General features: G+C 37.7%; 2 protein-coding genes and 1 long non-coding RNA gene across 3 annotated transcripts; 1 reads left to right on the top strand and 2 right to left on the bottom strand.

Moving 5' to 3' along the window:
* Positions 1–20027: 20027 nt before the first annotated feature.
* Positions 20028–20647, bottom strand: LOC121051620. Its single transcript, XR_005806266.1, has 3 exons — positions 20519–20647; positions 20224–20397; positions 20028–20110 (listed from the first exon to the last, which is right to left on the bottom strand). It is a non-coding gene; the product is annotated as an uncharacterized LOC121051620 (long non-coding RNA).
* A 20831-nt stretch (positions 20648–41478) lies between these two features.
* On the bottom strand, positions 41479–42337 carry LOC121051248 (pentatricopeptide repeat-containing protein At2g33680-like). The gene is made up of 2 exons (XM_040513414.1): positions 41962–42337; positions 41479–41882 (listed from the first exon to the last, which is right to left on the bottom strand). The coding sequence occupies exons 1-2, from the start codon at positions 42335–42337 to the stop codon at positions 41479–41481; spliced, it is 780 nt and encodes a 259-aa protein (XP_040369348.1).
* Positions 42338–43129: 792 nt separating this feature from the next.
* LOC112188560 (arogenate dehydrogenase 1, chloroplastic-like) lies at positions 43130–46863 on the top strand. The gene is given in 4 exon segments (XM_024327702.2): positions 43130–43248; positions 43764–44797; positions 45402–45908; positions 45910–46863. Coding segments are annotated over 3 exon segments (1803 nt in total). The 5' UTR covers positions 43130–43248; positions 43764–43907; the 3' UTR covers positions 46316–46863.
* Positions 46864–72089: the final 25226 nt, after the last annotated feature.

Here is a 72089-nt window from a genome sequence, read left to right as displayed (position 1 = left end):
CCTGCAAAGTTTGAATTTTGTGATCAGTTCTGACAGTATTCTTAGAGGGTTCTTCCACCATCTATTGCAAAGTTACCCTACCTTACACAAATGTAAGGATTTTGTAATGTTCCATGATACTATCTAAAAATGTTTACTTTTTCTCAAATGCTAGTGTTATTACTAATATGTTTGCCCTTGTTTATAGTGATTTCAAGAGAAATTTTCTTAGTGGTAATATACTGAGTGAATGGGCTTCTACAGTGTAGGAATATATGTAAATTCAATTTTTAACTCCATATTCTTTGTTGTCCAACAATGGCTTATAATGATTGAACTAAGACTTTGAGTAAACTATAGGTCCTTTAATGTGAACAACTTAACTGGACCAATCCCTGCCTTCTTGGGAAACATCACCACTCTAAAATACTTGTATGCTCCCCTCTATCTCCATTTAATTCTTCATTGTGTTTGTTGAATCAAGTTTAATTTTCGTTTGATTTAGCCTGCTTTGATGAAAAGGAGAATATGTTTTCAGGAACTTTGAGACTAGCATGTTTTCTGGAAGTTCCTCCTGAGCTTGGGAAGTTGGTTAACTTGCAAAATCTGTAAGGTCCTTCTTTTCAACCTCAGTTTGTTTTACTTTTTTTTTTGGTTATAAGTATTAAGTAGTTGAATAAGCAAGTACCAACTGATACGTTGGCTCTGATGTCTAGAGCATTATGGTCTAACCTCTATTCATTGAATTATGTTTTTGACAAAGAGATCCAAGCTAGTGGGTTCTTATAACATCCTCTCATTATTGTTTTACAGAGATCTCAGCTTCAACAAATTGGAAGGAAGTATTCCTGATCTTGAAGATCTTAAATCTGCAACTAATTTAGAAGATATATATATATAAGTTGATGCTTATATATAATGTAACAGAGGACTCACTTCCAGTGTCCTTAAATTCATTTTTTCTAGAAGTGAACCTTTGGCTAGTCTTAGAATTGTGATTGTTGGTTGGTTATAGATGATGGGTTTCATAATATTTTTCAATATATGATATTTGCTGCAGATGGTATTAGCTTTGGTGTGCAATTCACACCATTTTTATTTTTATTTTTATTTTTTATAAATGAAATATTCTTTTGCGACGGCAAAGTATCCATCGCAACCAATTCACTCCACTTTTTTTTTTTTAAATGAAATATCTTTATGCGATGGCAAAGTACCCGTCGCAAATAGTTTAACCATTGCGACGACAACAGTTTTCCGTCGCAAATACTTTTTAAATCAGAAATTTACCATCGCAAATTGATCTTGTGACGCCACCTATTGCAACGCTAACTTTTCCGTCGCAAAAAGCTCAATTTGCCGTTGCGAAAAGTTTTTACCGTCGCAAAAGCTCAATTTGCCATCGCAAAAGCAATTGTTTTTAGTAGTGTAAATTCCCTTAAATTTTACCTAATTTTACCTAAAAAGCAGCAAACTTGAGAGACATCTGGGGAATTTGATTTCAAAGCAAGAGCCTTTATTTGCTCATCTGGCCAGATTGAGGATGACAGTCTTATTGGTATTCTATGATACCCACACACAAATTTTTCTTTTGGTAAAATTTCTCATTGCCAATGCCTCCACCATAAGCACAGATTCACTCCTTAAGCACCCACTACAGCCACCACGAAGGAAGCGGCCTTTTAATTCTCAATACCACTAAATCAAGACCACCAACACCCTTCAAATGATTCGTTGAAGGAATCGTAAAAGACCTAGAAACCAAAACCGTAATTAAATCCATATGTAACTAAGATTGAATTTGAGAAACTAAAATCAGTCATACACTCGGAACAATTACGAAGAAGAAGAATCAAGGTAGCGGATTCATTACTGTACGTTGGAAGCAGAGAGCTGAAAAACATATTATCAGCTTTGTTGCCGGCGATAGATCTGAGAGAAAGCGAGAGAGAGATTATAAGAGATAAATTTGAGAGAGGAATTCGGGGGGGGGGAGAGGGAGGGAGGGAGGGAGAGAGAGAGAGAGAGAGAGAGAGAGAGAGAGAGAGAGAGAGAGAGAGAGAGAGAGAGAGAGAGAGGAGCGAGATCTGCAGCTCCGGGGTTCTCGGCGGCTCAGGGATTTTTCCACAACTGCAGAAGCTTAGAAAGTGAGTAGGTATTGGGAAGGCTTGGCTTTTATATGGGGGGAAGGTACTGATGCCCTAGATAACAAAATGGGCCTTCAATTGTTGTAAATTTGTAATTCCTACCCCAATTTTTCACTTTTTTTTGGGCCACAAGAAATAAAAAATAATATTTTTATATTTAAATAAATTTTGAAATTCTTCAATATGGGGTTCCCATGTCCACTCCGAGTCTAAAATATATAGCATTAGATGCATCTAGAGAGACGAAGTAACTTATAGCTATGTCGTCATCCGAGTGTCTAGGGAGAAGGCAGTATACAAAGAATTTATGGAAAGAAACTAATGAATTGGGATATTGAAATTTCCAGAGAGTTATCGAAAAAACTTCACACGGATATCTGTGTGCAACAAAATATTTTCGGAATTATTGTGCTGTGTATAAATATGTTTATTAAATTTTAAATAGTTAAGTTGTTTTTATTTTATTTTGAAATAAGATTCACACGGATTTTTTCTGTATCAACTCTAATTCATACGGAAATCTGTGTGAATGTCTGACATAAATGAAATAATTTTTAAAACATTAATAAGTCTTCACACGGATATCTGTGTGAGACCATAATTCATACGAATATCTGTGTGAATTTTACATGGATTTTCTTGTGAATTTTTGCGGTCCCACTTTTAGTTTTCATTTCACACGGAAAACTGTGTGAATATAGTTTTACACACAAATATCTGTGTATTTGCAGTATTTTACACATAGAATCTTCTCCGTGTGAATATCTGTGTGAACCAAATCTGTGTGTGATGGAGGGTTTTTCAAGTAGTGTTTTACACACAGAATCTTCTCCACGTATCACTTTCCCACTTTTCCAACTTTTCATTTATTGTTTTTCTTTTATTATTTTGTATTCAAGTTTTTATTTATTACATTAACTACCGATAAATACAACAATTAATTTTTCACGATTTTTCACTTACAAAAAAAATATTAATGTCAGCAGAGCAAATAGTACTAAACATATTTCAAGTTTTCAACATTACTTTATTTAGATAAATTAAAAATAACTAAAAGATGCGAGTTAATAATTGAAAAGATAGTGCGGCTCAAGCCGCCCTCCCTTTACTGGTGCTTATCGTCGATATACCGGGGATCTGATCCTCGATCTACTAGACACTAGGCTGCAGCTAGTGTTGCCCTGCTGCTCATAGCCCACAAGATGAACAGACTAGTAAAGTACAGCACAAGAAACTGGAACTGGGATCTAGACATTGTTACTAGCTAGCAACTAGCTCCTCGATCTTTCTGACGAAATATTATTGTCTATCTGTAGTAGTGGGAAGCAAGCTACATCTGGCTTTGAGATATCATGTTTAAGTAATGAAAGAAGAGTAAAGTCGAATCATAATTAGTCTCAACTTTGTTTTCTTTTTCATTTTAATTGGCAGACCAAGAACTTTAAAACAGAAAAGGTTAGGAGTACAACTTTTCTTTAGAATAATTGAAACAAAAGTAAACAAGTTACTGGGTTAGCATGAATTTTCCAAGAAGGGAGCTATTGAAATATCGGGATTTCTTCTAATGAGGACTAGTTGAGAACTTTTATATTAGACTTACTTTTCGATCACATTTTCGCAAATCAACTGTTAGATGTCTAGATATTTATGTGTAGATCATTTTCCAACCAAATTGAAGGTCGTTAAGATACTCATAATCGTGATTTATCTGTTATGAACATGAAGTATTCATGTTTGACAAATGTGGTTCGTTTATTGATTTGATCTAGTTCGGTACTTTAACAAATAGCAATTTGAAGAAAAAAAATCAAAAATGATCTAGTCATGCAAACATTAACATCTAACGATAGATCTGTCATAATGTAATAAAAAAAAATAGGTATTTCAAACCGTTGATTACAAAATTCTCAACTAATCCTCATTTTAGTAGTGTTTTATTTTAGTAGTTTGTTAACTTGAATTAGCACGCCCTGCAAAGGCTAATGGTGAAATAATGGCTAATGATGAAGAGATCCTTGGCAATTGGGATTTTTTTTCTTTGTAAATCTTTGTGGAAATTCATTTTGGACAAGGGCTTTAACCCTTTTTCAAAAATTAAGGAGTAGACTTGACCTATAACTTTTGGGTGGTTCTATTCAAACCTCCCAATTTGCTCTTTGGACCTATTTAAATTTTTGTCAAAATTTAATCCCTATTTTAACCCTCTATTATAATTAAAAAAAACTGAATATATAGAATGAATATCATTGATATGCAAGAGTCATTATTCTAAAAATACTCTCTTCTTTCGCAATTGTTTTTAGCCAATTGACAAATATGAATCATAGAGTTTTTATTTTTTATTTTTTTATTCAAAATTTGTGATGCACTTCATAACTCCATAGCCATGAGAAACTAAAGAGGAAAAGAAGAACCAGTAAAGATTATATTACATCACTTGAGATATGCAGGTGGTTTTAAATTATGCAAGAACCCAGAAATTTTTGTGGGTTTTTGGGTTGAGAACGTAGCCTCCAGCTTGGCCCTTCTTCTGTACTCCAACACAATTGCACTTATAGTTCTCAATTAAATACTCTACTGTATGCCTGTATTTATCCCTTTTGATGAAACTGTATGTCGATGGCCCTTCATGCCATGTATAGAGTTTAGACTTTAAAGTTGGTAGTGTGGTTATATATTAATCCTTCCTCTCCTCTCTATGTATATAGTTCCTTACCGGACAAAGATAAAAAAAAATTGATGTTCAAAGGAACTGCATGTATCATAGTAGCAGGTATAAAAAATAAAATAAAAAAGGTAAAATACAAACAAGGACAAAATAGGAAATTTGTTGAAAAAAATTGGGATGGGAGGTCCAGGTAAAACTTAAGTGCATCTCTCTGATATGACTGATTCAGGTGGTAGGAAATAACTACTTATCCATGTTTGTGGAGCTTGACTTGACGTCGTTGTATGTGCGAGTGGGTAGGGTACGTATCCGTAAGGAGTAGGAGCTTTCTTAGCCTCTTTTTTTTATCAAATGAACCTTAATGGTAAAGGATGGCATTTGAGTTGGACTAGGAATTGCGTGCCTCAAAATCATCTGGACAAGTAGCGACAGCCGAGGGAATTGTATGGCAGTAGGTTGAGTTTCTCTCTCGACTCTTGAACGGGAAGAAGCCAAGTCATGTGATGAAGGTCGTCATAGGAAGAGATAGATAATGTCTTTGTTTTTACCAGTACGTGTTCTAAATTTAGCACATAGGCGCTAGGTGGTAGCACCGCAACTTCACTAATTGAAAATCATTAAAATCACATACCACATCTCTCTTTCTTCGAGCTCCCAGAATCGCAACTCTCTCTCTCTCTCTCTCTCTCTCTCTCTCTCTCCCCGGTCTGGGTCCAGAAGCTGTATCACTTTCTCACTTTTCCTACTTTCTATTTATTGTTTTCTTTTATTATTTTGTATTTTAATTTTTTATTTTATTTTATTACATTAACAACTAGTTGTAATCTTTCATGAGTTAAACTCACAACTTTCCACTTACAGAGCCGGCTTAGAGGCTGTGCAAAGTGTGTGATGGAACAGGGCCCCCAAATTTTGGGGCCCTATATATACTTCTTTGAACATCTATATTATTTATGAAAGGGCCCTTACTCCTTGAAAGTTTTGTAGTTAAGTTGGCAATTAGCTCTCTTTCCAACTTAGTAGTACAACGTACTTCAATTCTCATTGCAGCTGATTTACTTTTTATTTCTTTTTGGGCCCCTTTTCCTACCCAGGGCCGGTCCTGAGTCTTTCAAGGCCCCGGGCGAGAATTATCTTTAGGCCCCCTATATTTCTATTGGTAAACTCATATAAACGTCGTAAAGAGTTCTTGTGTTTCTAAATTTATCAAAAGTCCAATTTGGTTCTAAATTTATTGAGGATTAACACAGTTACACAAAAAAAAAAAAAAAAAAATCTTTTTTAATGGAAATCAAACTAATGAAAAGAAAATATGTTTCAATGAAAGTGTCAAACTCTACTGCAAAAATCAACAAAATTATAGACAAAATGTGCAATAGTATTGAGGTATAACCAAACACATTAGAAAAAAGAAAAAAAAAAGCATATTGTAATCTCTTTCTCATTCTCTATCGGAGTCTAGAAAATAAGAAAACATACATCTTATTATTATTATTATTTTAAAAACCCTAATTTCTGGAGATTAATTGCAACAAAAAAGGGAAGAAAAAAGACAAGAAGAAAAAACAATAGGGAAGAAAAAATCAAATGAGGCAATGATTCGATGAGCTTGTGAGGGAAGAAGGATTGAGAGAGATGTGGAGGGAAAAGTTAAGAAAAGAGAGTGTCTTCTCGTTTCATGGAAGAAGAGAGAAAGACATTCCAAAGAAAGAGAAAAATACCTAGGAGAGAGATTCTAACTTTAATTATAATTAATACTTAATACAATTATGTTTCTTGACTTTTTAATTTCCATTTTTCTTGGTCCCCTTTTCTTTTTGTCCTTATCATTCCAAAAAGGGTTTTTGTCCATTTACCCCATTTTTAGAGATTTTTTTTCCCACTTACCCAAGTTTTTTTAATTCTCTCTTACCCAAAACACTCTAAAGAGGTCTTCCTTAATACCCCATTAAGATTTTTTTTTTGTTTCTCAATTTGTTTTAATACCATTTTACCCTCATCCCTTTGTTAATGAGAGAGAGAGAGAGAGAAACTATGGGAGACTTCGCCGAGCCCGATCACCGGCCGCCGGATTCCGGTCAACTTGCGCTGGATTACGGTCACCAGCTGCCGCCCACAGGAATTTGCTGAAAATCTCACCGGAAAGTTTTTTGCCCCCAATAGACATCTACTGCCCCATAATAGATGGGCAATAGAGGTCTATTGCCCCCAATAGACGTCTATTGACCCCTAATAGACGTTGATTGCCCCCTAATAAACGACTATCAGCCATGTATTGCTCCCCAATAGATGATTATCAGCCATGTATTGCCCTCCAATAGAAGTCTATTGCCTCCCAATAGGACTTTCAGTTGTTAGAATGGGAACTAATCTCCCTAAATTTAGACAAATAAAACTTTGATTACAGAAAAAAGAACAAGGAGATTACATCAATTCAAAACATTTACTGCCCCCAATAGCTGTCTATTGCCCTCCAATAGAGGGGTAATAAACATCTATTGCCGCCCAATAGAACTGCAGGCATTGATGTTTAATGAATCAAAGTTTGCCCTTCAATAGCCTTGTATTGCCCTCCAATAAATTTTTTTTCCCTTCCTTCCTTCCACCTCCATTTTTCCAAAAAAAAAAGAAGAAGAAAAGAAAAGAGGGACGTCACTTGTTCCCTTTCTTTTCATGATTAGTTCCACTGGGTATGCCCTTCACATGTGAGCCTGTGAGGCATGCATTGATGATATTGGAATTGAATCAATGCTTGCAAAAATTAAAGAAGACAAACAATGGCTTAGTACCAATAGCCCAAAGCATGATTGCTAAAAGTCTAAAATCGTACATTTGATATGCGAAATTTGCAACTGTAGACATCAATGTTTAATGAACTTCCTCTCAGTTCAGACCAAACTTCAAAATAAGATTGATCCCGGTGCTAGCATCAGAAGACGGCACGACGCCAACGACCCAACCGACCCAATGAGACAAACTCTTGAACCTCCATAACCCGTACTGGAATCCTCCAAGAAGCTCCTGCGCTCGACACCGACGAGGTGGACTTGAAACGAGCATCGGAGGAGGAAGGAAGGCTTCGACGTTGACGAGCTTGAAGGAGGCTTGTGAAGTGTGACCTCGTCCTCCTCCCCAGTTGGAGATTTAGCCAGCCACGTCGCCAAGAAACTTTCTCCGGCGAGGGGGGGGGGAGAGAGAGAGAGAGAGACCAGTAGAGATCGCGCTGGAGAGAGAGAGTGTGTCGTGCTGCAGAGAGAGATGGAGAGTGGCATAAAAAACTAATTTATTAATTAGGTTAAGGTTAGAATTGTCATTTTACTTCAAATTGGGTTAGTGAAAATAAAAATTTGTTGTTGGGATAAGTGGGATAATTTTAGCTGATTTTGATACTTTGAGTCAAGGGCCCTTCCAAAAAATGTTAATGAGCATCAGAAACTGTAAGACCACGGAAATTTGTTATTAATTCCTAAATGCTTTCTGGAATTAATAAAGTGTTCGTTTGTACGAGTTCGTGATTTGAGGGTGGAGCGGAAGTGTTTCGGATGAATTTTTATTCGGAAAGTATGACTTTAGGGGGGGGGGTGCAAAGGTTGACTTTTTATACGTTGGGTTTCTCTAAAAACTTCCTTCACGAAAGTCGTAGAGCGCGTCGATACGAGTTTGTGGATATATGGAACACAAGAATCGGAGTTCGTATGAGAAAGTTATGAGCGATTGAAATTTGGGGAAATTTCTATAAATATAAGAAAATCTGAGATTTTTTCATAAATCCCAAAACTTCCGAAATTTCCATTTTCTTCCCCAGAATTCTCTCTGTTCTCTCTCCTCTAGCAACCTGACCCGAGGCAAAATCCGGCATCCCGACCTGACTAGATCTTTCATCTCCGGCGACGGGACAAGCCAAGGAACACTCAGACTTGCCTCGCCGACTTCCCTGTGGTGGTGGGTTGATCGGTACCTTGCTAGAAATAGCAGATCGGAGCGCCCAAAGTTTATGCTTTCGGGATCCGACCGGTTTTCCGATCTCCGGCGACTACCCGGCCTATCTCTTCACGGTTCTGGGATTCCCTCTTTCTTCTGATCATCCCCATATAGGCCTTGCATCACGATTTGGGGTCTAGAGAGCTAGATTAAGGTTTGACTTTTTCTATGGTCTTGATTCGATCTGGAATCTGATCAGACGCACGAGATTAATCCAACTTCCAAGCTTGATCTAGGGCGATCTAGACCGAATCTCACTTTGCTCCAGGTATGAAAGTGGCTCACCTCTTCATTTTGAACATGTTTGTAGATGGTGACTTTGGCATCGGAGGTGGTTGATCTGGCGTTGACCGCCGTGGTTGTCCACAATCTGAACCACCGCTTGTGGCGGCGCGTGGTGGCGCGTCTGGCCTTATTTTTGTGTTCTGTTTTCAGTTTATGCATCTACACATCAATACGGTCGTTTTGATATATTATAAGGTTATTTTGGAGAAAGTTGATGCATGTTAGGGTTTAGGGTTTTCGATTCATTTCGGTTTTCGATCCGTGAGGATTTGGCCGTCCGATCGACTTGTAGTTTTAATTTGTTGATCGTAGAGCTGTTCCGATGACTTTGTGTGGTCACGGATGAGGATCAAACCGTTGGATCGTCGTTTAAGTGTGTTTATTGAATCAATTGCTAAATTAGGATCGTATTTTGATTAGGTGACTGACGGTTTTGGTTGGGTGGACGGTTGTGATTGTGATTTTGACTGTATTGAAGATGCAGCTGGATTGAGGTGAGTAAATCTCACGTGGTTCATTTACGAACGGATTTATTTATTACTCGGAAATACATGTTTAATTGTTAAATCATTTTCGAAACAAATTATTTGTTTTAAAATATACGAACTTGATCGACAACGGTTCATGGGTAAGTTAAAACAATGTTTCGCTATAAAATGATTTTTTGAGAAGTATAATTTTTGAACTATAGTTAGTATTGGTGGTCATTCCTGCGTGAATGACTACGTATATATATATATATTTACGTGGAATATATATATTGGATGGTGTGACATTGGTGAAGTTGTGTCTGGGAGTGTGATTAAATATATTGTAATACCAAAGTGGTGACCAAAGTGGCGATAATTGATGTGTTGATTGTTATGAGGAGGATAGGAATTAATGTTGAGTGATTGAGGTTTGAGATTGTTGATGGGTGATCATTGACTTTAGTGTGGGTTGTTTGACTTCTTCATTGATTTTCTTTTCCTTCTAATTTTTGAATTTTAAGTAATCTCCTGAACTAAGTTATATGCAGGGATTACTGCCTTTTGAATTGTTTGTTTTAATGTAATCTCCTGAACTAAGTTATATGCAGGGATTACCTCTTTTTGAATTGTTTGTTTAATGTAAATTCCTAAACTAAACTCTATACAGGGATTTATATGATTTCTATTATTGTTTTTAATGTGATCTCCTGAACTATGTTTCCATGCAGGGATTACTGATTTTACTTAATTCTATTGTAAGTGCGGTTGTGGTTTGAGACTTGTAGTGAGTTGTGAATGAGTTGTGAGGTCATCGTTTTGACAAATGTTTTATGTTGAGGGGAAGTAAGTGTGATTTGTCGTTGAGATGATATGATATGATATGAACTTGATGGTTGGTTGTGTTTTGCGAAATTAAATAATGTTGCTTTAATTCATCTCATGAGTTGAGAAATTATAAGCATGAGTGACGTGAGTCACTTTAATTGAGTTTACTCATACGGGCTGAAAAGCTTACCGGGTTTGTTTTGTTCATTCCCGGTGCACTATTCTATGGTGTAGGGGTTTTTGTGCAGGTTTGATTATCGAGTGATCATTATCAAAGCTGAGGTGTACGTTCAATGGCGTGGACGTGGAAGGGTGCTCTTAGTTTTAAGTCTTCCGCTGTGTAGTGAGTTGTGGTGGGTGTGTTTACTTATTGAATTGTCATTCAGTTTAATATGTAAACTCTGTAATGTAATATGTGACTCTAAAGAACGAGTCGGTATTGACATTGTGAGCTCAGTTTGTTTTGTTGTTTAATTTAAATGAAAAATTTTCTCTGTATTTTTCTTGTGCTTGTTAAGTTATCGCGTTTCGGATTTGAATTCCTATATTCAAAATTTGGGGCGTGACAGAAACACACATATATTTATATTGGTATACATTAGGCTGTGGTGCCCCATTTGATTTGAGGCCCTGGGCTGTCGCCAAGCCTGCCCAGCACTAGGGCCGGGCCTGTTCCTACCCGCATTTTCTTGTTCTTTTGGGCCCCTTTTCCTCATTGTAGGTGATTTTCTTTTTATTTCATTTTTTTTGGGCCCCTTTTTCTGCCTCCATTTTCTTGTTCTTGTAGATATTACATTTATCCTTGATCCTTGTTTCATTTATTTCTGTCTTTTAGATAGTATTGTATTTATCTTAATTTATAATACATTTAGTCCTCTTTCTCTCTACATTTTTTTGTTTTTAAAGAAGTGGAATAATAATATAAGATAAAAGGGCCGAAAAAAAAACAAACCTAAAGTAATTAATTATGTATTTACATTTGTTTGTATATAACAAAAATTTTCAATGATGCCCAGTACCATTTGGTCTAGCGGCATAGTCTCCCATTTGTAAGTAGGAGGTTGTGAGTTCGACTCATAAAAGACTAGTTGTAGCGTTTGAGTTGTTTATCTGACAACAAAAATAAAAAATTCAATGATATATTCATGTATAATCACGTAAAGAGGGCCACATATTTTCTATCTTGCACAGGGCCTCCAAAACTTTTGAGACGGCTTTGCCCACTTACAAAATTTTTTTTTTTTTTTAAATAGAGAATTAGGCGATATCAACCCCTCGTTAATGGTCATTGCACAAGGCACCTACTCTCCTTGGAAGAAGAGAAGACCGCTACACCTGATAACCCACTGCCCGTCTCTATATTTTATATTATTAAATAAATATTAAAAAAAAATCAAGAAAGAAAGAGGAGGACAAAGATCAAAACCTCTCCCAAAACTAAAAGAGTGTAACTGTCATGGGTTCGAGTCACCATGAGGGTATGAGTGAAATTATTTGATCATCTTTTTCAAAAATAAAAAATAAAAATAAATAAATAAATAAAAAAGAGTACAGTTACACCATTTTGAGAATAAGAAATTCATGGGGGTTCTTCTCAAAAATAAACACATAATACTAGACTTTTAACACCCAGGTGGTATAAAAGAACTTGATACGCCATCTGCAGAACGCCAACGTCAAGACAAGGACCATAATTGTAGGGAAGAAGACAAAGACCAAGACAAACAGTAGCAATTGTTGGTGACGCAGCCTTTATCAACCTCAAAGTCAAAAATCCAGAATAATCAAATATTGCTTGAGAAGCTGAACTGATTATTGCCGCCCCCTGTCACTCCTTCAAGAATACATCACAGCCTTTGTGATAAGAAACTCCAGCTTCGATTAGTGGAACAGCTCTCAAACAAAGCCTCATATTAACCACATTGGTCGGGAAAACCCAATGTGTCATAATGCAATGGTAACCAGATCACTGGAGATGGGGAAGCAAAACTTACAGAAAAAATATAAATGTCACTAGACCATGTAATACTGAATGTATTTCAAGTTTTCAACATTCACTCTATTAAGATGAATTAAAAATAATTAAAAGATGTGAGTTAATGATCAAAAAGGTCCTGTGGCTCAAGCTGCCCTCCCTCTACTTAGGGGTGGGTTCGCTTTGATTTGGTTCGATTTTAGGCCAAAACCGAGAACCGAATCGAATTAGACCTCGGTTCGGTTCAGTTATACATTTTTTCGTACTTCAACACCGAAAACCAAACCAAATAAACAGTTTTTGGACGTCCTTGGAATATTGGGACTCCCAAATAAACAAAAGGGATATGGCCAGCCCTTATACCTAATTTCTGCTGAATGAACACTCTTCTATGATGTGCAAATTTCCCAATGTAAACAAATGACTTTGCCTTGTTAATTACTTGCCCTGAGTTACTAGCATATTCCTCCAGGAAGCTCATCAGATTCTGAATACTTTTACTACTGTGCTGCATAAATACCATAACATCATCAACAAAGAGAACATGCGAGGGAGGTCTGAGTTTTTTTGGTGCCGCAAAACCATCAATTTTCCCACGCTCAACTAGATTAGTAATACCTACTTAGAACCTCTTCAGCTAGGTAGAATACCAAAGGGGACAAACGGTCTCCTTGAAGAACCCCTCTAGAGCAGTTGAAAAAACATGTAGGCTGACTATTTAGGATAATAGAAAGATGGGCAGATTTCAAAATAGTGTACACCCAAGTGACAAACTGAGGCTCAAAACCAAAAGAAGTAAGAACACGTAGCAAGAAGCCCTAATCAACAGTATCAAAAGCTTTTACAACAGATTAATGCACTCAAAAGTCAGGAAAATAGAGTCAACAATTGAACGCCCCTTAACGAAGGCACTCTGGCTAGGTGAAATAATCCGTGAGGCCACTGCACCCAACCTGTCAGCCAAAATCTTTGTAATAATATTAAACACAAAATTAGAGAGAGCAATTGGCCTAAAGTCGATGATGCTATCAGCTTCTTGCTTCCTGGGAATGAGGGTAATCAAGGTTGAATTGAAATGTAGTAAAATAAAGCCTGTGGCAAAAAAGCTTTGGACCACAGCAATGACCTCATGAGAAACTACCTCCCAACAGGCCTGAAAGAAACAACCACTAAAACCATCTGGGCCAGGAGCACTCGCACCATCCATTGAGAAAACTGTGGCGCAAATGTCATCAGCAGTGGATATGGAAGTAAGGGAGACATTCTCTTCTGCTGTCACTAGGCAAGGAATAAGCCTCTCCACTAGCCCGGTGTTGATAATTATTTGATCCTGTGTGAAAATAGACTGGAAAAAGTGTGTCACATGCTCTGATATCTGGGACTTATTACGCAAGAAGGTCTAGCCAACTTTCAAAGAAGATATGGTGTCTCGAATTCTTCGAATCTTCACCATGTTATGCAAAAAGAAGTATTTTGGTCTCTATCAGTAAGCCATTTAATTCTAGCTTTCTCTCTTAGAAAAGAGGACTGCATAGATAGTGCAACTTTGTAATTATCTTGGGCAACATCCTGCCTTCTCAACCGCTCAATCGAAGAACCACAATCAGAGATCTCTTGGTTTACTAAATCCAAAGCTGATTTAATTAGAGGAAGCCACCCTGACATTCACATCTCCAAAAAGCAGACGCTTTAAGGCTTTAAGTTTTGTGACCAGAATAAACATTGGACAACCCACAACAAAAAGATCTATCCAGAAATTTCTTATCAGATCAAGGAAACCAGGATGCTACAGCCACATGCTCTTGAATTGGAAAGGAATTCGTGGGACATAATCAAGAGTAGAAAAGGACATTAAAATAGGACAGTGATCTGAAGTGGCTCTAGTTACCATTCTACACTCCATACTGGACCAGGCATTAAGCCAAAGAATGTTGCTTAAGGCATGGTCTAACCTCACATAAGAACGCCTATCAGTCTAGGTATAAGAGAGTCCCCTGGTTGCAATGCCATTTAAACCACAGAAAGAGCACATCCGTTGGAAATCTAAGAAAGAAGTGGTGTTATGAGGATTCCCACCACGTTTCTCATGGGCACCAAGCATGCAGTTAAAATCGCCGAAGACTAACCAAGGGCCCTGAACATGAGATGTAGAATCTGAATAAGGTCTTGCCAAAGTTCACGTCTACCCAAAATGGTAGTTTTTGCATAGACTGCTGTGAGTGTACAAGTAATTCCCTCCAAAGATAAAGACACAGTTAGTTGCTGCGCGCCCTGTAGAAGAAACAATAGCTGGAATAATATCCTGGTGGCAAAGGAACCAAAGATTCTGTTCTAATGCTCCCCTGTCTTTAGTAGCAAAAGGATAAAGTCCCAGAGAATGCCAAAACGCCATTGGGATTGTAGAAAGAGGTACAAAAGGTTCAGACAAACATACAATTATCGGATTTTATAAACGGACAAAATTTTTAAGACCCCACTGGGTGACATCATTGGCAATGCCTCAGGCGTTCCAGTACAAAATCCGCATTAAAAGCGTATATGTATTGCTCCCTTTTGCAAGAAAGCACGACTAGAAGTCGGTTTGCGCACTAGAACTTTGCCTTTAGATTTTTCAACTTGGTTGATCAACTTTTTAGTTTTTTTGAAACGACCGCTGTAAACTCACCCTCTTCCAAATCTTGCTCCAAGTTGCAACTGTTCGATACTGATGTTTCCTTTAACAACTGAACTACACTAGAGACTAGAGGGGTGAGTGCACGTTCAGGTGAAGTAGATTTATGGACAGGTGAGAAACATTTATGTTGCTACTCTAACTGAAATCCTGGAGGCACATTTTCAATTGATGAGGACTGTTCAGTGATTTGCTGCACTACTGGGCTTACAGGCAGCTTACTAGACTGGGGCTGAGCGACATATGGAGGTGAGGAGGATACTTGGTGCACTACTGCGCTGACTTGCTGCGCAGGCATAACAATTAGCATTGGCTGCTGCTTGGGCTGTTGTTGCGTTTGTGCAGGCTCCTCCACCCCCAAACTCGGTACACGATCAATCTGACGCCTTCTTGGTTGAGAATGCCTTATGCTAGAAGGGATAGAACGCCTTCTTGATCTTCCCCGTCTTGAGTGAGTAGCACCCAAAATCACTCTGCAACTATCGACATGATGTCCAACAATTCTTCACTCAATACACACAATAGGTACGTTTTGATATTCAATCCTAACAAACACCTCAGAGCCATCAACACGGGTTACACAGAGCGTAGAAAGCAATTGTTTGGAGAAATCCACATCCACAAGAACATGGGCATATAGGCCTACTGAACGATCAATGGTCCTTGGGTTGATCTTCAATGGCATCCCAATTCCACGTGCAATTTCAAACAAGGTTTATTGTTCCTAAAAATCAAAGCCAAGATCCCAAAAGTTCGCAGACCTATGAGAAAGAAGTTTTGTACGTGGATGGAGAGAAACCAGGTTTCCATTAATTTGATAAGTCTGAGGAGTCCCTATTTCAAAAGAAGTTTTGTGCCAAGAGACCAGATGTGTTGCATATCCTCCAATGAGTGGAACTACAACATGAAGAAGCCTTTGCCCGAAGAAGTTAGCGTACAGGTTTTAAGGTTTGGCCAGTAGCTTTTGAGCTGTGCAGAAAGTTCATGGGTTTTTAGGGGCAACGCCTTGGGTGGGAGGACAAGGCGGGCCACCAGATTGATTCTGCATTTTTCCAAACCATGTAGGTAAGGATCTTCCAAAATTCAAATCGAAAGTCGATGCAAAAGTCAAGGGGGTGATCGTTTGAAAGGATTGAAGCGAAGGACTATTTGGGTGGAATTGGAGAGGCCATGCATGCGGTGGTACCGGCCGACCAGAATCTAGATAGGGTTAAGGCGCTAAACAGCTAGGGTTTCCAGCTTTTCCGATAGATATGAAATTATTCGTGTTATTCAATTTTCTCTTGGGCTGCAGAAAGTGCTTATTCGTGTTATGCTTGTGGTTATTTGGCACCTATCTGATGGTAATTTGCTATTTGGTTTTCTAGTTAGTTTTTGATTTATTTCTAATTTAATCTTTGGGCTTTTAGAATTTGGTTGTTAGAGCATCTCCAACAGTAGAATTTATTTTTTAGTTAAATTTAGCTAAACTTATGAATTATAGCTATTGATTTAACAATGTTGTTTCAGCAATAGTAGCTATTTATAAATAATATATTATGTTTCATCAAATCGTAGACTGACATGTGAATAAAAGATAAGAGAGAAATATAACTTTTGCTTTAGCTATGCAGGATTCTCTAGCTAAATATAGCTAGCTAGTTTAACCAAAGTTAAATTTAACTTATCTATAGCTAGTCTGTTGAAATTGAATTTTGCTTCAAAAATAGTTAAATATAGCTAAAAATTAAATTTAACTACTCTATTGGAGATGCCCCTTAGAGGCCTAGCATTTATTTTCTAAGTACTTGAGCAACCTTAAACAGCTGCAGACTATAATCTTTCATCTTATTATCAATCAAAGATGAGAACTTTCTCATATTCTCTAGTGGGGACTCGTTTTATCCTTCTAGGATTTATAGCTTGTAAATTGAGATTACTGTGACAGTGTCAGAGTACCTATTAGTTTATTTGGTAGCTTGTACCATTTATAATTTTGATACAAGACAAAAATTGATATATGCGCTTTATGATCCTGAATAAGTAATTAATGAAATTATCTATTTGCTTAAAATAAAATAAAAATTATTACAAAGACATGACATTGGCAACACTTGGTTCAAAATGAAGTTAGGAGAGGTTCAATAACGATAAACTCATTAGTCAAATGTGAGATAGAGCCGTGGTTAAGGATTCCTATCTAATTCTGTCCTTGTTTGCTTCGTCCGCTATGGTGATCACTTGACCAATGGTGGCAGTGAAATAGGTAAACTTGTTCACACCCAAAAACAGATAAGATTCAAGTTACACATACTAAATTGCATATATGTTCCTTCCGATTATCAATCTTCAAATGAAATGATTGAATAAATGATTGGCAAAGCAATGACAAAGAGGAGTGAACAAATCTCTCGAGTAAGATCTAAGTAGCTTTTGTTCCATTACTTCCACTTTTAAGTCTGTTTCGGCAAGTAGGGCTTGGACATTCAGAACCTTTGCACTACCTTCTTGTAAAAGACTTATCACGCCACAGAACCGGGTCAAATTTTTTATTTTTTTATTTTTAATTTTTATTTTCCCAAAAACTGAGGTGTGAATAAATGAATAGAAAATAAAATCGACACTTTGTTAATGGAATTGACTTCTCATTTTGATATAAGGATAAATCCAACTCAAGATCACTAAGAGTACTCACTACCGGAATAATGATCTTGCATATTAAAACTCCAACTAACTCTAATTGCTTTCGATCACTAATCTTCATAGTTCTTGTGTTTAATAACCTGCAAGACTGTTAAGGGGTGAGCTCAACCTGCGCCTCAGTAGGAGCTATTTCTCTTCACACAAAAGATAACCAAATATTTATCATATGGTATGCATTAATGGATGTTCTATTCCCGATAACTCACACAGCGGAATAAACTAAGCCTACATGTCCTATACCATGTATTTTACACGAAGGTGACTCAAAGTACCCAACTATATGAACTAACCCCACCCAAAATCAATCCTCCTAGCCCTCTTTTGCTAGCATCTTGTCCATGCCCCTTTAACCATTCCCGAATTACCCTTTCAATCCTATCCCCCTAGATCTGATCTGTCGTCTGATGAAGTAAAAATCTGTAGTCTAGGTGGCTGTCGTCTCAAAGCCACTTAGACGACAGATATTCTCCGTCGTTGATAATGCACTCAGACGACAGATTCAGTTTAACGTATTGTCTTCTGAAGTACCTAATATTGATGAATTGGGGTCTATCTGTCGTCTGAAACATCATACCACTACATATTAATGTTGTTGGAAATTCACTTCATCAACGGATTCAAAAATAAATGTCGATGTAGTTAATGTAAGATGACGGAGTTTTTGTTGTTTCTATCATTTGATTGACCCAATATTAAGCTTAGTTGATGCTTTTGTCGTCTGATTTAAAGAACAATGACAGTTATATGTCGACTAATTTCATATGCACATTTATACCGTGAGTTATGTTGTTTGAGATTTGTTTGGACTACAGATAATTGTGATTCTTGTGGTTAGATTTGATTTCCAACTACAGTTTTAGTTTTTTTATGTTGTTTGAATGTCACTTGGAGTATAGTCTTACTCAAATTTTTGTTGTCTGAAGTAGTATTCAATCTCATTTTTCTATTGTTTGTTTGGACTTTCAACCATTGTTTTAGTTATGTTCTGTTGTTTGAGTGTTAATAGAAATACAGGAGTCATTTAATTCTGTTGTTTGAGAGTGATTAGAAGTATACTTTTCTGTTGTTTGAAGTACTTTGAAACAATAGATCAACCACCTAATTATGTTGTCTGGGAGTTGTTTGACCTCTACTTTTATGTTGTTTGAAGTTGGTAGAAACAACATATCAACCACCTACTTTTGTTGTCTGAGAGCTCTTTGAACTCTACTTTTATGTTGTTTGAACTTGGTAGAAACAACAGATGATCATTTGTTTCTATTGTTTCTATTTTCTTGATACAACATAAATTGTGAAACCTGCATATATCTGTTGCCTTTCAACCATTTCAACATCATTCATTTACAATCATCAGAACCATAAAATTGGACTAAAATCAGCATTCAAAATGATGCCTACGTTTCATTGTATCAACATCATCCAAAATACAATCCATAGTTCCAACTCTAAACCTATCCAACAGTTACATAATGATCAAGAGAACACAAAGACCATCTTATCTCGATCATTTACCTAATATTGCACTAAGTCAAAAACCTATAAGGTAAAGAAAGAGTAGCTAGGCAAAGCAACTGCATGCATAATTTAGGTTCATCAACACTTTCCATCAGTTATATATAAATGCACAAAAGCAATTCCTAGTGCTACGCTTCTACCTTAAACAGAACTAAAGTTAGAACTTTATAACATGATTTTCCCATTCAGCTCGAACCACATCAATATCCTTATGTGTATAAGCAAGATTTGATTTCCTTTCCCACTGAAACAAGCAAATGTAGCAAGTTATTATGATGCAATCAGATTTCATATTATAGGCATATTTCAGATTTGGACATAATAAGGTTCATTAAATTTGAGAAGCAAATGCAGCAAGTCCATTATATGGAAGTACTTATGATGAAATACCTCAAAAGCAGCAAGTTATGCAGTTGATCATTCTTACCTTGGTAGCAAACTCCAAGTTCTTGTCCTCCACAATTTCTTTCATATAACGCATGACGAAATAACCACAAGTCTTAGAATCAGTTTGCTCTGGAATACCTTGAAAATAATAAATTAAGATTAACCATCGGGACATATACTATACCATATGAAGAAGTACGACTTAATGGAGACTACAAAAATTCCAACCAACTTACAGCAAGATTCTTCCATTGGATTATTTTCTTTCCTTTCCTATCCTTTTGGGCATTGAAGATTTTAATGGAGCTTGAAAATGATGATCACAAAAATTATAATTAGTAAGCAGCAAGTTCAGTACATGAAGAAACAACATCAACTCATCAACATGGTAAAAAAAAAATTGGGAAGCAGACTTACTTGTCGACAATACTTTTCCATTCACCAGCACAAAGTCACCTTTTTAGCGGATCCATGAAATGCACGACTTCTTCATCCGGGTTCACCAACGACAACATCCAATGAGCACTATAGAAAAATATGTAAATTTTTTTTTTTGATTAAGTCCATTAAATCTATACATAAAAGCTATTAACAAGCAATATAACATGCCTAACATTGTAGTAATACTGATTACATACCCTAAGTTATATGGAACCAAAAATATCTGCCCCGGTTTCCCTAACATGTACCGATTTCACATAGACCGTGCCCGTTCAATGGGATTTCCACACCCAATTATACCGGTGTGTGTAGGGTCGATAAAGCCAACCATATCAAGCATATTAGACTTCTTCAGGACTCCATAAAGGTAACTACAAATAATATTGCAATATTAAAGGGCTAAAAAAAAAAAAGGCTTCTGATTATGAAGATTAAGCAGAGTATAGTCAATTACTGAAGATAAGAATAAGGTAATTGAAAACTGATCTGTACCTCATGTAAAAAACAATGACTCCTCCAGATACTTCCAGCATGTTAGCCATGTTATAGATATCCCTTCTAAAGATGACGACTTTCCTAGAATGGCCGAAAATTTCCCCACCAAATGTTGTGTGGATTGTGACACCATCCATCAATTCAGTCTTGGCCCACATATACAAGTCCTTTACTGGTAATGGCAGATTCGTCGACAAGCTAGTTTTCCAGGTCTTCATTGTCATCATCAAATGAATCTCTGATTCTCTTCTTCAGATTAGCGCGCTTTGTTTTCTAATTTTGTAACGATAAGACTACATGTTATCAACCCTTTCCAATATTAACATATACTATATATATGAAATAGATTTGCATATTAATTGAACATCAATAAACAAAAGAAGAAGATGGACTATAAATGAATTAAGAATGAGTTACTTTCTGCTCAATGGGTTTAGGGGGTGCCTTTGGTGCAGGGGTAACAACCAACTTTCTTGGCCAAGCAACACAAGTCCCAATGGCATCTTCGAAAGTGACTATGTCAGCATCCTTCACTGGAAACGGTAGCAAGGCATCATGCACAATGGTTCCAATGACTGAGACGCGCACAGTGTCCTCTCCCAATGGAACCACATGGATCTTCTGATTGCCTTCCTCAACATTAACATGAATGACGGTACCATATGCAACAATATTCTCGACCCTGTCTATTGCCAGTCTGCACTCGTTCCCATCAACCAGCTCCTATGTCAAACAATGAGCAGTTAATCATTCACTATATTAATTTCACATTTAGCGATGTTATTCTAGTTTCAAATAAAGAAAGTCAAAGCAAAATGAAGTTAAGGGGAACAGAGATAAATTAAGGCAAGAAAGGTGCTTACATTGTCATCATTGAAAGAATTTTTCGAAGATATGTGGACTCTAACCTCCTACTCAATTATAGAAGTCAATTTCTGCTTTGGTTGATCTATAGCCACTTGCTGGTCCTCTTGAACAAATATCTTCTCGTCAGCTAAAACCAACTTCTTCTTCACTGTTTTGGCCTCACCCTCCACAATGTCAATCATAATCTTCTCAGCTGGTCGAGAACAGCTCCCTTGGCCTGAACCATGTTCATGAAGTGGCGTCAATTGTTTTGGTGACTCTAGTGGCACCTCCTTCCCATCAATTTTTGCTTCCAACCTAGCAATCTTGGCTGTCCAATATGCTCTTTCCTCAGCAACTTGTCTATCTCTCTCTTGTTCCCATGCAACTCTTTCCTTAGCGAGTATACTTTCCTTCTCCTCCAAAAGCAACTTCACACTCTTCCTCACAGTCTCTTCCACACTTTTCTTTATGCTTTTTGGGAGGTTAAAGTATGAAGCTGGTTTGGAGAAACCACCAACGCCTCGTACCCTCCCAGGATGCTCTGGCTTCCCTAATGCTAAGGTGAGCACATCATCTGAACCATCTGTTGTAAGCTCTCCGTCAGACTCCTTTTTCTTTAACCTTTCCTGGTACAAATATATGTATATAAGCTCACTTATTAAGTAATTAACATATGAAGGACAAAATGTGTGTGTGTATATATATATATAAGTTTCAGATAAAGACTTACAATTCTTTCTGCCATCTTCTCCACCTCAGGTTCTTTGAAGCAGCCATTCTTATCTTGCCGTGCCTTCACCCACATCGTCTCACGATCCAGTTTTTCTAAAGGGATTGACTTGGACTATAACAAATGAAAAATATATTAGAATTGGTAACCACAAGCTCTATTCACAAAGTTCAATAAGTATCATCCAAAAACTAACTAGTTCAGCTTCTAAGTTAGCATATCCTTTACGTGCCATACGATGAGGGTAGCGATTTTCCTTTCTTTTTTCTATTTGTGCATCATGCAGTTCCTACAAACCAAAGCATATTTAGGCACTACATTGCATTGAACTTATACAAACCACCGATAAAATGAAACCAACATATGAACTAAGTTTCCAACAGCTAACAAACCTGAAATTTTTCTGAAATCCTGTCAGCGACAAAGATATCCCAATCAGCCTTCTTAACACATCGATAATCATCCGGTGGATTTTCAAGAAATTCAGGGGTATCCATATAAGGGATAATGTACTTGTTGGTCAATTTGCTCTTGAAATCCCTCCATTTATTTGCAGCAGAGGTAATCACCAGCTTCTTACATTCTTTAGGGATCACATATGAATCCTACGTATAAGAAAAAGAAGATTAGTTTACATCAGAAACAAGTGTGACTGAAAGTGATAAGGATTGCAATATGTTGTAAGATTTAGTTTAAATACCTGAATAGATTCCCAGATTTTATGTTTTTCATCAGGGTCCACCTCTCTCCAATCACCAGTGACAATCGGGATCTTTGTTAACATCATATGCTTCCTCTTCATGCATAGCCAAGGAGGAAGGTTATATGTAACAAGAATAACAGGCCAGCAAGAGTATCGACTACTTAATGAACTGTGGGGATTAAACCCATCTGAGGAAAGGGCTAGCCTAAGCTTCCCCGGTTCGCTACCAAATTCTGGCCACTTTGTGTCAACTAACTTCCAAGTTAGGGAATCTGGTGGATGCCTCATCATTCCATCTGTTTTCCTATCATTGGCATGCCAAGTCAAATCCTTAGTTGTCTTGGACGATTGGAACATTTGTTTGAATCTCGGGATTAGTGGGAAGTACAACAAGACCTTCCCAGGCACCCCTTCCTTATTAGTATTTTCTTTGCCCAGTTTCCAACGTGATTCACCACAGGTTGGACAACTTGTTGCTTCTGCATGCTGCCCTCTATAAAGGATGCAGTCATTTGGACAAGCATGAATCCTTTCATAGCCCATGCCCAATGTAGCAAGTGTTTTCTTAGCCTCATATACAGACCCAAGTACCTCATTCCCTTCAGGCAGCAACATGCCAATCATGATTAGCATGTCAGAATAACAAGAGTCCATCATTCCGTGTTTTTGCCTTCAAATTGAACGTTTGTATCAAACCATTTAACTTTGTAGTCTTAGTACAACCCGGATACAAAGGCTTATGTCCATCCTCTACAAACCTAAGAAACTCATTCGAGTCACTCGAAATCTCATCATCTTCATCCCCTATCTCAAAATCAGCACCCATATCTACTGTTTCTGATTCACCTAATATATCGGCATTCATGGCAGAAGGTTCTCCATGCCATTTCCATTACTTATATCTAACATCAATACCATTAAAGTATATATGGTCCTTGATCACTCCAATAGAAAATTCATCATGTTACAACACTTCAAACAAGGACAACATATTTTTGATATGTCGCTTGCATTTGCCAAAGTGAAATTAAGAAAGTCTTCAAGTCCTATCTTAAACTTCAATGATCTTCTATCAGCATGCATCCATGATTTATCCATCTTATATATAAACACATTATACAATTAGGAACTATATTATCACCTAGGATCAGAAAGCTTAAAAATGTACATATCACTATTAAACAACTTCACCACACATATATATACACACACAGATACATAGAAGCAACATTAATTCATAAACATACAGCAGAGCTTAATTTAATATTCGAATGTAGCTACTCCATGACAAACATGAGCATCAATATAACAGAAAATTCCAATAACTCGTGAGCCTAACTCTAGTAGAAAATAGTTCACTCCATGAAAATCATTCAATTCTATAACACAAAATCAAACATGCTAAACTAGAACTATAAAATTTCAATAATTCATGTGCTTCTACAACAGAAAGTTCACAAAAATAAAATGAAGAACGAACTTTGTGATGATTATAAATGCTTACCTCAATTTGTTTAAGTCAGAGCTAAGCCAATCATCCGCTTCCAATGCTTGCCTAATGAGCCTAACTCCAAGCTTTCACTACATAGCACCAACAGCAAAAAAAAAAAAAAACAAGATCAGCAGTATGTAGCATACAACAAGTTCAGATTGCACAAATAAAATAGGACAAAAAATGATGGATGTAACAGAATAGCTTAAGGGAAAGATATATTTCTATTTGGATATGAGTATGAAAGGGAGAGCCAACTAGAAATTTTAAACATAGACCTTCGACCATGATTAAAAGACTCCAGTCTAGTGCATAGTAACGTAAAAGTAGATATATGAATATATTAAACAAGTATCAAAAGCACCTTAAAATAAGACCCACATGAAGCAAGAACTCCTGCCCCTATATCCTGTGAAATCATGTAATATATACATATATTAATAGTTAAGTCTCAAAAATACAAACCAAAATTTAGTTGTAGAGTTAAACCTAAAACTGCTTACCAAACACCAAGTCTTGCACTTCCGAACTGTAGGTAATACAATTTGACTATTACTAAAGACTGATCATCTCTTACCCATCTAACATGACAATAAAAGAAGAATCAAAACCAAATAAACAACATTACACCTTTCCAAAAATAAGCTGAAACTCCAATTCATTATAACCAAGGCAAATAATCAAATTTCTATTTGGATATGCATATCAAAGGGAAAGCCAACCAGAAATTTAAAACCATAGACCTTCAACCATGACCATTTTTTTAGCATAATTCTAAAACTTGATACCCAATTTGTTAATTCCACTAGTGGAGATATATATACAGACACTTAGAGCATGTGTCCAGTACCATAAGGTTTATTGGGATTCCACTTATAATAGAAGCACAACCATCCATTCAAATTATGATTAACTCATATACACCTTTATAACAATTTACCACAACCTAATCTTGCAAGATCTTTAATAACGTTTCGGACTTTGGAGAGGCTAAAAACTCATCTGAGTGCAGAACCCATTTCTCCTTCACTCCTCTCCTTGACTAGAAATCCTACATAACCCAATTAACAATCATATATATACTGAACAAACATTTAATTCGGTCAAAAGCTATAAACCCAGAATCAAAAGATAAACACCCAACCTGATTTCAAGAACAACAATAAATTTTCAGCAAATTTCAAACACCCAAATCAAAATGAACCCTAAACCATCCCCAAATCCATATAACCAGAATAACACCCAAGTCTATTTCAACCACCACATCTCTAAATTGATATCACAAATCTAATTTCAAAGGAAACCCCAAATCGATATCTCAAGGAAACCCTAAAACCCAACACAAATCAAGGTCGAAATCCTAACACGAAGATTGAGACTTACCATGCAACAATAGTATACTTTGTAAAATCGGATCAAAGAGCTCCACCAACAGTGTCTTCTTGATCTAGATTGGGGAGAGGTTGATTGATGAGACTCTTCTGTGTAAAAAACCTAGATCGGGGAGAGAAGAACCATAATTGGGAAAGGGAAAGAATGTTGCTGATCGGGGGAGAAGAACCAGAATGGGAGCTACAATTGCTTAATTGGGGTCTAGCTCGCGAAGAAGGAAAGAAGGCTTCTGTTTTTTTAACCAAGTGTTTAGAAAACTCGGGGTCTAGCTCACTTAAGTTTTAGTTCAGCCAAAATATTTTTTTTGTCCAGACAAGGAGAAATAATTTCTCCATTTACTCAGACAACAGAATTCTGTTGTCTGAATTTTCTAAATTACAGCAAACTTGAAAAAGTTGAACTGGTATTGATTTTCAAACCATTCAGACAACAGAAATAGTTAAAACTGTTGTCTGAAGATGTTGAAAAAAATCAGACAACAGAAAAAACGTCTTCTGTCGTCTGAGGGGTATGGTATGAAGCATTTTTTGGCATAGTGTATACTAATTGCGCATTAACAATGGACATATCTGGGATCTAGTACCAGCTGAGGTTCTGGACTCAACTATGCATAAGATAAATTTCAAACTTTCTTATAACGATAGCATTATACATATCACCATCACCACCCTTATACTTCATATGTACTCACTGGATGATGCATCGATCAACTGATAATATATTACTTTGCAATGTAATTGCGCCAAATATTCATTCATTCCAAAACAAACATGTCAGGCAATATATAGGTATACAATACAGTTGAGTAGAGGTTCCCCAAATTCCCCTACCTGGATTCCAAGCTATTGTCTAGGTACATGTTCCTACATAAAAAGTAAACATCCGAGTACAATTCACATTTCATATGCATAAGCACATAATTTATTTTAAACACAAAGCTATCATTCTAACTAATTAAAGAACATACTTCACTATAAAACTAATGTCTTAAGAAAATAGTACCTAAAATCTTAGGCCATTTTGGATTTTATTTGAAGTCCCAAATAACGACCAAAATGTCTAGCAGATTCATTGTGAAGAAGAAACTTATACAAATAGCTGATTTACCAAAGCATAAGTAACTCAAATGAATTCCGAAAATGGTGTCACAAGTTTTGTTGAAAATATAAGAATCTCTATGATCAGTTTGTGGTCGACCTAAACAAGTTTGAATGAGGATAACTGTTGAAATGAAATAGAACAAACGGAAACATTGTGACAATTGCAGAGTTTCCTGATGCAGACTCTCAATTTCGAAAAATCATAATTTAATCTATAAAAATTATTTTCATGAGATTCCAATTTCGAAATGTTCTTTAACATGTCTACTGAAACTTTCGTGAAGAAACTAACTTCCGATACTAGATGGAATTGTACAGCTTTTACCAAAAATCTCTCTGGGTCAGAAGCTCAGAAGTACATTTTCAGATTGCAGACCTCTGTTTTCTACCTTAAGTTTAACCAATGAATCCTTAATAGAAGTGTACGAAACTATACAGATGTCAAACTTAATGTATAAGCTTTTAACATATGCAAATGGTTTCTAAAATGAAGCTCTAGATCAAAGGTTATGTTTGCTCAAAGTTAGCTAAATGATTATAATGCAGAAAGTTCCCAATTAAATGTTACCTCAGTTCCTACTAATTTTAAGGTTCCTGATCAATTCTATGGATGTGTAAATGATGCTTATGGGTTCCTTGCTTACTCTTATTTCTTGTTGATCAGAAAAAATAAGAATTCCAACCCAAACAGAAACCTAAGAATTACTCAGGACACCCACCGTTAGAAAGCCAAGTTTCTTATCATCCCAATATATTTTCTATTGTTCAAAGTCTATTTAAAATCACTCAAACTCAGGTTATAATAACTATATAAAGTTTAAGCCAACGGAAGAACTAAGAATAACAATTGAAATAGCTTCTAGGATTGAATTCACCTTTGAATCCCATTCAGAATATCAATCAAACTACTCTTATTATTTCCTCCTTCCTTCACTTCAGGTATCTCTCACGTCTCATGTTTCTCTTTTCTATTTTCTTTTCAGATCCTAATTTTGTTTCTTCTTTCTTTTCCTCTAATCTCCTCTCTTTTCTCTTAATCTCCTCTCTTTTATTTTCTTCTTTTCTTTCATGCTCCTATTCTGATAAGATACGTACTCTCTCTCTCTCTCTCTCTCTCTCTCTCTCTCTCTACTTTCCTTTCTTTTCTTCTGGCCCTCTATCTCTCAGTGTTCTATTCCCTTCTCTTTTCCAATTTATGAAATTGAACTTGAGCTCCTATTTATACTAATTCAGTTCTTGGACATCAAGCAAAACAATCATAATTAAATCTGCATATAGATATTTTTGTTCATCCCTATCACTTTATGACTTGATCACCAAGCATTCAATAGATATGCTTGCAAAGAAGAGCCCAATTTCAAATAACTAAACTTTCACATTGTAATTGCAAAACAGCTTGCCTATCACTCTTCAGATTACATTCAAAACTTGAGAACTCAATAATACTCAATATTCAAATACTCTAAATTAACATTTGCAAGCATAGTATTGCAGTACAAGACTTCACTCTCTCCTAAGCGCTTGACTTTCTTCACGGCGCCGTACCTCCTTGTCCGACGGCACGCCTTCATGGCGGTGTCGTCAGACAGGTTCTTCAAGGTGTAAGGGCCGCTCCTTGGTCTTTCAATACCTCAGTCGATGTGGAGATTGGGTGTTGCCGGCATCAGAGTTACTTCGCTGGGATCCAGACGCGATGGTGGGCAAGGCTGGCGGTAGTTGCAGTGGCTGGCAGCGGTGGTCGTGGTCTCCAGGGCGAGATCCTGCAGCTTGTCTCGGGGTTTTTTGGTGGAGATAGATCCAAGCGGCAGACATGGATGGGGGTGGGTATGGGTTTGGATAGTCGTTGGCTCGTCCTGTTTGTCAGTTGCAATGGCGCGCCGGGTTCTATCTGTTCCATTTCGAATTTGGGTTGGTAGACCTAGGCAGCGGTAGGCGGAGGTGGATGGTGGTAGGCTGGCAATGGGATTCTAAGCAAGGCGCTGGTACGGTGGCTATCGTTCTTGACATGGGCTTGGGCTAGGGTTTTTGTTGGTTTGGGCTTAGCTTTGGGCCCAACCTACTTTATTATTTTCTTTTATTTCCTTTTTTAAGGACCTCTAGGTTAGTAACTAGTTTACTTTCAGTAATTTCCTAAGTCTCTTAGGGACCTACGCACTTTGGTGCTTCTAGCGAATCTTCCAGAGTAGTACCGATGGATGATTCTTGCTATTTCGATGTATTTAATGTTAAATGAGTGACTTAATTCTATGTACCGATGTGGGTACTAACACATCTTCTTGTCTGTCTCGTTGGCAGCGGAAGGGTATGTAATGGCCATTCTAGCTTTTGATCAATATATTGGTTCTGCCTTCATTAAAAAAAAAATTATAGAAAATTACACACAAGTGATCTTTTGAAACTTTAATTAGTGATATGGCCAATTAATTAAGAAACCCAATTAATTACCATCAGTCTACGCCCTTACCCCCCCCCCTCTCTTTCTCCGATCACAGTCTCTCTCTCTCTCCTCGACCACAGAATTTCACGCCTTTGGTCTCCGCCTCCGATTCCGGTGACCACAGGCATGTCGCTCCCCCCTCTGATTTTGGCGATCACCGCTTCCGATCTAGTGAGATTCCAATCGATCCAAGCTTGCAAAACCTCGAACCGGCGCCGCCTACCTATATCTGACCTGCGACTCAAAGACCCATGGTGCCAACAAGCTCGCGTCACTCCACCAGTGCGTGTAGATGTTCAAGGTTTGCAAGCAAGCTCCGGTCGCCGTCACTAACAAGGCCGACGTCGCTGTCCTCTGAATTTGGTGTTGGAGTGCTTCCGGATCTCATTCTCGGTGTAGATCCGAGCGCTGTCGGCGTTTCTTAGTGTTCCGCCATCGACGTTCCTAGCATTCTTGTGCTTCCATGCCTCACCACCATTGCTCTATGTAAGTATATTGGGTTATTTCCACTCAACACATAACTTTCCCACAACTAATAGGAAAGCACAGACTGCAGAAAACTAGGTTAAGGACTCCTCCAAGTTTCCTGGGGATTAAAGAAGTCAAAGTAGCACGAAAGATCTGAAGAGGAAAATCTGGCAGAATCGCTCTCACTGATCTTGTACTCATTTCATCATTATCTTTTATATGCATATCGATTAATTGATTTATGTTTTAAATGGTTTAATGATGCATATCGAATAAGAGATTGGTTTTGCTAAAAATTAGGAAGCATTGAGTTTTGATTGTTTATCAAGTTTTAAGAGTCTTCCTTGTTTTGATCTTGATTTGATTTGAAAAAGATCTTTGTTTGAGGGGGAGCTTTGCTCCTCTATAAAAAGGATTTGAAAACTGATTTCATGTAGAGTTTTTTTGTGTATCAAAAGTGTTTTTTTTTTTATTGCAAATGTTTACACGAATCATTCTCTAAAAAAAAAGAAAAAAAACTCTCCTTACATGTTTCGTTTCCTTGCATACTCTGTCACTTGCATATTTCATTGTCAAGATCAGTGAGATATTGAGATCAAGGAAGATTAGAAAATAAGCTCATATTGATAGTGTGGTAATCAAGAAAGAAGTTAGATCAGTTATAAATCAAGTTAGCATTTGTTGCTAAGTGAAAGTGATTGTTGTGAACAACACTACTTGTATACTGTAAACTGATTTGATTTATAGTGGATTGAATTTCTCGTGTTGGCTACGTTACAAATCACGCAGTGAAGTTTCCTCAGTGGAGAGGTTTACACTGCGTTAGCAAATTGTTGTGTTGTCTTTCTGGTGCTTATTTGATTCTCAAAACAGTTCTCTTAATTTGTTTGTTCTAGCTGGTAATTACAATTAGCATCAGAGCGGGTTCTAGATTTTTCTCTTAGATCGCAGGGACGATGGAATAATCTCGAGATAGAGCTGCTAGTGGATCTGTTAATAGTCCTCCATGGTTTGATGGAGGATGTGAAAAATATACTCAATGGAAGATATACATGAAATCATATTTGTTTGCTCAAGATGAACATGTATGGAATATTGTGGGAAAAGGCTGGAAAACACCTATAGTTCCAGCAAAAGGTGAAGGTTTATCTGCCTCTATTCCTAAACCACGAAAGGATTGGACTGAGGAGGAAGTACGTGACCTTCAAGCTGATTTCAAAGCAAAAAATAGCATCTTTACCGCTCTCTCTGAACGTGAAAAGCTGAGGATCAATCATTGTGATACTGCAAAGCAAGCTTGGGATCTGTTACAGACCACATATGAAGGTGGTAACAGGAAGCATGGAAATAGCAACAACAAATATCTTTTATCGACATGGAGTGATGATGAAACTCAAGAGGTTGAAAATGTAGCCTTTGTGTCATCTTTCTCACTTGAATCTGAAAGTGATGAAGGATTCTCAGATGATGAGACCATTGTCCGGTGCAGACGACTCTATAGAGCATCTAAAGCCACCTTGCTTAAAAATGCAAACTTGGAAGAAGAAGTTGAGACATTGAAGGCTGAAAAAGAGAAGCTGGAGCTTATGTGGAGGACTGCTTAAATCACATGGGAACAAGAAAAAATCAAGCATGTAGATGAATTACGTAGCTCACAAAGCGAAAAAAATTCTCAGACTTGGAAAAATGAATGTGTTGAGTTCAAAAACAAAGTCAAGATGCTTGAACTTGAGGTAAAAGGACAATAAACTTTAAACTTAAATCTGTTAACTGAAAATGAATTGTTGCAGGAAGAACTAAAGTCCACTCAAGAGAAGTTCACAAAGTTTGAGATAAGTTTTGTAACTGCATCAAAGTTATTCAGTGCAGGAATAGCCCATCATGATACATTCGGACTTGGATATTCTGGATAAGGGTCCAAAAGTACACGTTTTGTGAGAGAAACTAATCCAGTAATAGAGAACGATGATTCAATCACTAAGGTCTTCAAGGACACTACCACAAGACCCTGGATAAAAGTTGACAAGGAACCAAAACCTTTTCAGAATGTCACTTAGGTAAGAATGGATCTACTGTGGTAACCAAAACCTTTTCAGAATAGGTACTTAACTTTTAGGTCTTTTATTCCTAAATGTCACTACTGTAGTAAATTGGGACATATTAGACCTAGGTGTAATGAGAGACTTAGATTGCCTTCATTTGGAGAAGAAAAGCAATCAGTAGAATCATTGCACTGTGAACTTAAAGAACAAAAAGTCCTTATAAATATAAACTGACTGATTTAATTACTAAGGCAAACAGGCACTCCAAACCTGTCTGGATTAAAAAGGGTTTGAATAATTGCTCTCCAAATCACATTGATTCATCTGATACCATTAATACTAACTGTCTCTTGGCATGTGTAAGTACAGATATCTCTTCATCACATATTGAAGCAACCTACCTGGTAGCACTTATTGCCTTGGCAGACAAACGAAAGGATTTCTGGTATGTTGACAGTGGTTGCTCCAGACACATGACTAGAGATAAAGCTTGGTTTACCTCATTTCAAGATGAAAGCACTACTGGCTCAGTTACTTTTGGTGATGGGAGAAAAGCTAAAATTCTTGCACGAGGAACTGTCAATACTCCTGGAATTCCTAATCTCAAAAATGTCTTGTATGTTGAAGGTTCAACTGCTAATCTAATAAGTGTCAGTCACTTGGCTGATGGTTATGAGGATGTTTGGTTTAACAACCAAAGATGTGTGGTCCTCGATAAAAAGGGTGAAAATATTATGGGTGGTAAGAGATCATTAGACAATTGATATCACATACAAGCTAACGAATCTCTGAATGTATAGGCTTGCTTCTCTGTAAGATCTGCTGAAGAGACCTTTGAAATGTGGCACAGAAGATTGGGACATGTGAACTATCAGGATCTACTCGAACTATCAGGATCTATCCAACAAGCAGTGTGTCAAGGGTCTACCAACTCTAAGTGGCAAGACTGATAAGATATGTGGAGGATGCAAGACTGGAAAGCAAACCAAATCTCCCCATAAGGCATTAAACTCTGCAACTACCACAAGAGTGCTAGAACTGCTACATATGGATCTTATGGGACCAGCTCAAATAGAGAGCATTGGAGGTAAGAAATACATGCTTGTGATAGTTGATGACTTCTCCAGGTATACTTGGGTTAATTTTCTAAAAGACAAAGTTGAAACTTTTGAATCTTTTAAAGGATTAAGCCAGAGAATGATAATTGAAAAATAGTCCACAAAATATGTGTTTGGCACTGAATTAAAAAATGCTGCTTTTGCTAACTATTTCTATGAGTTAGGTGTTTCTCATGAATTTTTAGCTCCCATTACTCCGCAACAAAATGGAATTGTTGAGCACAAAAATAGAGTGTTGCTAGACATGGCAAGAGTAATATTGCATTCTGCTGGTCTAAGCTCAAACTTCTGGGCTGAGGCAATTAGTAATGCATGTTACACCATCAATAGAGTCTTCTTGGGACCTGGAACTGAACAAACAGCTTATGAGCTGTGGATGGGTAAGAAACCAAACATAAGTCACTTTTGTGTGTTTGGAAGCCCTTGCTATATCTTGAGAGATCGAGAGAAACTTGGCAAATTTGATGCACGAAGTGATGATGGTATTTTCCTTGGGTACTCTATTAATAGTTGAGCATATAAAGTTTATAACAAACGAACTAGGATTGTTATGGAATCTATTAATGTGTCTATTGATGATCATTACATTAGACAGGAGGAAGCTTTTGTAGATACGTCATCTTCTTCCTGTTCAGAATCAGAAGACACAACAGCTACTAATGAAAAGGAAGAGGATATTGACAGCATCTTTGAGCCAGCTCCTCAAATGAGAAGGGGGTTCAAGCAAGTCCAAAAGGATCACACTAGTCAAGATGTCATTGAAAAATTTCAGATGGCCTCAAAACTAGAAGCCAAGCTGCTTCACAGGTAAGTATGGATGGGTAAGTCGAGGCAACACCTTGCTTTGTTTTATCACATAAAATCTAATTACTATGAATGTCATATCTCAGTGTGGGTTTGTTTCTCTAATTGAACCAAAAAATGTCTAGGAAGCCCTATTGGATGATGACTGGATTAGTGCTATGCAGGAAGAATTGAATCAATTCACTAGGAATGATGTATGGTATCTGGTAGCAAGACCTGGAAATTGTAATGTAATAGGCACTAAGTGGATCTTCAGAAATAAAAGTGATGAAAAAGGGAATGTAATCAGAAACAAAGCTAGGTTAGTGGCACAGGGATATTCACAGGTTGAAGGTCTTGATTTTGATGAGACTTTTGCTCTTGTTGCTAGATTAGAATCTGTGAGACTACTCCTGTCTGTAGCTTGTCATCTCAGGTTCAAACTGTTTCAAATGGATGTCAAAACTGCCTTTCTAAATGGGATATTATAGGAAGAAGTCTATGTGGAACAACCTCAAGGTTTCAAGGATCCACATAACCTGGACCATGTCTACAGACTCAAGAAAGCCTTGTATGGATTGAAGCAGGCTCCACGAGTCTGGTATGAAAGGCTTTCCACTTATCTTGTGGGAAAAGGGTACACTAGGGGATCTATTGATAAAACCTTGTTTGTAAAACTAGTAAAAAATGATCTTATCATTGCTCAAGTGTACGTTGATGACATTGTTTTTTGGTTCCACAGCTAAATATCTTGTACATGAATTTCAATCAGTCATGGAAAGTGAATTTGAAATGAGTATGTGTGGTGAGCTAACCTTTTTCCTTGGCTTGCAAGTAAAGCAGCTTGATGCAGGTATCTTTCTCTCTCAAACCAAATATGCTAAGAATCTCATCAAGAAATTTGGCCTTGAATCAAAGAAGGTGGTTAAAAATCCCATGAGCACCACTACAAAACTGAGCAAAGATCCGAATGGGAAATCCATCGATTCCACACTCTATAGAAGTATGATTGGTAGCTTACTGTATCTCACTGCCAGTAGGCTCGATATCTCCTACAGTGTGGGAGTGTGTGCAAGATTTCAAGCAAATCCTAAAGAATCTCACTTACAAGCTGTCAAAAGGATCATCCAATATGTTGCTGGTACAGTTAACTGTGGTATTTTCTATATCTTTGACACTAATGTGGAAATTGCAGGATACTCTGATGCAGACTGGGGAGGGAACTTGAAGGACAGAAAAAGCACCTCTGGGGGATGCTTCTTTATTGGCAACAATCTGGTTGCCTGGCATAGCAAGAAACAAAACTGCATTTCTCTATCCACTGTAGAGGCTGAGTATGTTGCAGTTGGGAGTTGCTGCACACAAATGCTTTAGATGAAGCAAATGCTTCATGATTATGGCATCGCTCAAGATAAGTTGTCTATTTTCTATGACAACACAAGTGCTATTAACATCACAAAAAATCCTGTTCAACACTCTCGAACAAAGTACATTGATCTTCGATATCATTTTATTAGGGATTTGGTTGAGCAGAATATACTTGAGTTAAGTTTTGTACCCACTGAAAGTCAGTTAGATGATTTGTTCACAAAACCATTGGACACTGCAAGATTTGAGCTATTAAGAAATGCTCTAGGCATATGTTCTAAGTATTAAGGCACTATAATGTATGTCCACTGTTGGGAGAGAAAGTTGTGATCTTAGTGTACTTTGACCACTGTCACTAGTGATTTGCACATATATTCAGTTATTGTTGCCATGCCTTATTCTGGACAAAGCTTGTGTACTCATGATTAGTATCTTAATCAGTTGAATCTCTTATGCACTCTCACTTATAGCCAACGTGGTGGCATGTTCGTTGTTTTTAGTCAAGAGTGAATCGGTGAAGTATGAGAACTGGCTAAATTGCTCAGATGTTTCAATCCCTCTTCTCAAAGTAATCAGGTCCTAGTTGTGGTGAGCTTTCTAGGATTTGTAAGAAACGAGAATGGATAATTGTATCACACCTCTCAAAGTAATCAGGCCTTGGTTGTGGTGAACTTTCCCAGGATTGCAAGAAACGGGTTGGTGGGTGATCTCTGTATGTAAAATATGACAATGCAGACAACAACTCGATACTCTCTCCTTGGAGCATCCTTGCTATGCTTAGTACCCTAAGATCGTTTATTCTGGGAGTTGCTGAGAAGGGTCTTGTTACATGAGTTCTTGTTGTTACAAAATAAAGAAGTCTATGACTCAACTAAAGATAAGTACTTGGGAACAATGTTTCTCCTCAGAGAACTCATGAGCTCAGTTCCTATGTTAAGTTCTTCTTCTTCACTTTTTCTCTCTTTCACTACACATGTTTCTAAGCCCCACGTATTGCTTATACTCACTTCTCTCACAGGATTACTCCTTACGGTCTAAATATGAGTACCCATTCAATTTGTTAATAGAATACATCATGCTTGCCGTTATGAAATATGTTCCTTTCACTAAGTGATTTGTGCTCTTTGTGCTTCAACGATGCTATATTTTCTCCCTCTATTATGACAAATGCATTAATTGCTTTGATCCTTTGTAGAAGAATATATTGTGTGCTATAATGGCAGATTGTGGGAATCCTTGTTCCATCTTTGATTGCCATCTAGTTGCATTTGATTTCCTTACTGATTAAGCCTAAGTTGAGGGGGAGAAGTTATTTGCATGCGTGTATCTCATAAACATATCTTGTAATCAATTCTCTCCTTCTTGGAGACGCTACCTCCAACTAGCATGTCTCTTCGTTTTCTCTAACTCTACCGGTCCTATATATATAACGTCTATCTTGTCTCTCTCAGATTTCACTCTGGTTTGTCTAAGTGTGCAGGTTTTTCCCAAACTTCTTCTCTCATCATGGTTCGCACTAAGATCACCACACGCCTTGGTGGACACCGGCGTCTTCCTCCTCCCGAGGAGAGCCGCAAGGCAGCTACCCGAGCCGGCGTCCTCCATCCTGGCATGTATCGAGAACGAAGCCGTAGTCCTCCTCTTCGTCAATCTCTTCCGACTCAAACTAGCGAGCCTTCTGATGCATCTCATCCTCTTGTTTCTCTGAACAGTGTTCGTGATTCCATCCTGGTGGCTGACTGGTGGATTGCTTGCCTCACTAACGACATGGACGACATGCATTCCCTCTTGGTCCGCACTCATCATGCTCTGACCAACCTCACTAGGGAAGTCCGGAACATGCAGCGCCACCCTCCTGGGTTTGGCACTCCTGGTCCGTCCAATGCAGTCAAGGAGGAGGACAGCACTGCTTCCATGGACAGCGAGGAGTTTCAGGATACAGTGACCAAGCTCATGGAGGAGTTTGATGTGCCTTCCCATTCAAAGGGGGAGAAGTAAAGAAACATTTTATTTAATCGTTTATCTTAATTCCTGCGTTTTTATTTCTGTTGGACAATATTTACTTTAAAATTTTGGGCTGTAAGTGCATAAGCACAGATCATTTGGATGCTTATTTTGATTGCTTGGATATGGAAAAGGATGGAAACTGATTCCTTGTTCCAAGCAACATATTTTGTTTGACTCTTAGATATATTTGTTCCTAGTCTGTGTTCTTCTGTGATAACTGTCTGCAGGACAAAAACATTGGCAAAGTTATGTGTTGAATAGGAATGCCCAAAGGGGGAGAATGTAAGTATGTTGGGTTATTTCCACTCAACCCATAACTTTCCCACAGCTACTATGAAAGCACAGACTGCAGAAAACTAGGTTAAGGACTCCTCCAAGTTTCCCGGGGATTAAAGAAGTCAAAATAGCACGAAAGATCTGAAGAGGAAAATCTGGCAGAATCGCTCTCACTGATCTTGTACTCATTTCATCATTATCTTTTATATGCATATCGATTTATTGATTTATGTTTTAAATGGTTTAATGATGCATATCGAATAAGAGAATGGTTTTGCTAAAAATTAGGAAGCATTGAGTTTTGATTGTTTATCAAGTTTTAAGAGCCTTCCTTATTTTGTTCTTGATTTGATTTGAAAAAGATCTTTGTTTGAGGGGGAGCTTTGCTCCTCTATAAAAAGGATTTGAAAACTGATTTCATGTAGAGTTTTTTTTTGTTTATCAAAAGTGTTTTTTTTATTGCAAATGTTTACACGAATCATTCTCTAAAAAAAAATAAAAATAAAAACTCTCTTTACATGTTTCGTTTCCTTGCATACTCTGTCACTTGCATATTTCATTGTTAAGATTAGTGAGATATTGAGATCAAAGAAGATTAGAAAATAAGCTCATATTGATAGTGTGGTGATCAAGAAAGAAGTTAGATTAGTTATAAATCAAGTTAGCATTTGTTGCTAAGTGAAAGTGATTGTTGTGAACAACACTACTTGTATACTGTAAACTCATTTGATTTATAGTGGATTGATTTTCTCGTGTTGGCTATGTTACAAGTCACACAGTGAAGTTTCCTCAGTGGAGAGGTTTACACTGCGTTAGCAAATTGTTGTGTTGTCTTTCTGGTGCTTATTTGATTCTCAAAACAGTTCTCTTCATTTTTTTGTTCTATCTGGTAATTACACTCTCACCTCGATTCAAACACCTGCAATTTCAGCTCTCCTCAAATGGTGGCCACTGAACTGGTCTCAATCCACGGCTGCGATTGTATTTTTTCTAGAAGCTCTGGCAATGGGAGCTGCCGTGGAGGCTAGGGTTTCGGCAGGAAAGGCTCGATTGAGTCGTTGATGTTGCGCATGGAAAGGATGACTGTCGATCAGGCGAAGGCGGGCCCACTCGAATGGGACATTCACTTGGTAAAGTTTCCTTCTCTCTCGAGCTCAATTTCACTTTTTGAGTTGAAATTGGTGGTGATTGTTGACTGAGAAGCTTCGGATACCATCATTTTTTACTCTTAATTCGTCTTATAGCTTTGGTAGTTTTCCAGTGCTGCATAGTTTTGTTTGAGTTTGGACTAGAGCTGTATTGATGAAATAGGTGAGTTAGATATGTTAAAATAGCTTATGCTGGCATTAGTGTTCTCAATAAGTTAAAATTATAGTAGATTATTGAACAACAAGCTTCGGATGTTATCATTTTTATAGCTTAAGCTGCATTGATGAAATAGGTTACTCAAATTTGCTTCACATGACTTATCTTCATATATAAGCAAGTAATTGCACTCTTAATAGCATTTCCTAGACAAACTGTATGGTTTCAGTGTGCCTTATTCGATTCTGGTAGTGAATTTTTTGGGAGCCCTCTATACACCTAGGAGATAACTCAGGTGTTTTTGTCTACATTTCTGTATGACATTTATGGCTGCATGGTTAGTTTCTACGCTGCTTCCTTCTGCTATGTGTACATGGTTATGTGTGTGTGTGAAGAGATAAGGAAAGAAAAAAAGTAAAAGAAAGTTCAATAAATGGAAAAAAAATTTGATAGTATAAGACTGTAACCATTTTGCAGCCAATGGAGTGATTGACTAATATCTAGTGAACTTGGGTGAAGTTGCTTGATGGCCGGAATAAAATTAAACTCGATGAATAGCTGTGTACATATCCATAAATGGAAAGGCTTCACATATGATCAAATGAAACTTAGTTTTCTTTTGTTTGTGATTTCATATCTCTAGCATTTCTTGGTTGAGATTTGTGTTGCACTATCAGCATGGACAAACATGGACAATCAGCATATGATGTTGTGCAATAAATTTCTTTGTCAATAGCTTTTTATTATTGGTCAAGTAGGTTTGTACATGTGTCATAGTAGGTTTATGTACCTATATCAGTAGCTTTTTAGATTACTTGCTTTTGATTATCTAGTTAATAAAGATTACCACATTTACAGTGCAGCTGCACGCTATTGATTTTAGTTTGCATTTCAAATATTAATATTTTGTTGTATCTTTGTTCCTGAATTCTTTCCCTTTGCATTTGTAGTGCCAGATTACGAAAATCATGTCAATTTGGGTAGTGAAGGCTCCATTGACCAAGAGGTCATTCGGTCAACTAAGAAATGTTGCAATGAAGTCTAGTGTTGAAGGTGGCAAAAAAGGCCTAAGGTTAGCGTAGAGTGGTAGAGCTTGACAAGAAGAAACATCAATGGTGGCCATTTGAAATATGACACTAGCATTACCACATTGACAATAGCTTTCTACAACTATTGTAATAGATTTTCACAACTATGGTAGTGGCATTTTACAACTATGGAAGTAGCTTTTTACATAATTATATCATTATTGGACCCTGCATACTTTTTATATCATTGAATTTGTTTTCTTTTTCCGATTGCAGTAGCTTTTTTATTTTAGCTGTATCATTTACATTTCCATAACTTTATTAGTCTCTGAGAATAGTTTTCTCATTCTCTGAGAGTAGCTTTTGTTCTGCTTGTTTATTGCTTTTGGCGTTGTTGAGAGTAACTTTTAATGATGGTTAGAGTAGCTTTTATTACTGGTGAGAGTAGTTTTCTAGTGTTGGTGACAGTAGTGTTTGTTGCTGGTGAGAGGAGGTTTTGGTGTTGGGGACAGTAATTTTTGTTGGTATGGATAGTAGCTTTTGTTAGTGACAGTAGCTTTTGTTGTTGGTGACAGTACTTTTTGTGACCTCGTTGGAAATCTCACCAGCATATCTTTTGTTTGTGATAGTAACTTTTGTGACCTCGTCAGAAATCTCACCAGCGTAGCTTTTGTTGCTAGTGACAGTAGCTTTTGTTGCTAGTGACAGTAGCTTTTATTACTAGTGATAATAGCTTCTGTGACCTCACTCGAGGTTGCCGGAAATCTCATCAGAGTAGCTTTTGTGGTCACCAAAATTCGAGGGAAGTTGGCTGGAGACTTGTCGAAGTTGGCCGGAGGTCGGCCGAAAGTTGACCGGAGACCCGCCGGAGTTGGCAGGAGGTCCTTGCCGGAGAGAAGAGAGAGAATAATTGTTGACTTTTTATTCTAGTGGCATTTATGTAAATATAAAACCAACATATCCAAAAGGGTGGTGCTATTCACACACCCATTTTCTCTATTCACACACTTCTTCTATTTTTCTATTACTTTAATTCAATTCTTTTTTACAAATTACCCTAACTATCCTCCCATGTAATTCTTTTTCTTTTTTCTTTTTATTTATTTAGCAAGTCAATCATGAATCAAATATCATTGTGCAATAAATCAATTTTCTTCTACCTATAAATGAAGGAAAAATAATACGTTTCTGTATTGAAATAATACTCACGCATAAATAATAAGAATGTACTATGAAAGTTTGATGACAAAGTTTGCAATTTAGATTCAGTTGGATGAACGTAATTAACTGGGAAGCATATTTTTTGTGTAATAATACAGGTTATTCCACTTAATGAACGTATTATTTTTCCTTCACTTATATTGCAAAATATTTTTTTTTTGATTTATTGTATAATGATGTATTGATGTTTGATTCATAATTAACTTGTCAAATAGAAAAAATAAAAAGAAACAAAATTACAAGGGAAGCTAGGGTAATTTGTAAAAAATAATTGAATTAAAGTAATTGAAAATTAGAAAGGGTGTGTGAATAGAGAAAATAGGTGTGTGAATAGCACCACCCTATCTAAAATATAACACCCTTTTTATGCTAGTGGCCTTATGAGAGAAAAAATTAATTGGTGGCCTTATAGCTAAAAAAACATTCAAAGATGCACTTATATGTAATTAACCCAAAAAATTAATACTCAACATCCACAATGAATATAGAACCGTAACAACACATACAAAAGACAGAAAGAAAAACAAACAAGAAGAAGTGGTAAAGTTACAGGTAAACTGATGAACTTATAGAATAGCAACAACACATACAATTGCAGAACTGGTAAACTTATAGAAACCAAAAGAAAACCCAAACCATTAATGATTACAGGTCACGTCAATAAGGTTTCTTAGTATCTCGGCCCCTGGATAAAGACCTGCAGCTTGCATTTGTCTAAACACTCCAACTGCTTCATTGAAATACCCATTTTGAACAAGTCCAAACATCATTGCACCGCAAGTAATGCAGTTTCTATCAAGGAGTTCTCTAAATAATTTATCCGAGCTTTCCAATTTTCCACATTTGGCATAAAAGTCCAAAAAAGATGTCTGCCAAACATCATCATGAAGGCCACTTTTTATTGCTAAACCATGCAAGCTTTCACCTTGGGATAGAATCCCATGTTTGGTCAATGCTGTTATAACTACGGTTAGTGTCTCAATACTTGGTGCTACTTCACCCTGCATCTCATTGAACGAATCTCTCACTTTTACAAAATCCCCTTTCGATGTATAAGATGAAATACAAATATTCCAGGAAACAACATCCCTCCTATCAAGTTTCGACTTCTTCAGTGGTACCTGATTTAGCATACATTCCCAAGATTGAGTTCTGAACAGCTCCATTACTTAGCAAACCATTCTTAATCACATATCCATGAACTTGCCTCCCATATATTGAAGTTTCAAAACCACAACACCCTTGCAACATGACCAACATTATCACCGAATTCGGTTCCAATTCCATCCTCATTTCATTGAACAAACTAAACCCAAAAGCAACATTTCCTTCAGAAACATACCCGGAAATCATCGAAGTCCGAGAAACTAAATCTCTGTTAAGCATTTCATCAAACAACTTGCGGAGATTGCCGCATTTCACACACACCTCAATCATAGTACTGCCAAAATACACATCCAATCCAAAACCCATCTGAATTGCCAAAGAATGAACCATTCCTGCATATCTAACGTGCATCACTCCCAATCAACAAGACCGCCTTGTTAACAATTGGAAATGTAAAAACAATCATGTGAAAACCCAACTCGCGCATCTTTCTGTACAAACAACAAAGCGGAATCCACCAAAACAGCGCTGCCAAGGTCATTGAACCGAGCGTACAAAGAAACAAACTTCGAAAAAAGATTATGAGGAGCTTAACCCAGTTGAGACTAGAATACGAGCATGCATTTGTTTCAGGGTGTGAAGGTCCTGACTCAAATCAGGCAATTACCTTCGTCGGTGTTATTCGCAGGAGATGCGAACACAACCCAGAAATTGATATCAATTCTTCAATCGATCCCATCTGTTGATTATTTTTATCGAACATTCTCCTACGTCTCCCTTCCAATATTCATACCTCCAACTCGCACGCTTCTCATCACTCTGTCATACCATCGGTTTCCTGGCTAAAGATTTAGCCGGTAATCGATTCATAGCCGCTTGATCACGATCAAACACTTCTCTCCTGCTTTTTTACATCACACCTGCACTGCAAGTGATGAACAGTGTCTGCTCTGCACAATAGAATATTAGAATTTTCGCAGTTTATTTAGTAGCTTCTACAGTTATATCCTTTATAATTTTAATACAAGAAAAAAAAAATTTGATGCATGTGCTTTATCACTATAGATAAGATAATGGCTTGCTTAAAAAAAAAAAAAAACAAAAATCACAAAGACGTGTTCAAAATGTGATTCACAATGACATGACATCGTTAGGAGAGGTTCAATAACGATAAACTCATTAGTGAAACGTTAGATAGAGCCGTGGTTCAGGATTCCTACCCAATTCTGTCCTTGTCTGCTTCTCCAGCATTCGTCCTCTATGGTGATCACAGTCTGTGACCAGTGGTGGCACTGAAATAGGTAAGCTTGTTCACACACCCAAAACAGATGAGATTCAAGTTACACTTACTGAATTGCATGCTCCTTCCGATTATCAATCTTCAAATGAAATGATTGAATAAATTGAATAAGCCAATGATTACATAAGCACTCAGCATTCTTTGCCTTTGATTCCAGAATTGAGATTATGCAGGCCCCCTTAGGCATTGCCTTTGAATCCTATCATTTGAGCTTGTCTCATATGCTTTTAGTAGGTTACTTGTTTCTAGTGTGTTTCCTCTCTGTGTTTTTCCATAAATGATGCCCAAGTGGTCGTGAAAAATTTAAGAATACCACATAAGAATAATGATCTTGTGTAAAATCTCTGAATTCTGTGGAAATCAAAATATGCAATACTAACTCATTTTGCATATGCCTAGATTCATAGCTAATTTTATTTTCTAGTGGCTGTATTGAAACTAGACCATTTGTCTCAGTATCTTATGCTCACATGTCCACCTCCTGGATCATTTTTAACTTTTCCCTTTTTACAATAGTGTTGCACAGGGTGAAATACATGCTTAGATTGGTGTTCTCTCACAAAGTGAAGTTGATGCCATGCCAACATTGGTGTAGCTGGTCTTTCCGCAACTTGTGGTCAGGAGCCTCCACAACTTTACCGTTAGAATTCTGAATTTATCATGCTGAAGATTGCCATCATCGGCTTTGGCAACTTGGGACAATCCCTTGCCAAGACCTTTGCTGACCTAGGCCACATGGTCCTTGCACATTCTAGATGTGACCAATCCAAAATGGCCCAAGACCTCGACATTTCATATTTCTCTGACCCGCAAGACCTCTGTGAACAGAATCCACAGGTCATTTTGCTATGCACCTCCATAATCTCCACAGAATCCGTCCTCAAATCTTTACCTTTCCAGCACCATAGGCTTGACACATTATTTGTTGACATGCTTCCTGTCAAAGAGTTTTCAAAAGCATTATTACTCAAGTTGTTGCCTAGCTATATAGATGTTCTTTGCACCAACCCAATGTTCGGAGTTGAGAGAGGCAAACATGAGTGGAATGGCATGTTTTTTGTGTACGAAAAGGTTCGAATTGGCTCTGACGGAGTGGGGATTTCTTTCTGTGATAACTTCTTAAACATGTTTGAGAAAGAAGGGTGTAGAATGGTGGAAGTAAGCTGTTCTGAGCAGGATAAGTATGTCGCAGGTGAGCAGTTTATTACCCACACAGTTGGGAGAGTCTTGGGGATGTTGACATTGGAATCAACTCCAATAAATACAAAAGGTTATGAGACATTGTTGGATTTGGTGGACAACACAGCTAGGGATAGTTTTGATTTATATTATGAGTTGTTCATGTACAACAAAAATGCATTTGAGATGTTTGAGAGGTTGGACTTAGCTTTTGACACTTTGAAGAAACAGCTTTTTGGTTATTTGAGTGATGTTGTGAGAAAGCAAGTATTTGATAATGCAGAGAAGGTAAAAATGGGGCACGAGGAGTACATGATGTCTAACCCATCCCACAATGGAGCTGCCTCGGAATCTTCTTCAAAAGATATGAGGTAAAGTTCCAGTGCATCTAAATTTTTGTCCTGTTTTTGTTGTAGAGATGAATTTGTCAGTTTTCTAACTTGGAATGGATGAGTTATTTTGTTTTTTCTTGCTTGTCTGATATGCCCTATTTAGCTAGTAGAACTCACAACTTGATGGAAAAGCAGTAAAAGAAAAAATTGAAATCCAAGCAAATGGCTGTGCTTTTTCAGCACATGAAAATAATGCCTGTGGCCTCAGTATCTCGTTGTCTGAGTTGCTAGATTCTTAGTTGTTCCTTGGTTAGTTCCTGTGTGTCTTTGGATGGTGTCCATTAGCTGAATTACTGCTAGCTAGTTTTTGTTTTGTCTATTTTGTTGGTTGTTTGTGATCAATTTACAGAATCTGCCCTTTGTTATGTTTGGGTTTAATTGATTCATTTGCTTACCAAAAAAAGGGAAAAACAATTAGGCACTCTTTTTAAGCCTTAGTTAGTGACTTGGTGCTTTAATATCCTCAGTTGGTTTCTTTGTTCAACATGTTAGTTCTGCAATTTTTGAAGCTTTTGACTTAAGCTTTTAGGTTAGGGCTGCATATTATTGATCTCTTGACAAATAAGTTTATTGCAACCTTCAGGTCGCATAACATTGCTCAGGTATCTAACAGTAAAGCACAGATAATATCTGACCACTTTGATGACAACTCAAGGCTCAAGATTGCAATTGTTGGTTTTGGGAACTTCGGTCAGTTTCTTGCTAAAACTATTATACGTCAAGGTCATATAGTTCTAGCCTATTCTCGGTCAGACTACTATGATGTGGCTCAAAAGTTGGGGGTAACTTACTGCTCTGATGTCGAGGAACTTTGCAAAGAGAATCCAGAAGTGATACTTTTTTGTACCTCTATTCTTTCAACTGAGAAAGTTCTCAGGTCATTTCCAGTTCAGAGGTTGATGAGGAATACTTTGTTTGTTGATGTTCTTTCAGTTAAAGAATTTCCAAAAAACTTGTTTCTTCAAAAGTTGCCATTGAATTTTGATATTCTCTGTACTCATCCTATGTTTGGACCAGAGAGTGGTAAAAATGGGTGGGAGGCTCTTCCTTTTGTTTATGATAAGGTCAGGGTGGGAAGTGACGAATCAAGGGTATCACTCTGACCGATTTCTTGATATCTTTGCTCTTGAAGGGTGTCGAATGGTTGAAATGTCTTGTGCAGAGCATGATAGGCATGCAGCAGGGTCACAATTCCTTACGCACACAATAGGAAGGGTTTTGGAGAAGCTGGGTTTGGAGTCGACACCTATCTTTACAAATGGTTACAAGACTTTATTGAATTTGGTGGAGACTACAGTAGGAGATAGTTTTGATCTTTACTATGGCTTGTTCATGTATAATGTAAATTCAATGGACCAGCTAAATAGATTGGGCATGGTTTTTGACTCATTAGAGGAGCAGTTTCTGGGGCGTTTGCATGGTGTTCTCCATAAGCAACATTCTGAGAATGCAAGCAAAATCTTGTTGCCAAATCATCCAAGAATGCAGCTCCACTAAGAAGATGCAATGAATGTAGGGACAAAAAAAAAAAAAAAAGCTGAAAGGAAAGAGGATGAATCCTTTATTTTGCACAAGTTGATAAAGACAGGGCAGTTAGAGAAGACATGGTGGCATTGATGTGAAGGAGGATAAAGCCCTTTCATTATGTAATGGTAACAAAGCATGGATCTTATCTAATGTTTTGATCAGTTCAAATCGCTGGAGGTTTTGCTTATCCGACTTGGTTCTTGCCAGCAAATGTTGCGTTGTTTGTTAGCAGATAAACAGAGTTTTCAGGGCATGGAAGAGTGCATGAATTACTTCCCCATCTTGTGAACATCAACATGAATGAAGATGTTTCGCCATCAGCATCAACTTTCTTTGTGCATTGTACAAAGGTAACACTGATGGGGCTCAGACATCTTCAAGCTTATCGCCCACATCTCCTTAACTGAGTTTTATTAATGTTTGTTAAGAAGAAGGTCCAGAATGGATCAAATTGTATATCTGATGATATGTCTGTACTTTTAAGTCTGTTCAAAGAGAAAAGAGATACAAATTGTACATCTGCTGACATTAGCTTATTTGGTAATATGTTATAATGGCTAATCACTATGGGATTTATCTTCGTCTGTTCTGTCATGTGAGGTACATCCCACTCTACTCAGAGATATCTGTTTTTTTTGAGCTTTTTTTTTTTGGAAAATCTTGTCAAAATCATTTTTGATACGCCAAACTCTTTTATCTTTTGCATAGTAATATCATTATCTGAACACTTTACTCAACCGCGGTTGAGCTTGCAGAAGTGATCTTTAAAGTGTGATGATAACACTACTATAGGATATAGTGAATTAAAAGGCGTGCGTCAGGCGTGCCTTAAGGCTTCGACAGCGTGAGGCGTAGGAGAAAACGCCTCTGTTTTACAGCTGAGGCATAGAGGTCTGGAGTCGCCGGAATTTGTTGCGAAACCACCGGAGTCTTCAAGCTTCTCACTGTCGATTTGCTCTCCAAACTTGACGATTCGATGAACAAAGACCGGAGATGGGACGGCGACACCGAGACGAAGAGATTGGTGTTGGAAAATTTGATCGATGGATGCTACTTCCGTCACCAGATTTCGTTTCCTACAAAATTCCACAAATATAATATTTTATTAGTAAATAAATATAATCACATTAATGCCATAATAAGCTGAAAATAGAAGATCAACACTTATCTTTTAGATTTTCGAGCCGCCACCCAATGATTACTTCAAAAAGAGTTTAAGGTTGAGGCGTGTAAACACTGCCCTTAAGAGTAGATTTCGCCCCTCGGAGAAAATTGTCTCGGTGTAGCAAGTTTGTGGCGCCCTACCCTCCAGGGTACAACAACCTCGATCCTTGTAGGTGTACACTCACAATACTCAGATCGTATCGAACAGCTTGAAACTTTCTTTTGGTGGAATAGATAAATTAAAGGAAACACATGAATACTTTGAGCTCAAAAAGGAAACAAAGGAGATTGAATTTCTGTTGTATGTTTCTATTTTGAAAGCTAGGGATTATATATATGGCAGGAATGATCAATGCGATGATAATTTAACAATAGTAATTAAGCTATGTAACTTATGTAACCGAAAGGAATATTAGGACATTGATTAGGAAGAATCAAAACGTCAAAATATGAATGACATTTAAACTCTGTAACTTATGTAACAGAATGGCAATATATATCTTGATATTGATGAGTAAACCAAAACGGAAGAAAGCAAATAAAGAACCACCATAATTGCAGAATTTGAACAAATGAACCATATATGAGTAAACTGATGAAATATTTGTGTCAATCACAATCAAAGAGAGTTAATGACTATTGACATCTGCAATTAAAGGTCCAATGAAGGTTTCAAATATAGCTGGTATTTTGAAATATTCTAACTAAATTCCAACAATTGGCCCCGGTGTGCCGGCCAAAGATGGACGGAAGGCGAAGTTTCGGCCGGAGCCCCTTCGCGGGTTTCCTGGTCACGATCCGGGTTGCGCATTTCTGGGATTTCTGTAAAAATGGCAGAACTGGGCGCGAAGCAGAAGAAGAGCACAATTTTTGAAAATGTGAAGCTTCCCATACGACGTTGTTTGGAGTTATCTCATTGAAGTTATTAGTTGGATTCAACTGTCATAATTGTGTTAATTGATATGCTGTCATAATTGTCTACAATTATATAATACCAATTGTATAGGGAGAATTCCACAAATGGTAACTCAACTATGACTCATTCGTTACTTTGGTCACTGAAGTTTCAAATATATCACTTTGGTCACTCAATTATTATACTGTCAATCACTTAAGTCAACCCTTCAAGATTTGATGTACGTAATGACTCGATCTCAATCTCTCCATCCATCTCCTCCTCTTCATTCAATTTCCATGAACTCTCTAGTTTGGTGGGATTGATTTCCATTAGCTACCTTGCCAAGAGTAATGATAATTAATCAATCAACCAATGTGTATTGCAGGAAATGCAAAAGCCATGTAGTTTCATACCATTTGGGTCAGGACCTAGGACATGCCTGGGAATCAATATGGCCAAGATGACAATGATGGTCTTTCTTTCACCACCTCACTACCGCATACAGGTGAAGTGATACTAATATAAAGCTAATTATTATTCTCATCTTTAATTCTGTTACTGATTCTCATATTCATCATCTTCTTCCATTACTATTGTGCAAGTGGACAGTCGATGATCTTGACACCAGTCTAGAAAAGAAGGCACATATTCCTAGACTAAGAAGTGGTTGTCCCCACTACTAGCAAAACAACAATTACCCACGGATTTTAATCTGTGGGTAATAAGACTTTCACATACGGATTTCAGTGTTTGATAGCCTTTACACACAGTACACGCACAGATTGGTGTTACCGTGTGGTTTGGAGGGGGGGTAATGCTCATCTCACACGGATTATGTTGTCCGTGTGAAATACTTATGTGGGCCCCACTATCTTTCCATAAATATAAATTACCGTAATGAAACACAGTCCGTGTGAACAACTCTATTTCACACGGATTTCTGTAGCAAATGTTTACCTATCTCACACGGATTTCTGTGTCAAATATGTACTCATCTCACACGGATTATTTTGTCCGTGTGAATATTAGACGTGGGCCCCACTGTCTTTCCATGAATATAAATTACCGTAATGAATTGCAATCCGTGTGAATAACTTCCTATCTCACACGGATTTCTGTGTCAAATGTGGAAACTGTATTTCACACGGATTTCTGTGCGAGATATAATTCACACTGATCTCTGTGTCAAAACTTATAACTATTGACACGGATTTCCGTGTGAAATTCCTTTACTCTTAACTCACACTGATTTCAGTGTGTAATAGTGACAGCATGTTAAAAAAAAAAATTCTGCTGGGATTGGCTTCGCTAACCTCCCAACGAGCCTTGGCCTTGGTACCTCACATTTGCCATCATTTCTTGGCTTTGTGACCATTTCCCAGTCCCATAAACTTATCAGTGAAGACTCCGAGATTGACACTTCTGCATCTTGAACGACCTGACCATACTGAGATCGCCAGTTCTCTTCATCCCATGAACCACCTGGGGAAAATATGATCATATGTTTCAATATATTATACAACCGGTTAACTGGAAGCAAACCAAGAACCCTACAGGTTAACTATGTGCTACTTATCAAAACAAAGGTGGGCAATCAATACGTAGAAGCAACAAAATGATAACACCTTCATCAGAGACCTTTTCACTCGACTCAATTACAGCACCATAGTCTTCTGGAATCGGTGTGGATTCATGGAGCTCAAGGAGGGAGGCGGTGCTTGACAGTGGAAGTGAGCAGAGTCGGTGCGTGGGTTGTTGCAGGGACTCAAGGAGGCTGCGTTAAACTCGTCGAAGGTCGGTGATGGTGGAGGTGAGTCACGGTGGTGACCGGAAGTGGGTGTCGAAGGAGAGAGAAAACAGATGTAGTTCCTTTGTCCTCCATTAAACCAAAAAAATTTGGAGATGAGAGAGAGGGAGGCAGAGAAGAGGAGTTGGGATATGAGAGAGAGGGAGAGCAGTGGGTGGAGGAGATGAGAGAGAGATGGAGACATGAGAAAATTCGGAGGAGGCTTTAGATTTGGTCAAGTGTTTTCTGGTTTTAAGCAGCAGCATTATCCAAGGAAATCTGTGTGTTTATAGTATTTCACACGGAAATCCGTGTGAAATACATTTGCATTTACTACAGATATCCGTGTGAATTTACCTCGGTAACCCAATACCTACCATCTATTGTTATTTAAATATTTACAACACCACCCACAGTAATCCGTGGGAATATCCAAATATTGAGCGGGAACAAATCCACGGAAATCCGTGTGTAATACTACTAGGGGAGGGAAATTGAATTTGTTCCAAAAAAGTGAGCGGGAAAATATTTACCACGAAAATCCGTGTGAGATACATATATATTTACCACTGATTTTCGTGTATATTTATCTCGGTAATATATAACTGTCATGTTTTACATTGTTCACACGGAATTCTGTCTCTATTCTATTTTTTTCACACGGAATTTTGTAGCTAATTTTTCTTTTCACACAGATATCCGTATCTACATTTCACACAGATATTCGTGTGTTGGTCATTGCACAGATAATTCTGTATTAAACACTTATTGTAACGGAATTCTGTAGCTAATAGAGTTTTTCACATGGAATTCTGTAGCTAATGGTTCTTTTCACACGGATTTCCGTGTTAACATTTCACACAGATATCCGTGTGTATTACTCATTTCACACAGATATCTGTACCAATAACCGGTCAACCCTTTAAACACTTCTACTTCCCTAAGGAGAGCCGACCCTTGAGGAGATAAAATTTCAGAAATTTTTACATTAGTTGATATAGCTTCTACCCATGAGAGCATGAGAGTTTACAGATCAAAAAAATAAGATACGAGTGAGCGGTGATGAGCATATTAGTTTTATGTAGTATTTAAGGTTTAGGGTTGACCTACTAGATCGAAACCCAAACGACGACGAAAATAGCTGAAATTTTGAACACAACCATTTATTCTTATCATGATAACATCCTACGGTCGATTTTGATAAAGTCTATTTCCTACGCATTGTTGCTTATGGAAGGTATACTTTTCATTATAACTAATAAACTAGTTATACCACATTAGTAGACATATAAGAATTTTGTGCAATCCAAAAATTAAAAATTAAAAATTGATAAATTTGACATTACTCATCTATTTACAGCGTATTAATAGGTACGGTGTAAAAAAATTAACTCAATCCGTCGTTCTTTCAATATCAAATAAGTGATTAACCTTATATACACATATACTTTTTCACACGGAATTTTGTAGCTAATTGTTCTTTTCACACGGATATCCGTGTGAAAAGGTTTTAGTTTTTACACAGACATCAGTTACTGTTGTTTATTCACACGGATTTCTGTGTGTAGTTTCATTTTTCACACGGAATTCTGTAGCTCATTGTTCTTTTCACACGGATTTCTGTGTTAACATTACACACAGATATCCGTGTGTATTACTCATTTCACACAGATGTCTGTACCAAAAACCGGTCAACCCTTTAAACGCTTCTACTTCCCTAAGGGGAGCCGACCCTTGAGAAGATAAAATTTCAGAAATTTTTACATTAGTTGATATAGCTTCTACCCATGAAAGCATAAGAGTTTACAGATCAAAAAAATAAGTTACGAGTGAGCGGTTTTGAGCATATTAGTTTTATGTAGTATTTAAAGTTTAGGGTTGACCTACTAGATCGAAACCCAAATGACGACGAAAATAGCTGAAATTTTGAACACAACCATTTATTCTTATCATGATAACATCCTACGGTCGATTTTGATAAAGTCTATTTCCTACGCATTGTTGCTTATGGAATGTATACTTTTCATTATAACTAATAAACTAGTTATATCACATTAGTAGACATATAAGAATTTTGTGCAATCCAAAAAATAAAAAATTGATAAATTTGACATTACTCATCTATTTATAGCGTATTAATAGGTACGGTGTAAAAAAATTAACTCAATCCGTCGTTCTTTCAATATCAAATAAGTGATTAACCTTATATACACATATACTTTTTCACACGGAATTTTGTAGCTAATTGTTCTTTTCACATGGATATCCGTGTGAAAAGGTTTTAGTTTTTACACAGACATCAGTTACTATTGTTTATTCACACGGATTTCTGTGTGTAGTCTCATTTTTCACACGGAATTCTGTAGCTCATTGTTCTTTTCACACGGATTTCTGTGTTAACATTTCACACAGATATCCGTGTGTATTACTCATTTCACACAGATGTCTGTACCAAAAACCGGTCAACCCTTTAAACGCTTCTACTTCCCTAAGGGGAGCCGACCCTTGAGAAGATAAAATTTCAGAAATTTTTAGATTAGTTGATATAGCTTCTACCCATGAAAGCATAAGAGTTTACAGATCAAAAAAATAAGTTACGAGTGAGCGGTTATGAGCATATTAGTTTTATGTAGTATTTAAAGTTTAGGGTTGACCTACTTGATCGAAACCCAAACGACGACGAAAATAGCTGAAATTTTGAACACAACCATATATTCTTATCATGATAACATCCTACGGTCGATTTTGATAAAGTCTATTTCCTACGCATTGTTGCTTATAGAAGGTATACTTTTCATTATAACTAATAAACTAGTTATACCACATTAGTAGACATATAAGAATTTTGTGCAATCCAAAAAATAAAAATAAAAAATTGATAAATTTGATATTGGTATTTGGTAATAATGTATTAATAGGTATGGTGTAAAAAAATTAACTCAATCCGCCGTTCTTTCAATATCAAATAAGTGGTTAACCTTATATACACATATACTTTTTCACACGGAATTTTGTAGCTAATTGTTCTTTCCACACGGATATCCGTGTGAAAAGGTTTTGGTTTTTACACAGACATCAGTTACTGTTGTCTATTCACACGGATTTCTGTGTGTAGTCTCCTTTTTCACACGGAATTCTATAGCTCATTGTTCTTTTCACACGGATATCTGTGTCAACATTTTCACACAAAAATCCGTGTGTATTACTCATTGTACACAGAAATCTGTATCAAATACTTATTATAACGGAAATCTGTCCCTCCGTAATTCACATAACAAACAAAATTAATGATCCCGAAATAAACTAATTTCGGATTTTCACACATAAATCAGTGTGAATTGATCTGCATACAGATATCCGTGTAAAAATATTTTATCATTTACACAGACATCTGTTACTATTGTTTATTCACACGGATTTCCGTCGATATTGTTATTGTATAAATCACTGTAGGGCTCAATTATATTCTTTTCACACAGATATCTGTATCAAATACTTATTGTAACGGAAATCCGTCCCTCCATAATTCACATAACATAAAAAATTAATTATTTCGAAATAAACTAATTTATAATACGTACAGAAATCAGTGTGAATTGATTTTCACACAGATATCCGTGTGAAAATGTTTTTGTTTTTACACAGATATCTGTGACTGTTGTTTATGCACACGGATTTCCGTTGGTATTGTTATTGTATAAATTATTGTGGGCCCGATTATGCTCATTTCACACGGATTTCTGTTAGTATTTCTATTTCACACCGATTTCTGTGGCTTTTAACTACAGTAAATCCGTGTGTATTGTTATTTTGCTAGTAGTGCCCATTACCTTGACGGCCTTATAAAGGAGAATAATTAGTCTGTGTTGTATCTGAAAATTTTTCTGTATAATCCACTCTTCTACTTTATTACCAAATCTTTTAATATTTTTTTGTACCATTCTGTGGCTGATCCAGGATTCAAAACTGGGGTGGGCTATTTTTTATTTTTTTTATTTTTATAATTGAAGTAGCAAGTGAATTTAGAACAACGCTAATAACTAAAGTATGTTAAACATAGAAAGTTTACAGTACCTACTTGTATGTTATACACACATTTACAGATATGCTGTCATTATGGTGAGTTTTTTTTTTTTTTTAATTATATGTAAATAGTGTAAAAGAATGTGGTAATTTTGTACTGTCATAAATTTGATTCAATCAAATTATAATTTTGATTCAACTAGATGTAAAATGAATATATGATAAACATCACAATACCATAAACAACCTCATCGAGTGATTGAGAGAATAACATAATCAAAACTAATTCCAAATAATGGCATACTGCTAAAGAGAAATAAATTCTCTTTTTATTATAGCAAGAAATGAGGTCGAAAATATCATTATAGATTGGAAGAAAATAGGAAAAAAGTAAAAGAAAAAAAAAGGAAAGAACGAAGGCGTCTCTATGAGGCTTGGTGGCTTTGAATTAGACTACCATTGGGGTAGCGAGACAACGAGAGAAAGCATGAAGTAAATGAAAAAAAAAAAAAAAACTAAACTAATGAGATCCGAATCAGTGTTACCTGGATCGTGGGTCGTTGTGGTATGGATACGTGGTACGCTAGTCTCTATGGTACGTGGTACGCTAGGATATATTAGTTAAAATATTAATCAAAGATAGATTATATATGATAAACTAATTATGAAAAAATAATTAATAAATAACTGTTCAAGTAAAACCCTAATTTGTGTTTGGCACAAACTCTAGATTACTTGACCTAGTGGTAATAGGGTTTAGAAGGATCTAGATATTCCTATTCAATGTAGATTACCTTTCCTTATATGATTCAGATTCTATACATTTTAATCCTCTATATAAAGAGGCCCCTATTATCAATGAGAAGACACAACGATTTTCTCTCAATTTCTGATTCCCTAAAACACGTTATCAGCACGAAGCTCTAACCTTGAAAAAACCCTAATTTCGTAACCTTCAAAATCCTGCAACCACTGCCCCATATATCGAAGCCCAAGTCCCAAGGAGCGCAGAACCGGTGGCGGAACCACTGGAACCTGCCATCGGAAAAATCTGACCGGCCCCTGCCTTGTGCTTGCCCTGTGCCTGCCTTGAGCCTGTCCTTTGCGCATCTGCCAAGAACTGCCGAGCCATGCGCACCCTTGTGCCTGCATCTGCCGAGATCTGCCAACAGCCCTGCACAGGCCCCTGCCGACAGCCCTACATGCATTTGCCGAGCCTTGCGCACCCATGTGCCTGCCCCTGTCGACATCTGCCCAAGGCCCTGCATAGCACCTGTCGACAGCCCTGCGACATCTATAGAGAGCCCCTGCACCTACTGCCGACATCTGCCAACACTTGCGCGCAGCCCCTGCAAGCCACTGCATACACCTGCCGAGCACCCCTACAGCAGCTTCGCACAACCCCTGCAGCAACTCCGCACAACCCCTGCAGCAGTCCTACCAAGCTCCGGCCACCAGTTTCCGGCCACTTTTTCAGCGACCTCCGGCAACCTTTTTCCGGTCACCTCTGTCAACTTTTCCGGTCAAGAATTCTGGCATCTTTTCAAGGTAAACTTTTCTAAAAGTTCCCGTTTTTGAAAGTTTTTATTACTTTTCTCTTCTTTTCTCGGGGACTTCCAACATCTCTTCTTCTACTCCCATTTCTTCTTCATAGGGGAGACCAAAAGCCGAACTATGGGGGTTCGTGCTCACTCCAAGCTTGGAGCTTGTAGAGTCCTCCAAACTTAGAGTTCGTTGAGAAGAAAACGATCGACCACATACATCGCTGTTTCGATCTAATCCAAAACCCCTCTTGGAATCGGTTTTTCATGGAAGTGACTACGCTCAGAAAATCCCTAATTTCTTGGAAGCGACTACGCTAAGAAATTTAATATTTTTTCATGGTAGCCTTTTTCGCTCCGAAACTAACCATATTTTCTTGTTGTTTTTCAGGATGAGTAACCTGAATAAGTTGAGCTTCGCTCCACTAGAGACAACAGGTGCAGGATACCACAAGTGGGTTTGTGATGTGCGTCAGCATCTTAAGGCTGATGGGATCCTGAGTACGATCCGTACGATCCAAGAGCTAAGACAGGACATGCTTACTCCTCAACAAGTTGCTACTTTTGAAGCGAATAGAGCTACAAGAGAGGCTAATGAAGCAAAAGCCATCATTCTCATGACAAGGCACATGAATGACGCGCTCCAAAATGAGTACCTCTATGAGGAAGACCCAAGAAAACTCTAGGTAGAACTCGAGCAGCGTTTTGGCAATGTCTGTGATTCCCTACTTCCAGACTTAGAAGTGAGATGGCATAGCCTCCGCTTCTGAGATTTCAAGTCTGTACTTGACTACAATTCAAAAGCACTTAGTATCAAGTCTTTGATGGAATTCTGTGGACAGAAAATCACTGATACGATGTTGATCGAGAAGACTCTCTCCACCTTCCCCGTCTCTGCATTGATGGTAGCAAAAAACTATCGGATTGATATCAATGCTAGATGCATCACAAGATTTCATGAGCTAATTGGTGCCATGAACGTAGCTGAAAAGCATGACAACATACTTGTGAAGAACTATAACTCTAGACCAGTGGGAGCCAAGTCAATTCCGGAGTCTAATTATAGTTGCGCCTCTAAGGGAGGACGCAAAGAGCGAAACCCTAAGAATAGGGATAATTCTGGACGTTCTGGTCCATATTCTAGCCCCAAAGAGGAAGGAAACCGCCAAGATAGGCGTACACGGAACTGTGGTGGAAAACGTGTGAAGAGAGAGAGAGAGGTCAAGCCTCCGGTTATGGTGGTGATGCCACCAAAGGCAATAACCGTCCTCAAAGCGCCTCGATCAAGGGAACCTAACCATAATGATGCTTGTCTCAGGTGTGGACTACCAGGACATTGGGCAAGGGCGTGTAAAGCATCCCAGAATGTTGCAAACGCATACAAGATGAATCGTGAAGCAAGGGAGGCAAATTACATGGAACAAGAAGATCAAGATGGCGATCTGGATCTGAGGGTGGAAGACTACAAGGATCAAGACCCAGAAACTGGCAATTTTGATTAAGTCTTTTTATTTTCCCAAGAGATGTAGGCAATTGCCATATTATTTTTATAGAAAATGCTAATGGTATTAGTCTTTCTTCAAAGTAGGCGTACTCAATGTAAGTGTGATGTCTAGGAAGGTTTTGAGATAAGTGATACTTAAGCGAGCTTTGCTCCACCGACATCTCTCTACTCACCTGGTCACATTTGCATTGGAATTACCGAAAGGAGTTAGACGACTACCATTGTTTTGCATTAGCTAGTTTATCAGATTAGATTTTCCTTGGTCAAAGAAACGATGATGTAATTCTATTTGGCTTATTAATAAAAGTTGAGTTCTTTTCTTTATGACTCCTTTTTAATTATGAGCTTTTCTTTTAGGAATAGATGAACTACAATGTCTTGCAGATAGTGCGACTACGCACACCATTCTATGACATACGCAATTATTCTTGGAGATGTTGCCCATATATTCCTCTACGATTACGATGGCTGGACCATCAGGTTTAGTTCAAGGACATGGAATGACCCAATTCCTATTGCCAAATGGCACCTTGATTAAAGTCAATGAAGCTCTCTACGTTCCTAAGGCAAATTGAACCTTATTGAGCTTTAAAGATATAAGAGCCAACGGAATCCATGCGGAAACACATACTGAGAATGGAAAAGAGTTCCATTGCATTACCTCTAATGATTGCGGACGAAAGCGCAACTTAAAGAAGCTTATGTGTCAATTTAGTGGACTTTATGTCACTACAATTCGACCAATTGAATCCAATAATGTCATAAGAGAAGATCTCTTAGATTCTAACACATACTGGCTTTGGCATGACCGACTAGGGCACCCTGGTCGTGATATGATGCTCCGTATACTAAAGACTTCATACGGACATCCATTCTTCAGAGTAAGAAGAAGCAAGAATCGAAAATTAATTCCTGGACTTAGCAAGACCGCAAAAATTGCAGCATCTGGCGCTGCAGCAGTCTTGGGGGGCCATAGGATCGCCCAAGTCCCATGTGATGACGCCATCAATGGCCCCAACCATGAGCATGACACCATGGTTGTCCCTCCCAATGGCCATGACGCCATCCATACCAATTCCCATGGCTCCAACGCCCTAATGGGAGATTTAGTCACCCATTTTGCTTCCAATAGTGCTATAGACGCTCAGACCCAACCAAAATCCTCATTGGTTGCTTCGAAGGCCCCTCGCTAGTTTTGCAAAGCCTGTTCATTCGGGAAGTTAGGGCCTAGACTGTCCTACGCAAAGGATCCTAAAATACTCATTCCGTTCTTTCAAAGAATCCAAAGGGATATCTATGGACCAATTCAACCATCATGCGACCCTTTTAAATATTTTATGGTATTAGTTTATGCGTCGACACGCTGGTCACATGTCGCATTATTGTCCACTATAAATGCTGCTTATGCTAAACTCCTCGCCCAGATTATCCGTCTACGGGCTCACTACCCTGATCATCATATTAAGTCAATTCGACTTGATAATGCTGGGGAGTTTACATCAAACATGTTCGATGACTATTGCATGTCACTGGGGATTGATGTAGAGCATCCAGTCCCCATGTTCATACCCAAAATGGTCTCGCAGAAACTGCCATTAAACGACTACAGATGATAGCACGGAAATTGGTTATGCGCACCAATCTCCATGTTTCTGCTTGGGGATATGCAATATTCCATGCAGCGACGCTAATTCGTCTACGACCCATTGCAACTCGATCTTACTTTGCGTTACAGCTAGTGACTGGGTACAAGCGTGATATCTCGCACTTACGCATTTTTGGGTGTGCCATTTATGTGCCTATTACGCCGCCACAGCCTACTAAGATGGGTCCACAACGACGAATGGGCATCTATGTTGGCTATGAATCTCCAACTATTATCCGCTGCCTTGAACCCTTGACAAGCGATCTCTTTACCGCTAGATTTACAGACTGTCACTTTGATGAGACAGTCTTCCCATCATTAGGGGGAGCTAAGAACACAGATGTTCAACAGGAACGACAGGAATTGTCGTGGTCTGTCCCTACTATGTCTTATCTCGATCCCTGTACCGCATAGTCTAAACTTGAAGTATGAAGAATAATTGATCTCTAGAATGTAGCAGATACTCTGCCTTATGCTTTTTCTGATGTTGCCAAAGTGACGAGATCACACATGCCTGCTGCAAACGTGCCTGTAAGGATCGATGTCCCGAATACTGGACATCACGCCACTCCTGTGACACCAGGAGATGGCGCCATTACCCAGCATGGCAATGATGTGGCGTTTATGGCCGCAGGTCCCGTAAGGAAGCGCGGTAGACCGATTGGTTCAAAGGATACTGGCCCTAGAAAGAGAGCGAATGAGGCACAAACAAATCTTTTGATCATCGATACTCAAAATCCGTCCCATGAGAATGTTTCGGATTATGGTTATGTCCAAGAGACATCATTGGGGGACGCCTAATGTCAGAACCTGTCCCTGAGAACATAGAGATCTCTGTGAATTACAGTAGTGTACATGGGACATGGGAAAGAAGCTCCATCATCATTGATGTTGTATTCGCGTATTCAGTGGCACGTGAGATTATTGAGACCGATGACATCGAACCATGCTCTGTTAATGAATGCCAACGTAGAGCTGATTGGCCAAAATGGAAAGATACGATCCAGGCAAACTTGATTCTCTAGAGAAAAGAAAGGTATTTGGCAAAGTTGTACCAATACCGCCCAACACCAAACTAGTTGGTCACAAATGGGTATTCGTTAGAAAGCGTAATGAGAGAAACAAGATTGTAAGGTACAAAGCTCGCCTTGTGGCGCAAGGCTTCTCACAATGCTCTGGAATTGACTACGAGGAGACCTATTCTCCCGTAATGAAGGTTATAACGTTCCGCTACCTTGTCAGTTTGGTAGTTTCCAAAAAACTGAACATGCAGCTCATGGATGTCATTAGTGTGTATCTATATGGGGATCTAGATACAGAGATATACATGAAGGTCCCAGATGGACTTCAGTTACCCAAATCAAGTGGCTCTAAACCACGGAGCGCGTTTGCGATTAGATTGAAACGCTCACTATATGGATTGAAATATCCGGACGGATGTAGTATAACCATCTAAGTGACTACATGATTGGTAAGGGATATGTCAACAATGAACTATGCCCATTTGTGTTCTTAAAAAGGACAAGTTCCGAATTTGCAATAATAGCAGTTTATGTGATAACATGAACATAATTGGCACCCTTAAAGAGTTAAGGGAAACCGCTGAACACTTGAAATCCGAGTTCGAGATGAAAGATCTTGGGAAAACACAGTTTTGCCTTGGTTTGGAACTGAAACACAGTAAAGATGGTATATATCCTGATTCATCAATCAGCTTATACCTAAAAGATGCTTAGGCGTTTTAACACTGACAAGATTAAGCCTTCAAGCACCACAATGGTCGTCCGTAGTCTTGATCCAAAGAAGGATCCATTCCGTCCAAAAGATGACGATGAAGAAGTGCTAGAGGCAGAAATGTCATACCTAAGTGCAATACGTGCATTATTGTACTTAGCACAATGCACAAAACCGGATATCTCATTCGCTGTGAACTTGCTAGCTAGATATAGCTCTGCGCCAACACGACGCCATTGGACTGGTGTTAAAGATATCTTTTGATACCTAAGTGGTACGATCAATATGGGCTCGTTCTATCCCTAAAAAGAGAAGATGGATTCAGACCCATTAAGTGCCAGGGACGCTACACATGGTGGATTGTGTTCCCTCTCCCCATCCCAAAATGATATAAGTGTTTTGGAAGGTTTTGCTGATGCTGGGTACCTCTCTAACCCACATAAAGGTCGCTCCCAAACTGGTTATGTTTTCACCATGGGAAAGACCGCGATATCTTGGAGGTCTACAAAGCGGACCTTAGTCGCTACCTCTTCGAATCATGCAGAGATTTTTGCTCTTCACAAAGTAGTTCGTGAATGTATACGGCCACGATCCATAGTTACGCATGTTAGAAGTAATTGTGGTCTAAAGTCAACCACTGATGAGCCTACTGGCATTTACGAGGATAATGCTGCTTGCATTGAATAAATGAAGCAAGGCTACATCAAAGGCGACAACACCAAGCATATATCGCCTAAATTCTTCTACAATCAGCAACAACTAAAGCTCCTTAAGATCAAAGTAAACCAAGTTCGATCTGAGGACAATGTGGCAAACTTGTTTACTAAGTCATTGCCTAAATCCACGTTTGAGAAACATATGGCAAGGATTGGCTTGCGGAAATTATCTGAACTTCCATGATCGTAGTCATCAGGGGGAGGCGCAGACATCAGGGGGAGATGTCTACATGTTCGTCTCAAAGCATGAAGGATGTGTTGTGCTCTTTTCCCCCTTCGACCGAGGTTATTTTTTTCCCACTGAGTTTTTGTTACTCAGCAAAGTTTTTAGTGAGGCAACGAGAGAAACATAGCGTTTGGGCAACACAAGGGGGAGTGTTCAAGTAAAACCCTAATTTGTGTTTGGCCCAAACTCTAGGTTACTTGACCTAGTGGTAATAGGGTTTAGAAGGATCTAGATATTCCTATTCAATGTAGATTATCTTTCCTTGTATGATTCAGATTCTATACATTGTAATCTTCTATATTAAGAGGCCCCCCTATTATCAATGAGAAGACACAGCGATTTTATCTCAATTTTTGATTCCCTAAAACAATAACCATATACATATGATACATATAAATTTTTTACGTAAATACCCCTTATACAACTAGGAAAACAACATTAATTTGAAAGGGTAGACAAGTAAAATTAGATATTAGAGGTAATAAGGATTTAGGATAGAAATCTTTTAGATATTATCTTCTTTTTTTCTAGGATTCTAGTCGGACCTCTAAATTTGCTATATAGACCTCTCTCTTTTTTTAGAAAAATAATGTCAGTTGTACCCCTAATTGAAAAAAAAATCAATCTCAATTTCCCTACCTCATTGCCCTATTGAATATCATTATTCTCTTTCTTTCTCTCCTCATATTTGTATGTAAGAGCTACTCATAAAATGCTGCCAAGTTGATCAAAATCTTTTGTAGGTAGTCAGCCTTTCGTTTGGCTTTTGCAATTATTTCAATTTGACTTTATGGTGGAGGTTGCTACCCACAAATTCATAATTAGGACTTTTGGTTTCTTAAAGTTAGTTCATGATGGATGAACTGATTTTGTTTCCCTGGAGAATTTGATCAAAGTTCATCTTCCCAACCATCAATATCTTGCTCCATCAATTATGTCAAAAGCTTGGTAATGACATCGCACAGAAGGGAGAGAGGGGGAGGGAGGGAGGGAGGGAGGGAGAGAGAGAGAGAGAGAGAGAGAGGTGCCATATTCTGGGGTAGCCATAGCATCATCAGTTATCATAGATGTTAGGTCGCAGAGATAGGTGCAGCCCGTCGAGGAGGTGGGAAGAGAAAACAAAGTAGGGGCAAAATTGAAAATTTGAAGTACAAAAATATTAAAGGATGTTCAAATAGTAAATATGGAGGTCTAAATAGAACCACCCTTTTTTCTATCGAAATAGTCATTATCTTCTTCTCTTTTTGTTTTTTTTGGTCTGGGTCATTATCTTCTTCAGAAAAACAAAGATGATAAACTTAAATGCTATTATTCACAGAAAAGAAAGCATAGAAGGTTCTCCAAAGATGTTGGGATAATAGCATATAAGCTTCTTCAGAGATCCCGCCGACGACAAAGTCTTGATTCTTGAAGAACACCCGACTTGATGCTGGGTAAACATGGGGACGCTAGAATTACCGATCTGGTTCGCAATCATTCCATGTTTCGGATCATGCGATTGGGATCGGGGGTCGCCGACAAACCCAGCGATCCCAGCATCTCTGATCCAAATTTCGGTTTCATGGATGGAATGTGAGAGTCTTAGCCAACAAAGCAGGACTATACATTGCAAATGATATATACAAATCTGAAAATGATATATATATATATATACACACACACAAATTTGGAAATTTGGGTAGGGCTTGAGCCCAACCAGCCCTGTGAGTAGATCTGCCCCTGGACTACCATTCAACTCAATCATTTTATAAGGTGTCACGGTCCACACTTGGGGTATTGCTTGGACACATTATGAACTAGTTTTGCATGAAGGATCAGACTTGGGGGAACTGGGGCTTGAATTTAGAGCTAATTGGTAAAATAAGTGGCATCGTCATAAACAGTTAAACACATTACTTAATTTTGAAATTGCTATACCATATTTGCTGATATTTGTTGGACTATTACAAGAAAGAGATTCAAAATGCTTGCTTAAAACAAAATTGCATTTTTACATATGACATAAGCAAGCCAAACATTGAGAGATGCAAGGTTGATTAGAGTGTTGCAAGACCAATTCTAGCCTAGGAAACGTTACTAGTTACGAGACCAACAAAAGGGCGAAGAGACCTATAGTTGAGGTTTCGTGTACACCAATAGGCCACACTGGGATGGAAGTATATATGTGCTTAAGAGCTCAATCAGGATTAGGGCTGCCACTTGGTTTGGTAATTACCAAACTGATCAAATACCAACCGATACTTTAGGTTTGGTAAACCGACTTTTTGGTAACCGAGACCTATAAAACAGAAAAAAAAAATTACCGAAAAAAGTTGGTTTGGTTTTGGAAAATACCGAATCTACCAATTATCTAAATATTAGCTTTATATACTATGGTTTTCAATACACATACATGTATATTAAGAAATAAACATAAAAGTTTTCATAATAATATGAACATTACTCAATATACTATATAATTAATAGTACATGTATTTTGAGTCCAAGATGGTTAAATAACCTAGTTTTATTGAAAATAGATAAAATTTGATGTCATATATATAAAAGAAAGCTATGATTAGTAGATGAATACGAAGTTTACGGTTATAAAATTTAAAAACCTAATTTTGTTCATTCTAATTTTTGAAAATAGATAAAATTTGATGTCATATATATAAAAGAAAGCTATGATTAGTAGATGAATACGAAGTTTACGGTTATAAAATTTAAAAACCTAATTTTGTTCATTCTAATTTTTGAAAATAGATAAAATTTGATGTCATATATATAAAAGAAAGCTATGATTAGTAGATGAATACGAAGTTTACGGTTATAAAATTTAAAAACCTAATTTTGTTCATTCTAATTTATATTACAAAGAATTAGTTCTTCTAAAGTTGGTTATACCGAAAACCGAAATACCGAATTTGGTAGATATGATTAAAAATCAAAAATTTTGGTTGGTAATTGGTAGCTCAATTTTGAAATCGAAAGTTTTGATTTTGAAGTTGGTAATACCTATAACCGATTCGAACCGACCGAGTGACAGCCCTAATCAGGATGGAACAATAGAATGGTATATCTTGAGTTTAAATATTTTTTTACAGTTGTGCTTTCTGGTATGTCTCAAACTCCGATATGCTTGCCAATGATGAGTCTTTTTCTCATTTATGCATGCTCGCATGCGAGATTGATCAGGCCAACCAGTCATGAGACTAGATAAGTTATGAAAATCACGGCAAAGTTCTCTGTGTGACGATTTCCTATTTGATAGTTGTAAATGTCTGTTGGTCAGGCTGGCTGACCAAAGACTTGCTTCCAATTATTTTATTTTTTATTTTTTTTATTTTTATTAAAGACTTGCTTCCTATTTAGTTGTTTTTCCTCACCATTTGCCCGTCCATTTTATCATATTATATTTACAAGTTCATGCTTTTAATTATATTAAAGTCTAAAAATACTACAATTTAATATATACTTGAATAAGATGGTAAACGAGTATTAACTAACACAATAAGACCTATGGTTAAAAGTTTATATTTACAAATTCATACCCTTCCATACAGTAAAACCCTTAGAGATATTATTATATTATCAATAAATGAATAATTTATATTATACTGCAGAGAAGCCCTTGACAAATGATCATTTTGCTACAACATCCATAAAGTTTCAAATCATGCTCATAAGGACAAACTCCTGCACATAACAAGAAGTTGTTGTCATGTGTCAATAACATATTTATAGTTGAACCCTTCAGACATGGATTACTAAATATTAATTATTTTCTTTAATTCAAAATATTTTTTGTTCAAAGAGAGAGAAATCACATTCCAACTCTTCTATTGCTTAGCTGTTACTCCTTCAAGATGAAGATGAGATGAAGAAATGACAAATTTTTCTGCTTAAAGATTGAGACAATACTGAAGATGACCTGCTATTTCTTCGAGCCAGAGATGAGATGAAGATTAGCTATGCTACTGCTTTTGGGGATGGAGAAGAAATGACAAATATTTTTGGCTACTGCTTAAATATAATTCTGCTTCTACTTCGAGATGGAGATGAGATAAAGGTTAGCTCTGGTAATATTGCTGCTGCTTCTTTGGTATGGAGAAGTTTGCTACTACTGCTACTGCTACCAATCCCGAGCCACCACCTACCTGAAACATATCCAATCTTGCCCTCATTGTCAATCTAGAACTTGGAAAGATTGAAGATTTGGTAATTCCAAAACAATATCCTAGAAGGTAAGACTCACCTAAATTATTAGAGAAATGCTAACAACCTTTTCCTTTCTAATATTTTTCCCATTCATCTTTTCAAAAAAAAAAAATTCATATTCATTGCTCACCACCTGTAGTTAATTATCCACAAAAATTAGATAACCAATATAATTAAAAGTAACTTTTCAATTTCCCTCTATACCCTTATTTACTTTCAACCATTAAAACTCTTTAACCTCATCTTCAACATCAGCAGCGACCTCAGCTTGCATCTCCTCCTCAACCTCAGCTTCTTCTGGAACTATATCTTCTTCATCTGTTAGAGGTAAATCCTCTATAAAGTGACCAAAGTAAGACAAATGGTCAGGGTTTTCATCAAAGTCCTCCAATTACCACTCACTAAAATGCTTCATACCAACACAAGTCACCAAATATATGTCCAAAATCCTCATATCCCCTGGAATAAACTGCACCATGTCCAAAGTGTCAGCATTAGTAACAATTAGCAGCTAGCTAGTCCCTTTCACAGAACCTGGTATCCTAAACCAATAGTTAATTGGGCCCGAAGTATAGCCCAAGTAAAATGGCCAGTAATTGAAGCCAGTTACAGATAGCTTGTCTGGGTCAACTTGATCCACCCACTGGTTCAGCAGTCCAATACACCTTATTCATCCCTGATTTACTATGGAATCTAATATACATACCAGCAGATACTTCGCTATCACAAGGTTTTATACTACCACCAGACCCCGCAAGGCCACCCAAGTACCAGATCATGGGTCGGGCCCGGCACCCAACATGATGGTGCTCACAAATGGGCAGCACCTTGGGTGACAAAAGTTCCAGGCCTGCCCGGTAGAACACACCAGAACCTACTATAACTACAAATGGGTGAACTGCATCCCACATCGAAGATATGGGGAAACATCTTTCCCATGCCCAAGTATATAAGCCAAACTCAACCACCTTCATAAGGGTAATAACTTCTTCTCCTTTACTGTTTGATAGAACTCGACCCGAGTTTCACCCCAAAACCCTAACTACGAGCCTGTGAGGTCCACCTCAGGTGAAATTTTACAGAAAAATCAGCATAACCTCCCCTAAAATGGACTACCCAAAGTTTACAAAAACCTGGACGTGAACATAACTAAAATCACAACCATAAATACATTTCAAATATTTACATTCCAGGTATAAATTACATTCTGAAAACAACTCCACCTTAAAACCGTCAAAGCATTCAGATTTCAAGTACTGACAATTCTCCAAGTTGAAGGTAGCATAAAGGTGCAATATGCAAGACTAGGTGATTATGGAAGGGAGCTTCAGAGGGTTGATCCAGCTACAAGCATTAACATTAAGTGTAGTTTCCTTAATGGTAGCAAGAGACCTCTTTTTAAGAGAATGTATATTTGCTTGGGTGCACTGAAGAGTGGCTTTAAGGCATGTTGTAGATCTGTCATTGGATTGGATGGTGCAACATCCTTGTGAAGAACTATAATTCAAGACCCATAAGGATAGAGCCTATTCCAGAGTCCAATTACAGTCGCCCCCATAAGAGAGGCACCAAGAGCGAAACCCTAAATCTAAGGATAATTCTGGATGTTTTGGTCCATATTCTCACTCTAATGAGGAAGGTAACTTCTAAAATAGGCAGACACGGAACTGAAGAGGTCAACGTGGAAAGAGAGAGGGAGGTGGCCATGTTGGTGGCGCCACCAACACTAAGAGCCATCCTAATAATGCTTTCAAAGAACCTCAATCAAGGGAGCCTGAGCACATAGACCTATGTTCTCAATATGGAGCTTCCGGTCATTGGGCACACATTTGTAGAGCTCGTAAGAGTATTGTCAACACCTATAAAGCATATTGTGAAGCAAAAGAAGCTCACTGTGTGGAACAAGAAGATTAAGAAGGTGATCGCGAACTAAAGGTCGAATACTTCAAATCAGGACAAGATCATAAGATTGGCGATTTTGAATTAAGTCTTTATTTTCCAAGAGATGTAATAGGCAATTGCCATATATTTTGTACTAAATGTCATTGGTTAAGTTTTCTTCAACTAGGCTCATCCAAAGTGAGTATGATATCTAGGTAAGTTTTGAGATAAGTGGTACTTAAGCGAGTTTTGCTGCGTCGACATTTCTCTACTTACCTGGTCGTATTTATTTTTGAGTTACAAAAAGAAGTCAAACAACTACCTTTGTTTTGCATTAGCTGGTTTCGATTACATTTTCTTTATGGTTAAGAACCAATGATGTACTCCATTGGCTTATGAATAAATTTCGAGTTCTTTTCATTATGACTCTATTTTCGATTCTGAGCATATTCCTCTGTGACTACAATGGCTAGGCCATCAGGATTTGCCAAGGACAAGCGCAGTCCATATCCATTACGCCATAGATGGCATCCATCATGATGATAGCACCCCAGGTGATGCTGCAATCACCAATTTTGCTTCCAATAGCGTTTCAGAGGCTCAAGACCAATCAAAATCCTCATTGTTTGCTTCTAAGGTCTCTCCCTCATTCTATAAAGCCTGTTCCTTAGGGAAATTAGGACTAAGATCATCCTATACAAAGGATACGAAAATACTCATTATATTCTTACATAGAGTTCGAGGGAACTCTATGGACCGGTTAAACAAACTTGCAGACGTTTATATATTTCATTATGTTGGTTGACAAGCAAACATGTTGGTCACGTGTTATGCCATTATCCACTTATAATGCTGCTTACCCTACACTCCTAACATAGATCATACGACGATGGACTCACTCCCCGGATCGTCCTATTCAGTCAATTGAACTTGACAATGCTAGAAAGTTTACATCAAAGACTTTCGATGATTATTGCATATCACTGGGACTGATGTTAGACATCATATTCTCATGTACACACCTAAATGGTCTCATGAAAATGACTACAACGGTAGCCCGGATGTTGGTAATGTGCACCAATTTCCCTATATCTGCTTAGGGTTAGCTATGCTAATTCGTCTACGACCCACTACCACTCAATCTATCTTTGCGTTACAGCTAGTGACTGCATATAAGTATCTCGTACTTAATCACATTTGAGTGTTCCATTTATGTGTCTATTGCACTGCCATAACGCACTCCTATGGGTCCTCATAGACGAATAGGCAAATACATTGGATATGAGACTCCAACAATCATCCGCCACCTAATACCCTTACTAGGCGATCTCTTTACTACATATCTTGCTGATTTTCACTTTACTGAGACAGTCTTCTCATCAATTGGGGGGACATAAGAACACGATTTTTCAATAGGAACGACAGAAATTATCATGGTCTATCCCCACTATGTCTCACCTCGATCTTAGCTAAAGTGAAGAGATCACACATACTTGTTGCAAACATGCAAGGATGGATGTCCCTACGAGACAACGTAGCGTTACCCTACATGGAGGTAGGCATGACACCAATGCCATAGAGAGTGGCACTCTGGATGGCCCTAGCTATGCGTGGGAGGCTCGTGGGTTCAAATGATACTTTGGCACAATTCAAGCCTTTAATGATTGACACTTAAAATTAGTCTCATGAGAATGTTCCAAATTATGGTTAACATTAGGGGACGCCTCATCGTCAGGAGCTATTCTTGAGAATATAAAGATCTTTGAAAATTACATTAGTGTACATGAGACATGGGATAGAAACTCCATCTTGATTGATGATGTATTTGCGCATGAGTTTGTTGAGTCTGATGATAAACGAACCACTCTCCGTTGATGAATGAATGCCAACGTAGAGAAAATTTGCCTAAATGAAAATATGCGATCCAGGCTGAGTGGGTTTCTCTAATGAAGAGGAAGATTTTTTGAGTCAGTGATGTCAACACCTTCTAACATAAAACTCATTGACCAATGGGTATTCATTAGAAAAGAGTGATGAGAAATAGATATGGTAATCTCGCCTTATGGTGCAAGGCTTCTCACTAACGCCCTGGAATCAACTATGAGGAGACATATTCTCCCGTAATGGATGTCATTACACTCTATTACCTTATTAGTTTGGTAGTTTCTGAATAATTAAACATGCAACTTATGAATGTGGTCACACTGCGTATCTTTATGGAGATCGGGATACAGAATATGCATGAAGGTTCCTGGTGGACTTAATTTACCCAAGTTAAGTGGCTCTAGACCACGGAGAGCGTTTTCCATGAGGTTGAAATGCTTACTAAAGTGACTACTTGATTGGGAAGGGATATGCCTGTGCGTTTCTATGAAAAGTTTCGGATCCTATCGTGGTTCATGTTGGTGACATGATCTTCCAATGAAGATCTTAAGGAGTTAAGGAAAACCACTGAACACTTGAAATCTGAGTTTGAGATAAAGGATCTTGGGAGAACACAGGCGTATTGACAATGTCAAGCCTTCGAGGATGCCCATGATCATCTGTAGTCTTGATCCTAAAAGGATCCTCTTCGTCTAAAGGATGATGACAAAGATGTGCTAGAGGTAGAAGTGTCCTACTTAAGTACAATAGGTGTATTATTATACTTATCTCAATGCACAAGACCAAACATCTCATTTGCAGTGAACTTGTTAGCTAGATATAGCTCTATGCCAACGTGATGCCATTGGACTGGTGATATGGGCTTTGTTCTATTCCTACAAAGAGATGATGGATTTGAACCCATCACACACTAGAAACGCCGCCTACACTAGCCTGCGTCACCTATCCTAATCCCAAAATGACATTAGTATTTTAGAATGTTTTGCTAATTATAGGTATCTCTCTGACACACACAAAAGTTATTCCTAAACTGGTTATGTGTTCACCATGGGTAAGACTGCGATATCTTGGAGGTCTACAGAACATACCCTAGTTGCTATATCTTCGAACCATGTAGCAATTATTGCTTTTCACGAAGCTGTTAGTGAATGTACATGGATTAGATCCATAATTACGCATGTTAGAAGCAATTGTGATTTGAAGTCCACCACATATGAGCCTAAAGGCATTTATGAGGATAATATTGCTTGGTTTGAACAAATAAAGCAAGGCTGCACCAAAGGTGACAACACCAAGCATAATTAGCAACAACAGACTGTCCTCAAGATCAAAGTGAACTAGGTTCGATCTGAGAACAATATGGCAGACTTGTTCACTAAGTCATTGCCTAATGCCACTTTCGAGAAACATGTTGGTAGCATCGTTTACAGAAGTTATCAGAACTCCTATGATCGTAGTGATTAGGGGGAGATGCAGACATGTATGGTCTTGAAACATGAAGGGTGCGTTGTACTCTTTTTTTTCCTTCGACCGAGATTATTTTTGTCCCACTGGGTTTTTATTACTCGGCAAGGTTTTTGACAAGGCAATGAGATGAGCACTACGTTTGGGCGACACAAAGGAGAGGTTTAAGGACACATCTAATTTATGTGTGTGGCCCAAACTCTAGTGACTTGTCCAAGTTGTAATAAAGTTAGTCTTACAGATATTCTCGGAGATATCTTATTCATTGTATGAATCAGTTTATGTGTAAGACCTCTCTGGTTGTAATTCTGTATATAAAAAGGCCTTTATTATCAATGAAATCACAATACATTCTCTCCCAATTTCTGATTTCCTAAAACAATATATGTTTATTAATAAAGACTAATCTCCCAATAATACAACTATAGAATGAAGGAAAAAATGATACTAAATCTTCATTTTTATGAATAAAGATTAATCTCACAATAATATACTAAAAAATAATTTATTTGAGTTATTTTTCTCTTTCTTCCTTCTAGTGGAATATAAAAAATGATTAGCAATTTCTAATCTTAAAAAGCTAAGATTAAGAAAAATGTTGTAGAACTTTATTTATTTTAATTTTCTAAGTAGTTAGATAAAATTAATTTTTATTTACTCAAATTAAAATTTTAAAATCATGCTTTATAATGGGTAGAGCACGGCCCGACATGATATGCGCTAGGGCCATGGGCTGAACTGGGCTTAATGTTTAAGTAAATGGGCCAGCATAAGCCCGACAGGATAACAAATAGGCCGGCATAAGCACGGCACGAAGCACGACTAGGCCAGCTTAAAATGGGTCAGGCTAGGCCGAACCGGCCCATTTGCCACCTCTAGCTAACACACTAATAAAAGGGTTGGTGGTTAAATCTCTTGCGAAATCTATCCTCCTCTTCATTAATTGATAAGCCCTAACTAATTAATTTTGCACACCTCGCCTCTCATATATGTTTCCACTACGTATGAAACATGTTAATCCAGATCCTATGTTACTCATGAGATATATCTGATCGAGAGAAAATTCAATCAAGAACTA

Source organism: Rosa chinensis, chromosome 2, assembly GCF_002994745.2.
Source record: "Rosa chinensis cultivar Old Blush chromosome 2, RchiOBHm-V2, whole genome shotgun sequence".
NCBI lineage: Eukaryota > Viridiplantae > Streptophyta > Magnoliopsida > Rosales > Rosaceae > Rosa > Rosa chinensis.
Note: the sequence above shows the minus strand (reverse complement) of the source record. Positions and strands in the feature narration are given on the sequence as shown.

What these genes read in the sequence shown, in the direction of transcription:
- LOC121051248 (XM_040513414.1), bottom strand. Translation starts at nt 42,337, where the DNA reads ATGGTTCATTCTTTGGCAATTCAGATGGGTTTTGGATTGGATGTGTAT. An exon ending in GGGAATGTATGCTAAATCAG is followed by an intron (nt 41,883 to 41,961) that starts GTACCACTGAAG and finishes ATACATCGAAAG; the next exon opens with GGGATTTTGTAAAAGTGAGA.